Genomic DNA, 72,089 nt, shown 5'->3' with positions numbered 1-72,089 from the left:
CTACTCCCAAAATGCAATGCAGGGTATTTTTAATACCTTTGTTAGACATAACAGTTACAAGGAAGGTTTTGGTCCATTTTAAAGAGAGGAGAGGTTTCAATTTCAGTTTCGGTATTTATAAGAAGTGCACCTCCACTTTATTCATTTATTTATTTTTCATCTCAACGTCTCATGGCTTACAAAAATCTGAAACAAAAATATTTGGCATATAATTTCATGTGGTGTTGGCTTGGCTGCATGTTTCCATGGCAACAGTACCAACAAACCTTAAGAGAAAACATAAGCCACCCAACTTATAATAATTTCTGAACGGTCTACAAAGAAAATGATTTCAATGAGTGACGGACGATACAGGTGAGATAAATTTGGGTAATGCAAGTGAAGATTCAATCTGCCTGGTCAGATGGATATGTATACATGTATGCTTGTAGGAATTGTTGGATATGTATCTACGATTTTATTTTTCTTCTTTTCTCCACGACCACAACCACTGTCTTTCACTCCTGTTACAACAACAAAGCAAATCCCCAGGAAATGAAGAATACCAACCAGCTCACCAAATTCTTGACACTGTATTGATCAGAATTCAGAACAATTATCTGCATAAGCAAATGAAGCATAAATGGTAAACATGACCCTAGGTTGGAGATGGAACGATGAGCAATACAAGTAAAACAAAGCAACAGTTCGCTTATGAACATCAAGATTTGGGAAACAGACAGTTTGTGTTAAGATAGAAGGATTTATATAGGATAAATGCCGTAACAAATTAAGCAAAACCTCTGGTCCAATTCCCCTGGACCTACCCCAAACTGCCTATGTGCGGCACAAAGTAATCAATCCAATCCAGTTGCGGGCAATGAGAGAGTGAATAATCCTAAATATTGCCCGCTTTGGAGTGGTCGATTAAAAGTGGTTTTTTTTTGGGGGGGGGGGGGGGGTTCTTTTCAGTAAAAGGGGAATTTTTAGTGATAGAAGTGTCTTGTCATTATAGCTTCTGAGCTATGCCTCACCCAATTAGCCGCCACTTGAAAGAGGCAATCAGAATTAGAATTATTTTGCAGTTTTCTCTCAACCCTTTTTAAGGAAACAACTGACAAGGTTGGTTTCATGTAGCAAGAAATCAGGTTGTAGTTTGGGTCTTTTTAACTTTTGAATATTAACTAATGGATACGGTTTCACAAAAAATGAGAGAGGAAGCATTGAGTGATGCAAATTGCCAAACAACCTCCTAATCTGTGAATACTTTGAGATTAGTAATAAGACTGTCACAGGAGAGAGATCATCACATAAGTCATAAGTAATCTCTTCATTTCTTCACATCATCAGGGTCTTACATCCGACGACATATATGTTGAATGGATATATCTTCAATAATACCATATAAGTGAGCAAAGCATTCTCATGTTTTACCATGGTTTGTATTTCATACCTTACGAGCAATGACAGTTAAATGTACAACCAAAAAAAGTTATCCATATCCATGTGCGACTTAATAATCTTGTCAGTCCAGATATGACCATTACACCCCATACTTTCTGCCATATTAGCAAAAATAAATTCCAATAAGGCATTCCCTATTTCTGTTGCCTAATAATTTTGACAACCCAAAGGTGAACCTTACACCAATCAATAACAAAAACAGATTTACTTAATCTACAATATCATCATACAATTTGGTTGGGATACATATATTTTAATGGGCATCTAGATCTAGGATGATAACAGGATAAATGCAAAAATGACCAATGTACTAGTAAGATCATTGAAGAAACAAGACATTACTGTGATAGTGAAAAGAATAAGAACAAGGAAGCAAAATACCAGCAACTTGGATAAAACATTAATTGATGCATACCTCTTCATGGTACAGATTTGGGATCAATTAATTTGATGCCTTAGCAGCTTGAAGCATCTCCACAATAAGAGTCTTCACATCCCTACAGGGAAAAATTTTCATTAGACAGGAAAACTATCCCAAATCAAATACTGCATAGAAGCATGATGCTACAATTGGATTAGTTTGATCAATAAAAAAGCATTTTTCAACAGGTGAGTATCATAATACATATGAAAGAGTGTTAGCCAGTTTAATCAATCTGAGATCCCAGGATTAGAGCAAGCCAAGAGGTTGCCCTTTCTGGTCCATGATTTCATGTAAGAAGCATACTCAAGTCGCACCAACTCCACCTTTTATGTTGACATGAATCATGACACATGGGGAAGATGTTGGCACCATTTGATACCACTTAAATTAAAATTGGAATTGGTGCCATCATCATGAACACAACTATACCACTAGATTCACAAGTATGTCCAATATGCAAGGTGCCTCTCTGAAGTTTATGATTAGCATTGTTTTTTCCTTCCTGGAAACATGTTTATGTATAAAAACACATAATATATTTTATTGCATGAGTTAGTTTTCACTTCACTGAAGCATTAAGGATGAGTTAATAGAAGAGAATCAAATATCATTTGAACTTTTGTATGAAATTAAGAATCTTTCCATAGCTAAGAAAAAAATTACTTTCTATCCTCTGCACGTCTTGGGAAAGGAATCCGAAGCTTGAAGGTACTTCCTTGATAACCAGCCTAAGAAAAATGGAGTGTCATAGTGGCAGAACAGTTATGAATCAGTATATAAGGGAAACTGCAAGAAACTAGAGAGAGCAAATAATGGAGATTAAGTACAGAGAAACCCACTATAATAATTGATCCTATTGACATCAAAATCACCACAAACTGTGCAATTTAAGAATTAGCATGGACAACAGAATTTGGAATGATATAACCATTGGAACAATCCAGTCAATCCCACAAAATGGTAAATGCAGCAAATAGAGTGAGAACACCAAAGGTTATCCACACTGGACAACAAAATCTATGGTTTATCATGATTATACTTATCCAGAATCTAAGAATAAATGCTTTCCACTCACTAGCCAAAACAAGACAGTAAAAAGAGAACAAGTAATAAATGGAAATTATTTAATTATTTGATTAGGTCCAAACCTCCACAGTTGGGATTTGCAACTTAGCGCTTTGATCAAACTTCCAATGAATGATCTTCAAGGTTCAAACTTTTACCAGAAACCAATTCTCATTACCACAAAGCAACAGAACAATTATCCAGAGATAAGAGTCAGAATTACCTTAACATTGAAACCAAGACTGTCCACATCCAACATGTAAGCAAAGTCCACCTGAAGGGGAAGAACAGGCAAATAATTTTCATACTTTCATTTACATTTCCTTTAAGAACAAACTTCTTCGGTCCAGTTAATAAATATGACAGTTTGTATATCATCCTTGTAAAAAGAAAGGAGATGGAAAGTATGTATAGTATCTACGATATCCCCTCATTTTCGTGAAACTTAGTTACTGCAATGATTTCTTTTTTTTTTAATCAATAATAGAGATTTCATTATATGATTAAAGAAGATAATACATAGAAGGGGAGCTAAAATATCTTAACTCCCCACAACTGTCACTAAACACCCAAAATACAAGAGCAATTACAACTGAGCCCAAAAAACAGAACTCCTATTCACCCCTTGCCTAGCTAAGCCATCTTCAAAAGAATTTGCACTTCTCTTTACCCATGTGCATCAAACTTCCATATCCTTGGTCAGCCAGTTAAATTTCCTCTTTTCATTTCTGTAGCTCCAAAGTCTTGAGTTGTCTTCTTTTAACCAGCTCACAACAGTCTCAAAATCTCCTTCTATGATCAGCTTGTTTAAGTGCAGATCTTTAGCCCCTTGAACCCCTTCCAGAGCTGCTAAAATCTCAGCCCTCAAAGAGTCTCCCACTCCAATTGGGTCAGAAAACATGGCTATCACATTCCCTTTTCCATCCCTCATGACTCCCCCTATTCCAGAAGGCCCTGGATTACCAGCGCTGCTGCCATCAAAATTCAGTTTGGTAAAGCCAAGAGGTGGGGGGGTTCCAGTAGGAGCTTGAGACCTTCCTGACTGAGGCTGAATTTGCAATTTCCTTCCAATTTCTAATCAGATCATCTACTGAAAATTCTGCAAACAAACCCAAGGTTTTCAGCCAATGAATAAACCTTGTATGAAGTTACTGCAAAGATTTCTCTTGCACTGCTTGTTCATAGCCCAAATAGACGAGGATCATCTAGGTAACAACATGCATAAAATTTAGTCAAGCCCATTTAGACAGAAGTCCTTGTTTCAACTTATTAAGGGATACGACTGACAACTTGAATGGTGGAAGAGGACTCCCCAACCAAAATAGTTAGGATAAGGCATCAATAAATTGACCTATGTATATCTGCAATTTATGGCCAAACCACCTGTCAAAAATTGATAAACATGGCCAGAATATTTAAAGAGAAACCGACTAATGGAATTACGTACTTAGAGGCCAAGTGTCAACTGAAGGTGAAAACATAACGTTTAGAGAGATGATCCAAATACCTGAATTGAAGTAGAGTGTTGCACAATTGCCTTTGTATCTTCTGCATGATCTCTATTCATGTGAGACTGATAAAATCATAAAATAATAGAATAACATCAGCCATCGTTGATATAATTTGACAAAATATAGAGGAAAATCACTAAATCAGTGAATACCGTGACAGGATTGGAGAACTGAGATATGAAATCAACTTTTGCAGTTTTATATTCCTCCTTGTCAAATTCTGGAAGAGGAAAAAAGATAGTTATAAAGAAATAACAACAGGGAAATACTCTTATAAGACGGGGAAATAAAAACATAGATATATTCTCCTGCAAAAGCACACAAAATGAGAAATAACAGCTGCAGTAGCACATTAACAGGTAGTTACTTCCTTCTGAATGCAGGGAAGAGAGAGTTTCAGAGGTTTTCCTAGGAAGGAGCTCATAAATTTGGCATAGACTTGGACAAGAGAGGGGCACAATTGCATGATATTAACTCAATAGGGCATCATACCTCCTGATCCCAATATAGCAGTCGCAACTCCAGATACATACCGCACAACTTTTGGTTCAATACGCACAAATTGGAAATCACCAAAGTCAACCTTCAGGTAGGAAAGTCATACTACAGTAAGTGTGCCAAGAGCACCAAATTAGAGCATATAATGCTAGAAATGTGTTACAAAGAGGAAAACATTACCCAGAATGCATTTGGATGTCTTTTCAGGTATGCTGCATGCACAGCAACCCTATCTTCTTCAGAAACCTAAACAAAAACCATTATTGAAAAAAATAATTAATCCAAACTTTGAGGGCCAAAGTTTCAAAGTAATTGAAGGAAGAAAGTTACAGCTTGATGGATACGGAAATGATCCTACCAGATACAAGGAAAATAGAAAAGGTGTGATTAACAGAGCTAACAGCATAATATCAAACCACAGAGAGAAGAACATACAGAAACTGCATCACCATGTAAGGTGACTACTAAATCAGTCCTATCCTCAGGATCTCTTGATACAAGAAGAGAGCACTTGGGATTAGCCGACAAGTCCTGCATATACCAATAAGCCATAAAAAACTCCAGGCTTTTTTATGGCACAATGACAATATAAACCAAATAAACAATTATATACACCACTAGTTCGCAACTCCTCATTAAAGTAAATAAAAAAGATACGTCCAAAAGAAAATTCGGACAAGAACTTCTGCACATGCTACTTGCTTCTCAGCCTACCTACAACACAAGGGGAAAGAAATGCAGGGGACACTGAAAACAAAGGACGGGGCTGCAAAGAATTGGATCCAGCATTCAACAGGTCCAACCTAAATTATTTCCTAGGCCAAGAATAACTAGAGTATAATCCTAGTCACCTTAAATTGCATTAATTTATTTTTGTTCGACCAACCAATGATGGGGCTATTTTGCAGTTGAAGATATCCAAAGCAATAACAGAGTAACCAGGAATATCAGTATTGAGAACCTAGTTGCTAAATAGGACCCATGCCATGTGATCCATAAAAAGCATTTCATGCATGTAGCTTGGATGTTCTGATCAAAGTATTTCTCCGTCAAAGTGCAAACCTTTGTATGAATTGCAAGGCTGCTGACTGCTAATATTGGAGATCCATTGTGGTCACATGCAAAGTCAACCATTGAACCTGATGGGTAGCCATCATACTTCTGCAGAAGAAAAGGTAGGTTACTACAAGTCAAGACTAAACTGAATTAGCCATCTCAATCATTATAATTTATCAGATGGTGAAAAAACAGACACAAGTTCATGCAACACCCAAACCATACCCGAAGGTTTTGGTAATATGATATCATATACTTACCCAAAAAATATCCATCATTCCTCTCCATGCCTAAATATCTGTTTTCTATCAACCAAAAGAATTTTCAATGGATTTAGCATTTGTACTTGTATAATGACATGTACATAACACTTAGAAAATCATCATGATAAGTGGGTCCACTGGATGGCTGCTTGCCTGAGATAAAACAAAAGCATTTGCAAAGCCTCATAAACTGGGAATAAAACCCAATATCAAGTTGGGATCTTCACTAACAACATAACCAAGATTGATACTCATCAGATGGACGAAATCCACTTCATAGTTCACATCCCCTTGGGTCCAGCCATTTATTTACTGAGGTTTTCTACAATCTATTCAGTTCTGGCACACTTATAATTAATTATAAATAAGTACTGCATTTTTTGATAAGCTAACACAAATGCAGCATAGAAGGGGAAATTGTAAAATCATACATGGAACAAGTAGTACACATAAGGGCATTGTGATCTGTCAATGGGGATATCTTAACAGTGCATCCTTTTGATCAACCTATGTAGCCAAGATTATATTCACCCTAAAAGGGAGGTAGCACCTCGTGCCTCCTCCAAGACTGATTGTACTGTCTTTTGTTCTCTTTAATAAAACTACTTACTCATTCAGCAAAAAACCTATGTAGCCAAGATCCACATACCCTTATACCCAGAAAGATCTTTTCTTTCCCTATTCACCTCTTCCCTAGTGTAAGAATAAGTCATTCACAGACATCCTGATCTACCTGAAGAAAAGATTTGTTAATATTCCTACAAACCCGTTACAAGTTAATTGCACTGAGCATCTTAGAAAACCATCTTCTGTTGGATGAAGTAGCCTGTTATGAATACACCTACCATCTCCTTGTTTCATTCTTCATCAGGTAAGATCATTCTCATAGCAGGATTCTCAGAGTCTAGAAGGATTTCTGGAGAGGAGAAATCCATGATACCCATCTTTATGATTAGCTTCTCCATACTCTATATACCCCTTTTTCAAAAACAAACCCATTTGCCCATTTTGTCAACTGGGTATTTCTTAAAAGCTGAAACCTTGGCTTCCATAGAGGACATTATGACCAGGAAACAAATGATATCATCTCCTTTAATAGCTGATGCCTGTATTTGGTAAATTGATCCTTAAGGATGTTAGTCTTGATCTTCTTTCCTTAAAGCTATCATTTCAAGTCCAGCTTGCATGGTCGGATTTCTGGCCAAAGTAGTATGTCTGGTCCTATACCTCATAAATTAAGGGCATGAGGCTATCTACCACCTCCTTATGTCTATTACATGTTACACAGATTTGTTTTTCCTTTCGTTTGGCATCAGCCAGGTACCACCTGATTAAATTCCCAGCATCTTTGGACCAACTCTTCTATCACCTTCAATAAGAGTGCAAAGGTTTTGCACTTGGATAGCTAATCTTTGGATCATATGGGAAGAGAAGAATGCTATAATCTTCTCTAACCACATTCTATCAAAGAAGGTCTTCATTGACATTATCACCATCTAAGTGGTACACTGGGCATGCATGAAATTGAATTTCAGGGACAATCAATTTGATGCTATTATTTGCAATGGTGTGTAATGCACAGTCCACCACCAGACATAGCAATACAGGATTGGATCCGTCCTTCCTCAGCAGTCAGTAGTCAAGCTTGATTGTGATAGCTTCTCTTTAAGGAACCCAGAGACCACCAGAACGAAGGGATCATTCAAAAATACCAAAGAAGAAACATTACTGGTGTACTCAGGTCCAGTTTCCAGTTGGATCATGTAACAAAGAGCATAGACAATGTCCTTACTCTCAATTAAAGATGTAAAGTCCTTATTCAGGGCCTTAGATTGATACAACTTATTAAAAAGGAGCAGGTTGAGGAGGAAGGAAATCCACAATGGTCATCAACTGGTTTAAAGGTGGTACTTAGGGCCATTTGGCACTCTATCATCATATCAGAGAGGCCATACATCTACTATACAGTGAACATCTCATTCAAATGGATACAGAGATTGGTAATCTAGCCAGAAAGGGTGTTGAGAGAACAGAGTTGCCCCCAGGATAGCCTTTCATCTAAGGAGGGTTGCATCATATCTCCTTTTCTGTGGGGTAGCTGGATGATAGTACGTTTCAGCACATATTTAGTAAATGCACTTGATATGGTTACCGATCAGAAAATTTTTAGTTACTTCACCAATAATAATCTGTGCTATAGAGGTGAACTTAAAAGACCATAATCTCTGCATTTTTTAAACCAATTCCTTGATTTTGAAATGAACAGGAGGCTATGAAGCATTCATTTTTATAAATGGTCATATCAACAAATTCCTAAGTGATCAATTGGTTACCTTCCAACTCTGGTGCCTCCTTAAGAAAGAGAAAATAAATAAATAAAACTTCATATTATAATGAAGCAAAAATGGCAATTTCATATTAGATAAACTACTCGAGAATCCAGGTATAAATTAGGATAGGAAAAGCACAACCAAACTCTGATAACTTCCGAATCTAAATTTAAAGGGCCCGAAATAAAACCATCAGACGAATGAAAACACAATCATTTCTTCTAAATATAATAGGGCCTAAGTTAAGTGCATGAACCAATACCTGTGAGAAAGTAGACAACATACCCCTGACACAGCGATCCAGAAGAGTTTTTACTTCTTCAACAGGGGGAAGCCGAGCAGCCTTTTCCTGCGACAGATAAACCAAATTCCGATTCCCAACAACACAACTCTCTAAACAGATAAGTACATCGATTCCATCTTCCGATAAATTTAAAGATAAAAGCTTAAAAAAACCACCTGATGAGCTTGGATCAGTTGGAAAACGCTGGCTTCGCTGTCAACGTCACCAGAAGAAACTCCCTAAACAAGAAAAACAACAAGAAAGACCAAACAAAGTTATTCAAAAATAAGAAGCAGAAAACAAAAACAATCAACTTCCTACTTAAATTGCTCCTACCTATCAAAATTTTCAATAATCAGCAGCAACGTAATAATAACCGTTCGATCAATTATCTCATTCGAAACCGATTTTCGAGATGATTGCATACGTTCATGAAGACGAAAATAGGTAAACCCTAGTTTTCAAATGCTGATATATGAAGAAAAAGAGAAAAGGTCTCACCTGAGTGGAAGGTGTTGCAGAGGCCATTGCGAGAGGACGACGGCGAGAGGAAAGCGAGAAGAGTCTTGAGTGTCGAAAGCAAAGGAAAGGAGGTAACATTTGGAAGCCATTATTAATATGAGAAGGAGGAGAAAACGAGCAGTAGCGTAGGGAGGAAGGTGCCACCAACACCAAAGTCTTCATCGTCAAATAAGAGTCTTCTGTTTTTCAATTTCCCTGTTTTTTTAATTATATTATTATTTTTAATCTATGGAGTAGATTTTTCTCTGCTCCGCTCACTTCCCACTTCCCACTTTCCAGAGTTTTTAACCTCTCCCTTCTCCTCCCACTGAAAATGGAAGTAATGGATGGATGGTAGGAGACTAGACTAGGCTCTAGAAGACTGGACTATTCTTATTCCTTGGAGGCTTGGTCTCGGACTCGGAGGAGTGCAAACTGCACAAGGGATTACAAATTTGTGAGGGCTGAAGCGCAGCGGCTTCGGCTTTCCGACTTGGACCTCATACGCACAGCCACAGCCGATAAGCTATCTTCAGTGCCAGTGGGAAAGCCAAAAATATACATTTATGAGCCAATAAATTGACTTTACCATGGACCTATTTTAGGTAGAAGTCTCAATTACACTGACGAGTTCAAATCAGCCCCCCACAACATCTCACATCACATCCCCGGCGTGTATCAGAAATGATGATGATATCATTAGGAGATGTTCTCAATACACGCGAGGATATGCAGACATTGTGGGGGGCTGATTTGAACTCGTCCAAAATATCATTCTCCTTGTTAATGTGCTATCATACATAACATAAAGTTTCAACTTCCTCCACTAATTTATTTTGCTAGGCAACCTTCAATAAATAATTCTTGTTACTCTTCTTAGCCAAATGTAAAGAGGTTGAAGTGAGGTAAAATTAATGCACTACATTAACATTCTTTTATTTGGAATGCTGACTAAAGGAAGGTATTTGCACCTTTTTTTCAAAACAATAGGGGAAGTTTTTGTTAGATTCAAAACACTAGGAGTTTGATAGGATTGTTAGAAAACCTAAGGAGTTTTTCATAATTCTCCTTATTTTTTAAATGGAATTTCAATTGGTTTTAAAATAATTAAACTATGTTTAAAACTAATATTTTTTTTATTAATTTTTAAAATTAGTAAAAATTGAATTTATTTAAGTATATTAAGCTTTTATTAAATTTAAATTCCAAATGAAATTTAATTAACTATATAAATTTTTATTTTTTAGTGAAACTTAAGTTGGTTTTAAATTAATAAAATTTAATTACAAAACTAATAATCGTTAGATTGATAACTCATTTTTATTTATCTTATTCCTTTTATTAATTAAATTATTCTTATTATGTTAATAAAAAATATTTTCATCAATAATAATAATTAATAATTACTTCATTTTATTTAACTTACTAAATTATTTTTATTATTTTCAAATGGAATATAAAAGGATTATAATTTTAAATGGAAGTAGATTATTTAGCACAATAATGTATCATTGAATATCTCTATTTCAATATAATAAACCTTTTATTGATAATTACAGTTTAATGCAAATATATTATAGTTAATTGAAATGGAAATATGCAGGTATAGTTAATGAATTTTATACAATTTAAAGGAGTAATGGAGATGAGAGAGAATTAGTGGCATGAGTTATTGAAGGAGAGAGTTAATGGCATAATTAATGAGGAGAGATTATTAAAAGAGTTAATGGGGGGGGGGGGGGAGAGAGAGAGAGAGTTAATAGGGTTTTAATGATGAGTGCTAAAAGTCCTATAATTAGTGTTATTTTGTTCGATTTTAAAATTAGAAAAAAAAAACAGAAATAAAAAAGATGAGTAGCTTTGAGAACAAACCATAGAGCAGGAAAGTGCCAACTTGGCACATTGCATTTTAATATATAGATATAGATTCACATAAGTTGTACAAGAATAGTTACTTCAACACTGGGCTATGCATTCTTCAGGACTCATGCTTTCATCTACAAATGCCCTACTATCAAGCAGCTTCACCCCCTTCAATGTTAAGAACCCATCATTCTTCTAACTTACTAATGTATCCGTTAGACCTGTTTCTTAGATTCCAAGTCTTCCGGTTTTTGGCAATTTTCTATTGGTGGGGATAAAAAATTTTCTACCCCTAGGCGACATACGATGCAAGCTCGATAACGAGGCAAGCTTGGGGGTGGGGATTATATTCTCTGTCCCAACCCCGATTATGAAATAAATCCCCAATCCCCGATGGAATCAGGTTCCCGTGGGGACCAAAATCCCTAAAATATTTTAGTTAACAATATTCTTTGACAAATAAATATACTTAAACTAAAAGAAAATATAAAAATACAAATAATGTTTTAAATATATTTAATTTATATGTGTGTGTATGCGCACACCTATTTGAAAAATATATGCTGAAAAATGTGTTTATTCTAATAAGTGCTTATGAGCATTTGGTGAAAAGGCACTTATTTTAAACAGAGATAGTACAGGTATTTTTAAAATGACAAGGCAGGCCAAGATAGACAAAAAAAAAATGAGTATTTAAAAATAGGCCCAAAATTTGAGCTTCTCAAATAAGTGCTTATTAGCACTTAATTCGGGCTTATTTCTCAAACACAAATAAAGTGCTTATTGGAATAAGCAATTATTTTAAGCACTCCCAAACTAAACCTTACATTTCAAGTGGGCGACGCTTCGAATTGCTCAATACAGCTGGACCCACATTACTCCATATGTGTTCTTCATGATGAACTTGTTCCTCCAAACCCAATCTAAGAATTCCACAGATGGGCCCACACTATTACATCCTTCCATGGACAGAGAGAGTAAGAGGTTGAAGTTGTAAAAGAAAACGGAAAATTTGATCTTCCATGCCATCATTTTGTCATAATATAAAATAGGGAGAGTTTTGATATCTCTTATTGCTTGTATTGGCATTTTTCATTGCTGAATTTAAGCATTATCAGAACTACAAAGCTCCAACTGTGAAACATTTATCATGACAGGTGTTTGGCAATTAGAATATGATGATTGATGTAGCAAGCAAATCATTTTACTAAACTTGATGTATCATACGGAATGCATTTTTACACTGTTAATAACGAGTAAATAAAAGGTAGAATAACTAGGCATGTATCGCATTGCTGATTATGTTTGAATGCAACGGCAGATTAACGCGATCAAAAGGAAATGTAGAAAGAAATAATCGTTTTTACATACACTTTTTTAAGCTCAAGGAAATTTAGAGGAAGGAGAGAAGATCACTTCAACTTCCAGAGGGTTGGTAGTTGGACCACCTCAGAAACCTTGACAATGTTTTTATGGAATACCCTCAATTGACTAAAATGTTGCCATCCTACCAATCCACCATACTCGAGTAAAACCTTAATAAAAGAGTAAACCCAAATTTGCACTCCCATACTGATAGTCCCAGTACAAATCAAAGTCCACACCGAGAGAGAGAGAGAGAGGGAGAGAGGCGAGTCTGTTAAATGAAGCATTAAAAATTGGGGGCATTATATTGCAAGAAAAAGAACGATATACATACAATACAAGAAGCATTCTCTACAGTGGCCAACTGAGAAAAACTGCAGCTGAAACTCAAAGCAAACCCCTTCCCAGCTGCCATGGCCCATCTTATTCCCTCCCCCCAATGAAAAACACAATAATTTATTTTTCTATTCTTTTTCTTTTCATTTCCTCATTTTTTTAACTTTACAATACTTTGACATACCATTCCAGCCCCGTTACACCACTATTTACAGATTGAACCACCAACCCTCCTCTGACACCGGCACACAAGGAATGATAGAAGTGCCTATTCATTCCGTCCCCATACACACCATTTGCCCTTTTAAGGCTTTAACCCAAAAGTTGGATCTTCCATATGTCCATTTCATCCAAGAATAATGGATCCCGTGTAGCCCTGAGGTCACAAAAGAGCACAACTGAAGAATCCCATCAAATTGCTGCCAAATGCTGCCCTTGTTGCCAAGATTCAGCCACAGCCCTTGGATCTGTCAAAATATATCAAGTCGGCTTTAGAGGGGGGAAAATGACAATGCAATAACCATGTCATAAAATTAAGAAGAGCACTTTAAAGCAATCAGCATTCAGCAAGCATGTTTTGGACATCCCAACAAAAACATAACACACTACGGCCAATTGCTACCTACCAAATTATTGTGCAAAACAGCCCAGCAGGAGTTTATTAATTTGCTTAATTACAATTTCTTTTACCGTTTATAATAATTTTTATAGGACTTAACATTTCTAGTAGTTCTGAACTTGAACAATGGTTTTTAGAATTTCAGAACCAAGGCTTCTCCTACATAAAACAGGAGTGACATTTAGCAAACAAAATAGCAATACATTGTCACTAAGACAAGGTCTAAAATAGAACTACCATTCTTTATCACTAAAAGATCAGAAAAGATTCTATAAATAGTTTATAGAGAAGGTACAGAAACAGACAAGGATAGAGCCTCTAGTCTCTATCATAGCTACAGACAATAGCTAAACTGCCTACCCATGTTTGGCCAGTCCCTTAAAAGAGCTCAGCCCTATTTACCCCTTCCATAGAAAAAGCATTGGCCAAGGCATTTGCCAACCTTCTAACCAACCTGAATGAATAAAACATCCAGCTTGCTCGCCAGAAAACCAGCATCCCTTAAAGATATGCCCGAAAGGTAACCTCTACCTTGTGATCTCTGATGATTCCACTACTCCATTCAACTACTCATGCCCCATCTTATATTCACTCCAATGGGGCAATTATACAGAAAGGTAACCTCTACCTTGTGATCTCTGATGATTCCACCTATTCCTGAATTCAGGACCACCTTTTCTCTTTCAAATTGAATCAGATATAGATAGATCCATATTTGATTTGTTCATATTTGAATTCAAATTCAATCATATCCATTGGATGTCTAGCAGATCCGAATCAAATTTGGATTGTAATCAGATATTAAGTTATATAAATAAATTAGATGAAATATAATCAAAGTGGTAATATTATATTAACAAAATGAACTAAAAATGACTTTAATATTATATTTATGACCAAAATAAATTAAAAATCACTTATATGAAACTCGGACCCTATGACAATTTAGTGAAAATACAACATTCAAACCAAATTTACTGACAGTTAAATATAAATTTTAAGTATTTACAAGTATATGTATTTTAATCGAATCCAATTGGATTATTTCGGATTGGATGGGGGTGGATCCATATTTGATCCAATTATAAATGGATCCAATTCTAATTAGAATTCTGACAATTGGATACCGTTTGGAGCTCCCTAGTCTTTTGGCATGATAAGAAGTGTCTAGTAGGACTGGAGTCTGGACCATCTCTAGCCTACATTTAACTCTTCATAATACTGCAGTAACAGCAGTGTGGGTTGTAATACCACCAGTTAGTAATTTAACTTAACCTTAAAGTCCTTGCAATACTGCAGCAACAGCAGTGTGGGTTGTAATACCACCAGTTAGTGATCAGCTTACCTTAAAGTCCTCATAATACTGCAGTTGCAACAAACCAGGTCTCTGATTATCAGTTCATCACTTTCATCATTGTATCAGCTTTAAATACACCATCATAAAGCCTAGCCTACCTAGTAAGCCTAGATTTGTCCCTATTGCAAGACTAACTTGTGATCTGCAGCCTTCTCCAGTTTCAACTCCTTCAACCCCATTCATTGAAGTTTCTATTTGGAACCTATCTACCCTATTCTCACCAAAGTTTTTGAACTTTTCTCCACCTACTCAGATCATATATTCCCCTATAGTATTAATTAATCCCCCCACAAAAAAAAAAAAAGAATATAAAACTGTCAAATTTCACCTGAATAATTCCACAACAGGCATCAAAACATACACAAGTCACAAACGCATCATACAAAGGAAAAAAGTCATCTATGAAAGACTTACATGACTTGGGAATGTATGAGATGACAACTTAGAAGGCAGCTGAGTATGTCAAATTACAATGGATAGTTATAACTCTCAACAGAATTGATTGTTCAGTAAAATTAGAAGGTTCATGATGGAAAAAACCTCCAGCAAGGCTGTTGAACCAAGACTTCAACGAAACAAATGTTTGTAATGGAAAAGACCACAAAGATCACAAGCTAAGACCATCAAGCATATGCAAAAACCACGATTTATGAAATTCTTCTCAAGAACCAATTTTCTAAACATAACTAAGATGCTAAATTTTAACATAATCAATTATGCTTGTTAAATTTTAACCATTTTCATTTACACAAACATCACAACCAAAATGTTACTCTCCCTATAAAATAATATCCTTTACAGGAACAGCCAATGAAAGAGCTTTTCAGGCCAATCTATGTGAAGATCATTTTGGTGAACACTCTTCAATTTTATAATATCCTTTTAATTGTAATACAATTTTGTTTTTAACCATAAAAAAATACACATGAATATGAAACCAGCTTCTTGGGATTGCTAGAATGGGCTTAATAATGTTGACACACTTAGCTAAGCATCTTATTGGGATTGAGCTTGCTATTCAATATTTGTAGGGTGCATGGAAGCGGGTCCGGTTCACATGGATTTGTGGTAATCTGATTGTTGGCCCATCATAGGAGCCATTGGAAGACCAAATAGAGAATTAGGGATCTAAAAGAATGAATTTGTCTTCCCTTTCCTCGGCCTCTTGCTCGATCAACCTATTCATCCCTTTAATCTATTTCAACAGTGAGAATACTATTTTTTTCATATTTTACTTTTTCCAATTTGTCTAGTCTCTACATAATGATGCACTTTCTAAAAATTAATAGATTCAAGTAGAACTTTTTCCAAGAACAAGATAAGTAAAGAACATAATTACATCTCATACATCTAAGTATCATTCACAAATAAAAAGTATCACATGCAAGGCAATCTTTCACTCATTTAAAATCAGAGCCTTAAGTGATGATAAACATACCAACTAGTGAGAAAAGATCTGAGATGATAAACATACCGACTCACCCTGTTGAAAACAACTATGAACCAATTGAAATCTGCCTGCTGGCATGCACAATCCAAGGACATGGCGAGCAATCCAAAACCATGCAGAAGCACCCCAACTGTAGTACAGTATGATTCACCAACAGAAGGCCACCATATTGTATCATATAGCATCCAGTGTTATTGCTGCCTTGGTGAAAACAGAGAGAACAAATGGTGCTTCCTCCCCTGGATGGATAGTTGTGGGAACAATAGTGTATCCCTTGGGATCGGGTTCCAGGACCATTTCACATGATATTTCCCGAGAGTTGACATAATCTGTTCCACCAACTGATTCATGCAAGTAAATGTTGTAAGCAGCACGACGGCCACGTGTCTTGAGAATCCGCATCCCGATGTAGAACATCATTGAATCATGACTAGATTGGTAATTCCTGAAACCAGCTGCCTTCTTTGAGAAACTCACCCCCTAGCAAAAAAGTCCACAAGAAGTTAAAAGAAAAAACAGTAAACAAGAACCTAGTAAAAGTTCAACAATGCAAAAAAATAGCTAAATCTACCTGAGTCAAGGTAATGAACACATGAATTGGAAATGAAGCCTCTGGCCCAGAAGCCCTCAACCGAAACTGTGGATTTTGATGCCATGTTTCATAATCTTGACAACCGCCAGCACTATAACCACGCCACTGCCCATGCACAGAATAACGCATCTCCGGAGGATAGATACGGCAAACATATATTGAACGAAAGTGAATCTGGAAGTCTTGCCAAGACATCCAGAAAATGCCATCTTTTGACTGTTCAGCAAAGAAATGCTTAGTCATAATGGAATAGAAGTTTGGAAATTTATCAGGCTAAAGCCTAAAACTAAACACACTGTTTGGAACTATGTTTTTGTTTTCATATTATTCTCCATCTCTTTTTTTTCATGTGCAGGAGTTTAAAGTGGTGGGTTGGGGAGCTAACAATAAAATCACCATAGGACAATTTATACAACACAAACCAAGACCACACACTGCTTCCAAGATGGAAGATCTGATAAAAAAGTTGAATAATTTCATAGTTTACATGGTAAAACTCAACTAGATTAAGTACCTGAGGAACATGCTTCAGCTTGTGTTTCATCCTATCAGTCCATTCAGGTGAGGAGTCAGACCATGGTCCATTCCACTCAACTTCATTGGCCCAGGGATTTCGGATCTGAACCAGCTTGTGGCCATCTACCTCTCTTACCTTCAGTCACAATACAGACAGCGAAAGGGGAAAAGTTCAAACCAAGATACCCAATATGTATAACACTATAACTCCGATGAGAGGCACCAATTTAGCAAACCTGCAATACTGAGTAAGCATGCCCTTGAACAATTCCACTGGAAGAGATGTGCACATCTGAACCTGATGGACTTCCAGCACCAAGTAGAAACCCTTCCTGCTTGAAGCGCAGAAGTTGAGACCAAAGTCTTCCACTCGCAAGATCAATCTGGGCTTGAGCACTCCTCATATCAATCTCCTCACCAGCTCCTCCAGTAAGGTCCACAAGGGCATCTTGGACAAGCCCACCTTCCAGTGCTTCATAAGAGCCATGAAGCTTGGCATATGCCTTCTCCAATATTGAAACCCAGAGTTCATTTCCCTTCCTACTTGTAGCAAATGCTGGCTTTCCCGGCGATTCACAAGGAATCCAATCATCAACAACAACAGGGACCCATTCACCCTACAGAAATGCAAATAGCAATCATTAACAATGCTAATAATTAGCTGACGAATAGGGAGCAACATGGGCAGGCAAGGGTTGAGTAATTGTTAAAATTAGAAGGGGCCACACCCAGGGCCCTGATCCCAAATGCAATTTAAATTCTTCAAGTCAGCTGCATGTTTATGGATGAAGATTCCCTAAATGATAAAGTAGTGAAGTATAACACATGCTGGGAACAACGCATGCAGACTATATATCACAGGAACACAAATCAAACCAAAGATTTAAGAGCACAGATAAAACAAACAAATTGAGCTCTCATGGTTAAGGTGCAGGACTTGATTACCTGAATACAGAAGCGAACTGTATAAACTCCTTCCTCATTAAACTCTGGAGTAATTATTACTTGTGATATTCGAGAAACCTCAGTCAAAACAGCAACAGCACTCAAGAACCAGCAGTCGCCTAACCGACCCTGTACAAAACAACTGCAGTAATTAAAAGAACCAAAACGGGATTCCTTGCAGTATGCCACAAGAAGCATGTTCAAAGAAACAGAATATCAAGATCATACTGAAACAAAGCAATGATACCTGACAAACATCAGATGGGTTTGCAGCCCCAGAAAACAAACATGGATGAGAATCCATACGGTTTTCCTTCACAATGTCTGCTGGTCTCATCCATGCAGAAACGACCTAGGATAGAACACCAAGCCAAGCATAAGGACAATCCGAATAGCACACATGCCAAATAGGACTATGCTAATCAAGAAACTAACCTGCAACTTTGAAGGGGGATTTTCTGGGTCCACAAACAAAGACTGATCACTAGGAGGGAACTCTTGGTCTGTAAAATGGGCTTCCCCTCTTGCAGACAGAGCTTCCTTAACAGCCATCTCAACTGATCGCATCCGTTGATTAATTTCTTCTTGGGTTTCCATCCTAGGTTTTCTCAACTTTCTCGCTAAAGAATCCATATCTATTGCCACACCGTCACGGTCTGGCCTTCTTTTCCTTCCACTTGAATACTGACCATCCCAATCTACATCATCCCGATCATATATATCAACATCCGCAGGGTCACTTTCCCACTCATCTACCTAAACATAGAAAATACCAGTCAATAAATAACACAAGAACAAAATAGTTAAATATTGTCGATGTAAAATGAGCATTCATGTTCCTCACAAGCTGAACATTTAATAAATCAAAACCTTCAAAAAACCAGCATAAGAACCAAATCAATAATACAATATGCAAAGTTGTAAATGCATACTCTTGAAGGTGAATCTGCCCACTGCCAGCCATCATCTGGTAGATCTATCATGCCATACTCAGTTGAACTCGTAGCAGCATGCACAGCCCCAATCTCATCTTCAGTCAAACACCTTCCCCATAGGAAAGCATCCATGATATGCATTTTGGAATCAGCTCCTTCACTATCTGACCTCCCAAATGCATCCAAATCAGTTGGTGGCCTAATGCCAACCCAGACCTCAGTTCCCTGATCCCAAATTCCATTGCCTGTGTGCAAAGGCAACCCACTCTGGTATGCATCAAAGGCACCATCTAAATAGCAAGTTGCCTCACCTAGGTCAGCATCAATAGTCACTGTCACAATATGCCACCTGCAAAAATCAATAATAACGGAATGGTTGAATATTTCACATTAGCAGCAACAAAAATATGGTGATGATGATGATGATAACAACCATAATAATAATAATAACCATAATAATAACAACAACAACAATAATAATATAACCAAAAGCTTTACAGAATCAAACCAATTCAAAATAAGACTCGTAATCAGATAAAGCAAAGGAGGAAGAACTTATAAACACAAAATAAGAACAGAATACATAAATACACACATATATGTGTGTGTAGATGTTGATATGTAGACAAGGAAACACAAACCTTCCATCAGCAATACATGTTGCACCAACACTCCATTCCTTTGCAACAGTAGTTTGCCTGTCACCTTTAGTAACTAATCTCAGTCCAACCTGTCCAGCCTCAATGCCTTGTTCTGAACCAGCAACCAAGATTTCCCAGCAAACTTTCTTCTGGTACTCAGTACCTAAAAGACAAACCGGCCCAGACTCGGGCTGGATCATGACTGCAATAGAAAAGCTTACTTTTTTACTTAGACAAATGCTGGAATCAATCTTGCCACAATGCCTTCCACCAGCTAGAGGTTCATCATCAAGAATACATATAGCACCAGGAACTCCCGTCTGCCAACCAAGTTAGCAACACATTTCAAACAGCAATCAACATAAGTCAAGTTAAACAATTAAAAGTCTCAAACAGCAATCAACAAAAGCTTCAATAACAGCGGCTTATAAAAACAGACAAATTAACACAACAAAATTAAACCATGATATGTTTTGGATGACAATTTCTATGGTAACAAAAAGGTACAGTGCCCAAAAGGCTTTAACCAATCAAAATTCCCCACATGAATAAGTGAATACGAGTTGACTGGTTATGTATTTATTATGACTTAAACATTTATGTCTACCAAGCAAAGAATATAAACAGGATTAGGAATAGCTGTAAACCCTGGCTTTGCCATTCAATGCCCATTTACAACAAGACGTTATACAATTGACCCTAAAGCAATATGTGCCCACTGGTTCCTGTCTATCGGTAATCTTTTTTTTATCTTTTTTTTTATGAACAAAAGTCTATTGGTAACCTCTTAAACATCACCATATACAAGTGTAGTTGCAGAGAGATATAGGAAGGTATCTGTCCTAATCTCCCTACTTTTTTTTCAAGGAAGTTAACATATTTCATTAAAAGAAATGGGGGTGCACAAGGCGTATGAGTACAAAACAGGAGTCAGGCCCCTAAAAATTACACAGGAGGGAATTTGTCACAATACAATGTCTCCAGAATGGCACCTAATTTTGCTAATCCATCAGCAATGGCATTTAAATCCCTTGGAATCCAGTACAGAGATGCGTTCTTAGAAGCCAATAGGTCCCTTGCCTCTGCTAGGAAGTGACTAAGTCTCCACGGTCCAGCCTCCTGTTTTCCTAACCATTTCATGGTGTTTGCTGAGTCACCTTCAATGGAGAAGTTCTGAATGCCCAGTCTGTTGCCTAGGCAAATCCCTGTGAAAGCTGCTAACACTTCTGCCTTTGTAGAGTCAGCTATACCAATCGGTCCACTGTACACCCAGCAGATGAACCCATTTTCGTCTCTTAAAGTTCCTCCTATGCCAGCAACTCCAGGGCTACCCAATGCACTATCATCAAAGCTTAGAGTCCAAGCTCCTTCCCTTCTTATTGATGGAACCTTGGGGGTATGTGGGATAGAAGGGGAGGAGAACAGAAAGTTGACAACATTCCTGTTAAGGTCACTAACATTGATTCCTATGAACACTTCTGAGCTAGAAGCCCACAAATTGCAGTGATAATTGATATGATGGATCAGCTCACTCATGGATTTTGCCTTGTTTTCAAACAACCTATTGTTCCTTTCTTCCCAAATTCCCCATAACACAGCATGTAACACCATTTGCCAGTATACCTTACCTCTCTTGCTCAGACCTTTACCTTGCCACTGGGAAATCAGGTCTTGAAGATGGTTAGGAGCCACCCAGCTGTACCCAACTAGCTGTAAGAAGTAGTTCCAGATGTTGCTGGTTACATGGCAGTGTATGAAAAGGTGATCAGCTGTCTCCCCCTCAGGAAAACAGAGGATGCAGATGTGAGGAGAGAGAATAAAGCCTTCCAAGATTTTTCTTCTGCAGTAATTCACAGGTGTTTACTCGATTCAGACAGGCCTCCCGCCTCCCAAACGAAAAAACACACTCTTGAGGGAACAAGCTTACAACAGATCTTCTTGAAAGGAAAGACAGTCCCAGTCTCCTGCAACCAGAGCCTCGAGGAAAGACTTTCTTTTTTTATCAATAACCACAGAATTCATTAATAAAGGAAAAAAATTACAGGGAAGGGGAGCTAAAGATACTCCACTCCCCACAAAAGAAGTACAACTGATTTAAACACTCAGACCCTTAAAATTGAGTCCAAAACCCAGAATTTCTAAAAACTCCTTGCCTAGCCAAATTTGTTTCAATGGGGAATCTCCACAACCATTTCCCGAGTAGAGCATTGCTCTTCGCCTTTAGGTGCCCAATTCCCAACCCACCAGCCTCTTTAGGCTTGCAGATTTGACTCCACTTTACTAGATGTCTTTTTTTTTCACCTCCACCTTCCCAAAGAAAATCTCTTTGTAGTTTCTCAATCTGTGACCTAACCTTGGCAGGGATCTGAAACACCGTGAGGAAGTAAACAGACAGATTTGCAAGGGAAACCTTGACGAGGGTAAGCCTGCCTCCTTTTGATAGGTAACAACGTTTCCAAGTGGCTAACTTCATTTCACATGTTTCCACCACTGGCTCCTAGAAGCTTGGACTTTTTTTATTCCCACCAAGAGGCAGGCCCAAATAAGACGGGGAAGTTTTCCACTCGGCAATTCAGAGTTTCCTTGAAGCTATCCAAGATAGTTTCTTCAATTTGGTTTATGGTCGCTAGGCTACTTTTTGAGCAATTTACCCTCAAGCCAGTGACTAATTCAAAACAATGCAGCACTGTTTTCACATTATTAATATTCTCCAAGTCAGAGGATGCAGATGTGAGGAGAGATAATAAAGCCTTCCAAGATTTTTCTTCTGCAGTAATTCACAGGTGTTTACTCGATTCAGACAGGCCTCCCGCCTCCCAAACGAAAAAACACACTCTTGAGGGAACAAGCTTACAACAGATCTTCTTGAAAGGAAAGACAGTCCCAGTCTCCTGCAACCAGAGCCTCGAGGAAAGACTTTCTTTTTTTATCAATAACCACAGAATTCATTAATAAAGGAAAAAAATTACAGGGAAGGGGAGCTAAAGATACTCCACTCCCCACAAAAGAAGTACAACTGATTTAAACACTCAGACCCTTAAAATTGAGTCCAAAACCCAGAATTTCTAAAAACTCCTTGCCTAGCCAAATTTGTTTCAATGGGGAATCTCCACAACCATTTCCCGAGTAGAGCATTGCTCTTCGCCTTTAGGTGCCCAATTCCCAACCCACCAGCCTCTTTAGGCTTGCAGATTTGACTCCACTTTACTAGATGTCTTTTTTTTTTCACCTCCACCTTCCCAAAGAAAATCTCTTTGTAGTTTCTCAATCTGTGACCTAACCTTGGCAGGGATCTGAAACACCGTGAGGAAGTAAACAGACAGATTTGCAAGGGAAACCTTGACGAGGGTAAGCCTGCCTCCTTTTGATAGGTAACAACGTTTCCAAGTGGCTAACTTCATTTCACATGTTTCCACCACTGGCTCCTAGAAGCTTGGACTTTTTTTATTCCCACCAAGAGGCAGGCCCAAATAAGACGGGGAAGTTTTCCACTCGGCAATTCAGAGTTTCCTTGAAGCTATCCAAGATAGTTTCTTCAATTTGGTTTATGGTCGCAAGGCTACTTTTTGAGCAATTTACCCTCAAGCCAGTGACTAATTCAAAACAATGCAGCACTGTTTTCACATTATTAATATTCTCCAAGTCAGAGGATGCAGATGTGAGGAGAGATAATAAAGCCTTCCAAGATTTTTCTTCTGCAGTAATTCACAGGTGTTTACTCGATTCAGACAGGCCTCCCGCCTCCCAAACGAAAAAACACACTCTTGAGGGAACAAGCTTACAACAGATCTTCTTGAAAGGAAAGACAGTCCCAGTCTCCTGCAACCAGAGCCTCGAGGAAAGACTTTCTTTTTTTATCAATAACCACAGAATTCATTAATAAAGGAAAAAAATTACAGGGAAGGGGAGCTAAAGATACTCCACTCCCCACAAAAGAAGTACAACTGATTTAAACACTCAGACCCTTAAAATTGAGTCCAAAACCCAGAATTTCTAAAAACTCCTTGCCTAGCCAAATTTGTTTCAATGGGGAATCTCCACAACCATTTCCCGAGTAGAGCATTGCTCTTCGCCTTTAGGTGCCCAATTCCCAACCCACCAGCCTCTTTAGGCTTGCAGATTTGACTCCACTTTACTAGATGTCTTTTTTTTTTTCACCTCCACCTTCCCAAAGAAAATCTCTTTGTAGTTTCTCAATCTGTGACCTAACCTTGGCAGGGATCTGAAACACCGTGAGGAAGTAAACAGACAGATTTGCAAGGGAAACCTTGACGAGGGTAAGCCTGCCTCCTTTTGATAGGTAACAACGTTTCCAAGTGGCTAACTTCATTTCACATGTTTCCACCACTGGCTCCTAGAAGCTTGGACTTTTTTTATTCCCACCAAGAGGCAGGCCCAAATAAGACGGGGAAGTTTTCCACTCGGCAATTCAGAGTTTCCTTGAAGCTATCCAAGATAGTTTCTTCAATTTGGTTTATGGTCGCTAGGCTACTTTTTGAGCAATTTACCCTCAAGCCAGTGACTAGTTCAAAACAATGCAGCACTGTTTTCACATTATTAATATTCTCCAAGTCAGAGGATGCAGATATGAGGAGAGATAATAAAGCCTTCCAAGATTTTTCTTCTGCAGTAATTCACAGGTGTTTACTCGATTCAGACAGGCCTCCCGCCTCCCAAACGAAAAAACACACTCTTGAGGGAACAAGCTTACAACAGATCTTCTTGAAAGGAAAGACAGTCCCAGTCTCCTGCAACCAGAGCCTCGAGGAAAGACTTTCTTTTTTTATCAATAACCACAGAATTCATTAATAAAGGAAAAAAATTACAGGGAAGGGGAGCTAAAGATACCCCACTCCCCACAAAAGAAGTACAACTGATTTAAACACTCAGACCCTTAAAATTGAGTCCAAAACCCAGAATTTCTAAAAACTCCTTGCCTAGCCAAATTTGTTTCAATGGGGAATCTCCACAACCATTTCCCGAGTAGAGCATTGCTCTTCGCCTTTAGGTGCCCAATTCCCAACCCACCAGCCTCTTTAGGCTTGCAGATTTGACTCCACTTTACTAGATGTCTTTTTTTTTCACCTCCACCTTCCCAAAGAAAATCTCTTTGTAGTTTCTCAATCTGTGACCTAACCTTGGCAGGGATCTGAAACACCGTGAGGAAGTAAACAGACAGATTTGCAAGGGAAACCTTGACGAGGGTAAGCCTGCCTCCTTTTGATAGGTAACAACGTTTCCAAGTGGCTAACTTCATTTCACATGTTTCCACCACTGGCTCCTAGAAGCTTGGACTTTTTTTATTCCCACCAAGAGGCAGGCCCAAATAAGACGGGGTAGTTTTCCACTCGGCAATTCAGAGTTTCCTTGAAGCTATCCAAGATAGTTTCTTCAATTTGGTTTATGGTCGCTAGGCTACTTTTTGAGCAATTTACCCTCAAGCCAGTGACTAATTCAAAACAATGCAGCACTGTTTTCACATTATTAATATTCTCCAAGTTAGCTTCCAGAAAAAGGATGACATCATCTGCGAATTAGAGATGGGAGACACTAAGAGTATCTCTTCCTACCTAAAAACCTTTTAACTAAATTTAGGCTTTTGACATTTTCCACTAGCTGGCTAAAAACATCCATTACCAGAGTGAAAAGGAAAGGGGATAGAGGACAGCCCTGTTAAAGACCTCTACTTGCTTTGACGTAACCTTTGGCCTCTCCATTTACCATGACTGAGAACCATGTTGAACTTATACAGCCCTTCATCCACTGCAGCCATTTCATGCCAAAGCCCCTCAATTTCAGAACTTGGAGAAGGCAGTCCCAGTCTACTTTGTCATAAGCTTTCTCAAGATCTAGTTTCACAAGGAGACCCAACCTTCCACTCTTCCTTCTATCTTCTACGATTTCATTTGCTATTAAGATACTATCACGATTTGTCTTCCTTTCACGCAAGCAAACTGATTTGGAGAAACAAACTCTCTTAGGATAAGACTTCTCTAAGTCTTTTTACTAAAACTTTTGCCAGAATTTTGTACACACTTCCTACTAAACTTGTTGGTCTGAAGTCTTTCACTTCCAAGATGCCATCTTTCTTTTGGATGAGGCAGATAAAGGTAGAGTTGTTTCCTTTGTTTACAACAGCCGAGGAGTGGAAATCATTGAAAACCTCCAGAAGATCATCTCTTACAACATCCCTACAAATCTGAAAGAAGAAAATGGAGAAACCGTCGGGCCCAGGGGCTCTATCTCCATCCATATCAAAGACTGCTTCCCTTATTTATTGCTCCTCAAAATCCCTTTCAAAGCCAAGACCTCTTATCTTCTGCTAGAGTTGGCCCATTCCAACTTCTTAAAGTAAACTTTCTGACGCTCTCCTTGAGTACAACTTTTTAAAGTGGTTAAGGAAGGCCTATGTGATTTCATTTGCATCTTCCACCTCCCTTTGATCCACCTTGATTTTTGAGATGAAGTTTTTCCTATGCCTTCGCGACGCGTAACTATGGAAACATTTTGAGTTATTGTCTCCTTCCTTTAACCATCTGACCCTTGACCTTTGCCTCCAATAGATTTCTTCTTTTCTAATCACCTTTTCCCAAGAACTCCTTAGACCTTCTCTCCTACTTCTTCCTACTCTTTCCAGAGTTCCTAATTGCTCCTTTTTGTCTAGTTCTTCCAACTCCACAAGGATAGCACTTTTTTCCTCTGAAAAAGATTTGAATTCTTCTCTCCCCAAGGATTTCAGTTTTCCTTTTAGGAATTTCAATTTTTTGCATTGATCTATAACCACCCCAGCCTTCAACTCTACATTCCTCCCACCAAAAAGCCACATTTTTGTGAAAATCCTTATGCAAAGTCCACACTTATTCCAGTCTGAATAGTGATTTACCTTTCAGAACCAGGTCTGTTCTCAGGACTAATGGCCAGTGATCTGAGGTGCAGTGAGGTCTGATTTCTTGGAGAAGATTAGGAAAGTGCTCTGCCCAATCTGAAGTTACTAGAAACCTATCTAGTCTGCAGCTTATTAAGTTCTCTTGTAGATTTGACCAAGTGAATTGGCCACTGTGGAGAGGGAGGTCGCAAAGGTTATGCCTCAAGATAAAACTAGAGAAATCCCTCATGCTTCTAGTTACTGATCTTCTGTTTGAATTTTCTTGGGAGAACCTTGTGACATTAAAGTCACCTCCTAGGACCCAAGGGAGCTCAAAACTCGTGCAGAGAGTCCAACTCTTCCCAAAGTTTTTTGTCTATCTGCAGGAGCATTTGGTCCATATGCTCCAGTCAGAATCCAGTTGAAACCATCATTTTTATTAGTATAGAGTATGGAGATTGAGATCTCTCTTTTATCTATCTCAATGCCCGACACCTCCTCTTCGTTCCAAGCTAGGATGATTCCCCCTGAGGTGCCTAGAGTAGGAAGAACAGTCTATTTCTTTCCACGAATTCCCCAAATTGCTCTCAGAAGTTATCTGCCCACTTCTTTTTCTGTATCTTGTAGGATGACTATATCTGGTCTTTCTCTTCTCAGGGTGTCTTTTACCAAACTTCTTTTTAGATGGCCTCCCAACCCTCTGACGTTCCAACTTGACAACTTCATTGAACCCCGATCGATGATTTTCCCTTATCTGCCCTAGGTCTTGTTACCTTTTGATCTGCCAGTCCCCATTGAAGTCTCTTTAATTCCCTTTTACAGTTCCTCTTTCCGTTGTTCACAAACTTAACCTGATTTCCACGGTTCCCATATGGGTTATGCCTTCTTCCAAGATAACATTCCTTACATGTCTGTCCAAACTGTGATGCCCATTTTCCAACTTTTCTTGGAAGTTTGGGTTAATGCTCGGTTGGGAAAGCTCTTTGTTCGAATCTAGAGTACAAGAAGGGGGAAAAAAGTGAGATCCATGGTTAGAAGAAGAAACATGAATACTTAAAGGCAACGAAGAGGAAGGAGAAGAGGAAACTCTAGAAAAGGAATGTGAGTCTCGTCCTCGATCTCTCTCTCTCTCTCTCTCTCTCTCTCTCTCTAGGCTTGTTCGCTCACAATCAATCATGTACTCAGGGTTTAACCAAATGAATCTGTTCGAACAATTCTACACTTCCCTAAACTTCCTTACCAGTGAAAAAGGTCGTTGGCCCTTGAGAACTCCACCTCCCTAGGATCTGGTTCGACCTTTGTCACAAAAGAGCTCAAATCCTCAACTCCATCGGTGCCCTCTGATTCAAAGATTGAGAAGCTTGTACTATTTGGTGATGAAGGAGGTATGTAAATCTTTCTGTTGTGTCTTCCCGAGCTAGGAGTTTTAGGGAAAGGCTCAGTTAAGAAAGTTGGGGTCTCAGGTGGACTAGAGCTGCGTAGGCCTTCTCTCATTCCTGGCAAATGGGTTCTAGAAAGATTTTGGCCCAAAACTTGAAGCAGGTTTAGAGCCCTAATTGGTGGATCTTGTTAGAACAACCCACTTTCTAGAGACGATTTGAATTTTGAACGAGGTTGTAGAGAGAGGCTTGGACCGCCTTGCTTTTTCGACTTCTCATTTTAAGAGGCCTAGAAAGAACATAGGCTTCTCAAAATGGTTGCCCTTTGGCAGTCTGCTTCCTTTTGTTTTACGTAAGTTTCCAGAAAGGGATTTTGAACATGCAGGAGCTTCAGGCCCTTGGGGGGGGGGGGGGGGGGGGGTGAGGGAGTTGAGTTGACTCGGCAGGTTGTGAAGGTGACTCAGTCATCTTCTCCACTTCTACAAAGAGGTAAAACCAGACATTCCTCTCTAATAGAGGTATCGAGCGGGGGATTGCGTGAACTCCGCGACTAACCTTTATGCGTGCGAAGCTGAAGGTTGAAAGGTTCCTTGTGTTACTATCAATTTTCTCAAGGCCACCGCACAAGCTTTCAATCAGGGTAAATACATCCTCAATCCAGAGGTGAAAGGGTAGGCCATGAATTTTTAACCATCCGTTAAAGTCTAGCTGGTCCGGAACGGCATTAACCATAGGAACCCACCGATCTAAGAGGGCCAGTTTTCCACACAACAGTATTTCCTTTAGGCTGACCCATCTTAGGACTAAACCCTTAGATGGAGCAAACTCCACTGCCCTAATGGAGTCAATCGGGTAAGACCAAATCAGCCCCCCACAACGTCCCACAGCACATCCCCATCGTGTATTGGGAACATCTCCCGATGACAATCCCAAAAATGATGATATCATCATCGGGAGATGTTCTCAATACATGGTGGGGATGTGTTGTGGGACATTGTGGGGGACAATCTTCTAGGGGGCTGATTTGAACTCCAACTGGGTGGAGGCTTACAAGCTCATGGGTACGGAGGTTAGCTAAGAGTCCTGGTTCCACTTCTCTCCACGAAAGTGTTCCCGGTTTGGTACAAACGAACGCTTGCTTCCACTTGCCAAATGGTTTATCTTGGTGGACCACTGAAATGAACGAAGACCCTCTTGCCTTTACAACTTTACTTATTTTCTCAAGCTGAGGGAAGAGCTCAAGGAGAGGTCGGGTGGTCAAGGTTTTCTTTTGAGGGAGGGAACTAGAGTGTTTAGCAAGCTTTCGAACCGCTTCTAGCCTCCACTGGATGGCTCTTTAGGTAAGCATATGTTTCTCAACTTATAATTTTTTCCCAACTACTCAAGCGGATGAATTTACCTACCCCACTTGTTCTCTTTCAGTTGAAGGATGAGAACTCTACCCTTTTCATTTCGGTTTTTATCCTCCAGTGAACAATTCGGGTTCCTGAGCACCTTCTGAATGAAGTTTCTCCACCACTTCACTTCCTCAAAAGTTAGAGTCAGTCTCGTCCAGGCTCCTCCACTCCTTCCTGTCACCTCAATCGCTTCTCGTTCATCTGCTTGTATTTCCAAATTGAACGTCTTCGCACCGATCACCGCTGTTCTTCTCCATGAAGCCATATTGTTTCTCTTGTGAATCTTCTCAATCTCATCGGTTGCTAATCTACCTACTTCATTGTGGCTTGCAGATTTTGCTTCATTTATTAGGTGTTGGGAACCAGATTTGTTTTTGCAAAGATAAATGGTGTGGCAACAAAATACTTCATGAAGCATTTCAGAACCTTTATCAACTTCCCAATCAGGCATAGCCCAAGAAAACTTTGGTCCATGAGTGTAATGAGATAATAGTCATTATGCTGCCAGGTTAGGAAAGAAAAAACAAAGTAAAGAAAACAACATGACACATAACTATACAGCATGTATATAAGCTTGTCTGCTCTTGTCCTCTTCACCCAATTCTAGAAGCACATTCTAATTCTTGATAAAAGAAAACCAACCTGTTGTGCCCTACGAGCTAGCTGAGCTGTGCGAATACGGTGAGCAATGCTGGCAACCCGCTCTCGAGCAAAAGAGTCATCCAAAACAGAGTCACCACCCACAGCACGAACAGCAGCAGCCATTGCAGCAGCCTCCCTACTACCAACATTTGGAATAGAGGATATTAGAGAAGCTTCTATCTCTTTCCATTTTCGTTCTTCCTTCTCCAAAAGTGCCTTCCTTCTCTCTTTTCCCTTGCCTTCCTCTTCACGCCTCTGCATTAAGATTTCCTCTTCCATCTCCTTTTCTTTTATGTAGCTACAACAATTATAATATAAAATTAGAAAAAAAAAATAACGGCCAACAATAAGATAAGCTTGGATGAAAAAATGCACAAGCATGTAATTCAAGAATATATATGCACCTCTCCTGAATAAGTTCAAACTGCCTGCGGTCTTCAGGCAACCATTTCTTAATCTTCTTAGCACTTAGGTCCGAAAAACCAATGCTATCAAGAAACAGTCTCAAACGGACCTCATCCTGCCATAGCAAAAGGATAACCCATAATACAACTACAACTAAAATATAAACAACTTATATAGAAAATCATTAGCATTCTTGTTCACCTGCACCCGCTCTGCTTTAGCTGTTAGACCAAGCAAAAGAAGCAAATAACCACCAAACTTGTCCCACATGTACACCCATTCTGTATCAATTGCCTCTTCTAATGCCAGAATGCGTGCATGAGCACACATTTCCCTCCTGTGTCCCACATCACTGGATGATTCATGCCGGAATGTCCTACCAACTCTCATTCTGGCAAAGAATAACCCTGCAGCTAATTCTTCATTTCTCAAGCGATCTCTCAATTTCATAACATCTGCTCTTGGAAGAACAAAATTCCCTGCCCTGTCCCGCATAACAGTAGGATCACCAACTAGAAGAGCAGCCGAACTAGCTGACCTCTGTGGTGCAGAATAAGTTCCAGAAATAGCATTTCTAGTCTGCAAGGTTAAACAGATTAACAAAATTAATCACAAGAGTAAATATAACAGCTAGATGCAGCTGCAATAAATTACAAGAGCTTCAGAGGCACTGGAGTAATTCTCTGGAATTAGTTGTGATAATAGCAAGTGAAACATCTACTTTTTGAGTATGTCAGGAATGTCGGGATCATCATAAGCAGTGCCAAAAAACCACTGCTAATCAAAAACCATTTGCACCTAATATGAATGAGATTCAGTTTTATCATCATCATCATCTAAGACGTATCCCAACTATATAGGGTCAGCTACATGAATCCTGTCTTGCCATTCCAAGCCGTTTAGTGCTATATCCATTGTTAAATTAATGAATCTAAAACTATCGTGTATGCTCCAAAGGTTCTCGAAAACCTTGGATCTAATGATCAGTATGTTCAAATATATGCATACGCACATGTATATTAGTTCCACAAAAACAATAAATCCAAGAGATTCTATACAAGTTTAAACACATTTGAAATTCAAATAAGAATAAAATTTTAGACATAAACAGAAGAAATAAAAATCAAGTTTCAACCATAGACAGTAAAGGCATAAAACAGATCGGGCCAGCCATGGGCCAGCACGGCCTACGGTGCTACAATGCCTTGCAGTGCCATGCCATGCATAGTCCATAACCCAGGACCAGGCTGGACCAAGGGTTCAATGCCCACAGGCTGTCACGGCCCACATGCCTGGCTCAGCACGGCCTGGCACAACCCACATTAATATATATAAATATATATTATGTATATATTATTAATAAATATTATGTGCATTTACACATATTATTCATATATGTATTTGTCTAAATTTTGGCACGGCCCACGTTACACCTATAAACAGAAAACATTCCAAATCCAATCCTAGAAAAGAGGCTAGGCAACCTTGAAACACCATTGTTTAAATTTGAAGCCCTACAATTGAAAGGAATTTGTTGAAGCTGATGGTTGATCAGTTTATGAATCATCAACCCAAGCAGACAATTACGTTCTTAAAGACCTTGCACTAGTCAGGATTTCAATCTTAAAACATTCTCCTTCAAACCCATTCAACAAGACATTAACCAGGCCTAGCTTTGTGACTTTCCAACTGTTTTCACACTTGACAATCTTGTTTTCAGTCCCGAACGCACTCTGATCGAAAACCCAGTACTTCAGTTGTACTTGGATTGCTTCAAGATTCAAATAACAAACTAATAGTATAGTGGTATGTTTGCAAAAATATATATATATATATATAATATATATATATATATATACTCTGTAAATTCAAGCCATCTCAGAGTATAAGCAAGCATACTTTAGTTGCTGATCGAGCAATTGCTTGAACAACAGTTTCTTTACTGAGAAAATGCACAGCATCCTCCATCATCTGGTGATAAGAAATGAGTGGAATGCTATCAGATAGAAATAGATGAGTTTACATAAGACAAACATTAAAAAAATGCATCACAGAACATTCACCCTAAAGCCATACAGTTGAAGGGACCAACCTTCAGTGTCAAGCAAGGACGAGATACAGCAAACCCAAAAGCCACAACAAGTGTAATTGCTGATACAGCTGCCCCAGCAAATGGTGGATAAATTATCAAACTAGCAACAACACCCCAGCCCTCAGTGGCCAATGCAATCCCATATAGAACAAGAAATGCAGCACTGCCCAACAATTGACGGAGGTCCAATAAGATAAAAGAAATAAATTAATACTGGATGCCAAATAAACCAAACAAAGAAATTGACTGCAAATGATAGAACACAGGATAACCAACAATAAGATCACTAACATTCAAGTAAACAGAAAATGCTTTACAACAAACCTGACATTTTTTGCAGAATCAGCATGTGCATCATAAACATACACAGGCAACACTCTTGGAGAATAAACTACAACTGGAGGTGAAAGCAGCACCTGAAAAAAAAAAATACTTGTCAGAGAGAAGATGACCATTAAGACCAACAACTAAGATAAAAAGTCAAAGATACAATAACCCAATGCCAAATTATACAGATTCAATAATTGTTTCAACAGAGTGCAATGATACTCACAGTCAATGCTCTCCCAGCAAGAAGAAACAGAAATGAGAAGTAACCAACACTTGCCCCAACAAAGGGTTTATCTGCAAATAAATAATTTTGTCAACAATGTTAACAAAGAAACCAACAGAATAGTGATTTCATCTGATAAGCAACATTTAGGGGGTAGGAAAAATATGAAATAGAAAAAGCTGACATTCTCACCATCTAATAATCCAACAACAAATGCAGCTAAAGCCAAAAGAAATGCAAGGAAGCAAACTAGGAACATCTGTGCCCTCGTCAAATAGAAATTATTTGAAGCCCAGTAGTGGACAACACCAATAGCCAGGACAACGAGAAGGAGAACTAAAAGGAATGCAACTCCTATCTGTCAATACAGAAAGAAAATAACCAAGGACAAATCAATCCAAGCAGTTAAATCTGAAAACTAGGATTATTCAAAAAACAACACAAGTTTCACCAACCATCCAAGGTTTAACTATAGCTATAACAGCTGAGATTGCCCCAAGCGAAAGCAAAAGACCAATACCAACAAATACATAAACACCTCTAGAAAGTCTCCAGTCATCGTCCTTCCTGTAAACATTTTTCATACCCAATTTAAGAAACAGCATTATCCCTATTGCAATGACAACATACTGTTTTTATATTAAAACGTGCCATTACTAACCATTTATGCAGACCACAAAAAAGTGATAGCACTGCTGGGATGCACACCAATGGGAGTAAAGAAGCAAGGAAATCACCATTTGTAGGTACTCGGTCAACCCGGGAATTCACCACCTCCAAATAAGATGCACCACAAAATGCCACAAGAACAACTGCCAGATAAGGTGAGTAGATATATATATTACTACCAGGGTTATATTCCACTTTCCACAAACTCATCAGTCAAATAGTTGAATAAACTCCAGAGAAACACCACTAGAAATGACATGATATTTGCATCAGATAGCTTACCAGCAAATATTCCAGCACATATAGCAGAAGACATAGAAAAACGATATGTTGCAAACCAGGAGACAATAGGCAGTACACCAGTAACAATCAAAGCAATTGTTGAAGCCATAGCCCACCCAAGATAAACTGGTGATGCATAAGGAGAAGTGAAACCTTTCTCGTCCCCAGTCCACCCCTTGTATCCTAAATCATCCAAAGGCTTTGCAGATACTATTCCACCAAGAGCTAAGAGAGATCCAGTAAAAACCAATATGCAAACAGCAAGAATAATACCCTGGGAAGGTACCAAGAAAGGGATGTGAAGACAAAAATAAAGGTTTCTTTTCAAATTCAAAACACAATAAAAACTTTTAATATCAAAGATATTCCTTAACAAATATTGGCAGGAGAACGAAAGAGAGAACTTTGAAGGTATAACTATAACCAAATAAATAAAGTATCAACTGCTTTTTATCAACAAGCAGTGAGGCTATCAATGGAATGGTCATCAAGTTGGATTTCTTCCAGACCTAACCTGATTAAGCAAGATAAGGATCTTAAATATCAACCCTTTTAATCAGGATGAATCTGTCCACCCTGATTTAATCCAGTTAAGATCCAGTTCATAAGATGTTCACATAATTTAATCAGATGTCAATTTTCCGCAATATAACTTTTAACTTCATGTAAATAGTGCATAATACAACAAATTCGTTTTGGTATTACACTGTAAAACCAGCGCTGTTGAAGTCCATATACCAGACCTTTCTAAAGAATCACTAACACCCAACCAGGAAAAATATCATAATAGTTGTTGAATGGTACAACTATACACATTATGAAATACTAGTTCAAAACAAGATGCTAAGTGGCAATTCAGCAGTATGTGCATCATGGTGATTGAGCCTTCCAACTTTCTAAAATTATTCCTTGCAAGCAGGCAGGACCAAGAAAAAACTACATGTCAACTATAGCTTTTCACCTATTTATTATCTGATAAAGAAACAAAATTGACAGATCTTGGCTATCAAATTACCAGCAGAAACTGTAGATAATATAATATAAAATATTACCCTTGATTAGTTATGAGGACACCCACCATGATATCCACTACCCAAGTCCAGTCCAAAACTACTTCCATCAAAACATGAGGGGCAAAGATTGCAAATCATATATATTGTTAACTTATAGTGAACAAATACAGGGCAGCAGAGATTTGTGTGCCTCCTCATTAAAAAGTGGCAGAAATTAGCCCACAGCAAACGCAGCCAATTAAGAACCAAGTTAAGAAAATCAAAATAAGGGCACAATGGAATTAAATGTCTTTAAATGAACGTATAATATATATCAGTGGCATATGCACGTCAACAAGTACTGAACATGTTTTTTAACATTTTATGCCTGTTTTGCTTTCTTTCAGTGTGCTGTATGCACTTTTTTCTCTAGGGTCTTCAACATTATCACAGAAGGGCCACAATAGAACAACCTAACTATTTTAGAATATCATCATCATTATTTAACCTTGTCCCAACCATATCAGGTCAGCAACATGAATCTAGTTTTACCATTCTGTCCTGTTCTGTGCCATATCCATTGTTATATTATGGACCCTAAAATCATCTCACCATTTCAGCCCATGTCCTTTTTGGTCTTCCCCTAGCTCTTTTAGCCCCTTCAGTGTCTAATAGATCACTTCTTAATGGTGATGTAAATGTTATTCTCTGCATCCAACCAAACCACCCTAGTCTACTTTCCCTCATTTTATCACTTACTGAAACTACTGCTACATCCTTTCCATAAGTTCATTTCTGATCCAATACTTTCTAGTTTTCCCACTCATCCATCAAAATTCACAACATTAAAGCATTTCTGCCACTTAAATTCTTCAACATTCTAACATATAATATTATATAAAACAACATAACACATTATATTACATTGCATCAAATTATATTATATGTCCATTACAAATATCAAAATTGGAAGCATACTAGATGTCGTTATGCAGCACCCAGCACTCACAAATGGGTCTTGGGGCCCCATAATATTTCAAATACATCCACATTATCAGGCCCTAGCATCAAATGATTACAACAATGTACCATGAAATCAGCTTGATCACATCACAACAATTACCTAGTTCCACTTTACGATTCATGGTGGGAGAAGTTATATTTTAAAGCTCAAGGAATAGGGAAGTGGGGAGTCTGGGGACAAGTATTAAATGTAATTATTCATGATTATATTTGCCTAAGGTAATCTCTTAGGTTGCACCACCTAAGCAGTGGCATCCAGTAATCGAAACTGCACCATGTGGTGAGACATGGGGCAAAGAGCCACTCAAAATGCAATTATGCACCTTATACAATAAAGTATAGAAGCACTATGTAGTGACATATAGGGGAGGCAGACCCATCAAAAAGTCCTTAGTTCTATAACCATAACACAACCTATAAGGTAAAATCCAAAAGGCAGTCAAGTGGCTTGGTTCTTGCCTAACCAGCCAGCACCAAGTACTCCATTAATCAGGAGCCCATGTCACATAACCGGTACAACATTAAGAGATGTATTACATTCTATCCACCAAATAAACAACCGGTGAAGGTTAAAAAGTCAGTAAATGTTTTTTTTTATGAATAAAAAAAAAGTCGGTAAATGTTGCCAATCCAACTTGCAACATTATTCACAAAATAAAAGTTTCATATTGTGGGCTGAAATAATGGACTAGTTCCCAAATACCAGCATAATTGTGAGAGTTTTCAGTGGGCATACATACATATATACATACATACATACAAGAGTTCTGGTATAAGCACAAATAAGATGCATGATGTAGGTAAAAATGTTTTATTGGTCATGTAAAGGAGACAGAAAGTTGCTGCAAAGACCTCCTTTGTCCCAGAATTTTGATGATTTCCCCCATGACTTGCACAATCAACACGTCGAACCCAAAACTCGTAGCCATTACGGATCCATATAGGAAGGGCAATAGATAGGCAGGCCACCATGAGGGGAACAGTCAAAGCCAAGCCAAGTAGAACTGATGATTTGCTACAGAAGAGAACACAAAAACATAAACACAGAAGGCATAAAAGCAACATACTAGAATAGGAAGAAGTAACACAAACTCTACAAAAAAAAAAAGTGATTGCTTAAAAGCCAGACAGAAATGACAAGAATTTCCTGTTTATTTAATTAGATAATACAAGTGCCATTGAGGGATCATGGTTAATAGTTGTCAAATGTCAATGTTGTTCATATACAATGTAACTAAATTCTTGTTCATTAGGAAAAAGAACAGAAAAGAAAAGGGTAAAAAAACTGCACATCTAGGTAAGAGAATCCTTCACCACCACACACACACCCCACACAATAGCCACCACAATCATGCAGAAGATGGTTATCATGTGACATGTCAATGTTTTAAGTTAAGCAAGGAGTAAAACCGACTGTATGCAATGTAAATTTGCCAATAACTCAACGGATGTGATATAGGCTGGTCGGCATTGTCGAATGAATTTTTAAGTGATATTTTCATGCTGTTAAAGGTTTGCAATTTGATGTGTTCATAACGGTATACTACTGTGGAGGTTGAAGGAGGCTCAGAGATTATGGTAAGTATCTTGATGGATGGAAGGGAAGAGACTTGGTGTTACCGGTACTGAATGTGAGAGAACAGATCATTAAAAGCATAGGGAATATATGGTTCCCATGGGTTAGCCAGTCAGCTATTGAACAAGCTAACCTCTTGGCCGGTGGTACCATAGGCAGGAATATTACATGGAAACTATCTTTCTTTTGAGACGGTTGATTGAAAAGTTAAGAGAGATCTTCATAAAGTGTTTCTAAGAGAAAGCATATGATTGTAGAATCCCTTCAGAGTGCCTCTTAGATTGGGAGTATCACAGGGCCACGCCATGGGCAACCCAAGAGCTTGAATCTTTTATCCATTTACTTGCCTGTATTTTGGCTTCATTATTTCTTAGTCATAAATTTCCTCTTGAGTAAAGATAGACAACTAACAGATCTAAACAGACCGCTTTTCACTAATATGTTAAATGGACTTTTCTTGATCCCATTTTTACTGATACCAGAAATTCACCTATCTAAATTACTTGACAATTTTCTTGCTTCTTTATGTGAGAGTTCCATCCACAATATCATGGAACCTTCTTGCTTATATCTTTTGCTTCAAAAGGTGCATTATTTCTTCCTCTCTATTCTCTTTTCAGATATGAATTTCTTTCTTATAATTAAGGTCCTTATCCCCCCCTCTTATGAATAACTGCAACATTTTTATTAAAAATTAAAGCAAAGTACAAGTAAAGCAGAGGAAGATAAACTCCTACACACAAAAATTTACTATAGAACCCAGAACATTTGATCTCTTCCCACCACCTATTTTGCTAGTACACCAGCAAACGAATTAGCACTCCCTTTAACCCATTCCGGTTATATTTCCATATTTTGTTTCAGCCATTTAATCTCTTCCTTTCATTAAGATAGCAACCAAAATCCAGCTTGCTCCCTTATCAACCAACCTACTACCAACTTTGAGTCACCTTAAACAATCAACTCTCTAATGTTCAACTACTTTGCCCCTTTGCACTCATTCCAAAACCTCAGCTCTTAACAAATCACCTATACCAATTGGACCTGAATAGAAGGTTAGTATTTTACATTCTTCATTCCTGATACTCCTCCAATAACCAACGGACCAGGATTCCCTTCACTACTACAATCAAAGTTCAACTTTATTGGATCACCAATGGATGGAGATCAAATAGGAACTGTAACAGCCTTAACCGGACCCGAAGGAGCCACCACCATGCAATTTCTATGCAAATCAACCAATGGAACATCATCAAACAGTTGACGCAACTATACCAGTGAACTACTCTTATTATGCTTACTTAAATTAATTCAGCACAACTTCTTTCCTCATCTTCAAAAATTCTCGAGTTCCTGTCTTCCCAAACTGTCCAATAAACAACTGCTCTTGTGCACCTCCATAGAATTCTCCTCCTCTTCTTAGGCCAAGTAGCAAAGTAGAGGCAAACAAGCTTTGTACATTTGGTGGGGGAGTCCACCTACACCCAAACAAAGAAGAAACCAATCCCAAATAGAACTTTCAAAGGGGCAGGAGATTAATAAACGATAACAAGTCTCACCGTTATAACTTTTATCCACCACAATCATTCTATTAGGACTACCTTTCCATCCTACACCATCCAAACAAGGGGCAAAATCTTCTTTACATTTGTATATAATTTTTAGGAGCATTTCTTTTCTTTGTTTGGAGCCAGATGGATACCATCAATAAGACCTGAAGACAAGTTTACCCCCTTTCTTCTGCCCTTGGATGGAACAAAAAAGTAAAAATTATGTAAAGGTGTCAAAGAGAAGGTGGTGTGGTCAATTTGGTTGGGGGGAAAAAGCCACAATCATTTTGTAAAAAAAGAACAATGAAGAAACATTTGAGGACTTGATAACCCTCAGGTTAGTTTATTGGCTTCACACAAGACAAGAGTTCAGAGGTCCCGGCACCAACAAGGCAATGACACCATGAGAGTGTAGATTAATAGCCTCTTCATTGACTAGAAGAAGCATACCCTTCAGCAGCAATCACCTCTTGCCGAATTATCCATCATAATAGATATTCAAATGTTAAAAGTAAAATATGAGGTCTTTTGGAGGACTTTATTCATATTCAGATTGTGTTGCTTCTTCAGTCCTATGGCTGATGGCTACTCAAGCTGTACCAATGCATTAGCAGAAGAGGTCTCCCAAGTGATGGTTGAATGCTAGGTAGGAAAAATAAGGGCCCATGGCCCTTCACAATGTCATTAGGCAGCTGGAACACTTCCTCAAATGTGAACATCTCTTCAAGCGAGTCCAAATATTAGCTAGTAATGCAGCACATTCATCATTTAGAGGACCTGTTGGGCATAGAGACCGGTACTACGGGTCTCTCCCTAAGGGTAAATCCTGATTTTGTCATATGGGGTTAAGGTAATGTTAGGTATCTTGGTTCTCATAGTATGGGACTCTGCACTCTTTTTTTATTGGTAGTGTGGGAGAACTTTGAAGAGTTTTGAGCTTATAATAAAACTCCTGATATGTTATTGGTAAATATAAGAGTGGCCATTTCACTACATTGTTTACTAATCCACTGTAAGGGAGATCTCAAAGGGTATGTTGCCCATGGAATTAAGCCAGGGGGAAAAAATGGAGATGCTCATGGGATATTTTGCACAGATAAGGAAAATGAGACATAAGTGGCAGAGCCACATTGGAAAAATTAGAAATGAGTGCATTAATAAGAGGCAGCATTCACTGATTATAGAAAACAGATCAGTCTAGGACACTCCAATACTTTACAAAGAAAAATTGCAGTTGCAGCCCAAAAGAAGAAAAGCATGCACTTCCAGATCACCCACTTTCCATGTGGAAAATATCAGCAGAGAAGTCCATTCCACATGCCAAAAAGAGGCAACTATTTACTAGAAAAAGATCAAGAATTAGAAATATATCCTGGGGTAACCATTTATATATAAGCAGGAAAAAAGTGAAATATATCCTGGGGTGTAAGTCCAAAACAGTGGCTTCCAGTGGGTCTCTTAACAGATGAATACTCCAAATCCTCTATACATACTCCACAAAAAGACCGAGAAGAACTTGCGAGTTCAGATAGAATAAAACCACATAGATAACCACCCAATTCAGAGATAATAGTTGTAGCACAAAGCAAAAACCTCACCCTATTTAGAACATATAGTAGAGCTAGATGAAATAATGCCATCACAACATAGAAAAATTTAGAGAAATGACAACTGATCATTGAATTGAAGAAAGGGTGTATCATACCTCAAAAAGGAAAGCAGCAAGCCTACACAGGTGCTCAACAGCCAGGCAATGAAACCATACTGAAATTTTGGTAACAAGTTAGGGACCATAAAATGGGAAATAATGTCAGAACAAGTATTTAAATATATGACCCAAAAAGAAAAAGGAAACATAAAATGTCAAGGCAAAATATAAGTCCCACTCCATCGAAAAAAAATTAAATGCATACAATGCAAGTGACAAAGAGTTACTCATATGCAAATATTAACCCTTCCATACAGACAACATATCAAGCAGATATAAGATGAGGATCATAACCAATATTACATGAACCAATTCCTCAAGTGCCTCTTTTACACCTTCACAACCAGTTCCCCAAGAATGACGTACCATTAATGTCAGGTTTCAGAAAGTTAAACTACAACTTTCAGCTTACTAAACCCATTGCCACTTTTTCTAGTCTAAATTTGTAAGGACAAAGAGTTTTCTTCTTATTTTTGAGCAGCAACGGCAATCAAATAACATTATTGAGAAACTGAGAAAGGAAGTCTTTCATTCTAAAAGGTACAAAAGGGACCAGCACAACAGCATCAAGGTTGAAACCACCCAATAATAGATATCACCTCTTCTACCTTGCTATTTCCATGCATTTTTCCAACAAGTCACATATGCCCAATATCATGGACTTTGACCAATCAAAAGAATTAGCCATGAAACATGAACACAGTCCTGTGAATACTCCACCCCAACCCACATTACTAAATAAGGCGTTTATCAAATGTCTACACTCCAATAGCCCCAACTCCCAGTGCCCATTAGGAGGCTTTCACACAGCAACTTCTGGCATTGCAAGGTACGCCCCACACAGAAGCCAAGTCATGTTTGTGAAAAAGCACAGAAGCCAAAAATAGGGTTACATGAACTGAGAAATCAACTTTCCAATGAAGCTATTTTGGTAGTCTCTCACAAGCGGCTTGGCTATCGCGGCTCAATAAATACTGAAGCCCTCCCAAAGGGGCCCCCATATTACTGCAAAGCTTTGACACCCCCTCTAAGCATCTAGTCAAGGCTTCCACCACCTAACCCTGAGCAACAGAATTAAGAAAATCTAATCAAAATATGCATGCCTTTTAAGGTCCAAGTTCTATTAAACACCATTCAATAATTTTTTGGTTCTATCTTCCATGCTTTGCTGGCTATGGGAATGCTAGTACTTGCTAAAATGAAAGAAACCTATGCAATATGATATCTCCAAGAACACATCCAATCCAAGATAACACATTCACCATAAACTTTTTAATGCTTCCAACAAGGCTGATCAGTTTATCTCCATTTTTCCCTCTGTCAGAGTATGGGCATATGAACCACCGTAGACCGGGTTTAGTAGATCTTGAATCAAAACCAAGTCAGCCTGGTCCAATGACCAATCTAGGTCACCAAGCAGTAATTCAGAACAAATTAAATGAAGTTGTATAAGAATGAACTAGTGGCTGACAGCTGGCCACCCATGATGCATTGACAAAACTATTAGAAGATTCTGGAAATACTCTTAAAAGAAAGAAAAATATAAATAGGAGGGGGACCCAAATTCTCTCTTCCTTCTCCCTCTCTTCTCTCTCAGGCTTTCTCTTTGTTCACCCATCACCGAGTCACCGACCTTCAGCAGGAACTGCAGCAGCCTGATCCCTCTCCGGATGGGTACATAGCACAGCCCTTCCAGGGGGCGGCAACTAACTTCCATTCCCATTCAGATCCGGCCATCTCTTTCTCAGATTCTTGGATCACCCAAACTGTTTCTGGTCCATGCCCTTACAACCACCTTAGGGAGCAACATCAAATGATAACAACAACAACAAATAATATTATTTGTGTTGTTCACGATACCTAACATGGAGGACAAAACACTAGCAGCAGTTCCACTTCACCACATCCCAATCACTACTAATAGAATGGCATGGGAAAACTATTGGATCGAAGAGCTTTACCTTTGACCATGAAAACAATTTCCCTGACTTTGTTGCATGAACACCCTTCTCAAGTTTTGATTCATATAATGCCTTCAACCTCAACCACCTACAAAGAGTACAAGGCAGAAGATATCCTCATCTGTGGCACACTTAGCAATGCTTTTTTTTAAAACAACTAGAATACCAACAAAACGTCAGCAGTGTTTCCATCACATTCTTAATCCATTCACCCAAAATTTTTTGCAACCAACTCACCTTCGATCTTCAAATAGTTCCCTCCAGATCCCCCCCCCCCCTTTTCGCTCTTTCTCACTATGGGGGCTCTCTCCTCCCACCAAAGTCACTAAACCTTGACAATATTATCCACTTAAGTTCACCAGTCTACCAAAAAATGTGTTCCTCTCATGAGCTTAACTTCCTCACCCAAAACAATTGAATATTCAGAAATATGTGTTCTACTTAAACCCTCTAACCACCATTTCTCAGCCTCTTCCTATAAAAAGTGCAGAATCCTAATCAGCTTGGAAAAAAGGGCACTTAAACACCATTTTTCCATCTCTCTTCCAAGAATCAATCAAATCTACAACACATTACAGTGTACTGTCACAGGAATCTAGCTTCTCTTTAATCAAAACTCCAAATCCGGGAACCCCATCCTAACATGAAAACAAAGTGATTATGCACAAAAAGAATTGGTACTTTCAAACTCATTACACAGGCTTTTTCCCTTCGATCAAGATTATTAGAATCATAAACCTGATGACAAGGCATAACAAAACCACCCTCTCAAGTACAAAAATAAACAAACAAATGAAAAAACAGCTATAAGTAAAGAAAACCAGACCCCAGCAGCAATACTACTACAAGGTCTAGAGCACAAAACTCAACGAAAGACAAATATGTGAAAAAACAAGGCAGATTGTAGGATTCCTAAAAAGGATATGCCACGTGAACTCTTATAAGGCCCAGGGCATATGATTGTTCACAGGAAGACACCAGTAAATTTATTTCTAGGGATATACCTGGACAACTATACAAGGAGGCCCTATCAAGCATCAATTTTCAGGGTCATCTGGTCATCAATAGATGAAATACTAAGACTTAGGGCCTTTTAATGGCTTTCAACATTAATATCCATCCCATATTAGATCCATTTGTGAATTGTCAAACTTTGAACCATGGTAAATTCCATAACAAGCATCTTATCCAGCGAAGGCCTTGCAGTATCTGGGCAACATACTTGTTAGGTCTGGTCTTAAGGGAGAGCCCCTGAAAGGTTCTGCTTTTTGTATTTATAAGCCCAACGCTAAGCATATACTTTGATGAAATGTTAATAAAATTACTAATACAGTTATTGAGCAAAAATAAAATAAAATAAAAGTGGTTTCCAAAATAAATTCCCAATCACAAAAATTTTAAAATAATGCTTTGAGCCAGGTATTTATTTATTTTTTTGTAAACAAAGAAAAATTTTATTACTACATAATGTAATAGAAAACTTTAATCTCATACAATAGCCCTTGGTGAGGCATGAGCTGCAGCCTCTCCCAACTAATTACAAGGAAATTAGAAAGAAGAAAGAACAAGAATTACAGCTGAGCCCAAAACAAGACTTCCCTAATTGCCCCTTGCTTAGCTAAACCATCAGCCAAAGCATTTGCTGATCTCCCCAGTCCCCACCCATTGTATAAGAACAGACATATTCCTTGTCAGCCACTGAAACTTTTTTATTTAATTCTTGTAGCACCATATAATATCCCTGGGATTCTTCAACCACCCCACCACCACCTTGGAGTCCCCTTCAATCAGTAGCTGCCCTACAACCAGTTGATTTGCAAATTGCACTCCTTCTAGGGCTGCTAGTAATTCTGCCCTCACTGAATCCCCAAATCCCAGAGGACCTGAGTGGAGTACAAACTCTTCAAGCTCGTTTCTCAGCACACTCCCCATTCCAGAGTGTCTTGGATTACCATGACTTCTCCCATCAAAATGCATCTTCATAATCCTTCATGCGGTGGGATCCATCTTGTAACTGCCCTAGCCTTACTGGATGAACACCTTGCTACTGCTAACCAATTTCTCAATTAGTCTGTAAAGGAGAATTGATGGAACAGTTCCATGGCCTTTAACCAATGTATTGGAATATTCTAGCATTCCTTTAAAACCTGACCATTCCTTCTCTTGGAATATTCTAGCATTCCTTTCTTCCCAAATTGTCCAGATCGAGGCTGCTCCAGCGCATCTCCACATAATTTTACCTCTTTTTTAAGGTCAAATGAATGTAGAGGGTTTAAAAATCATGCTTATTCCTGCTGGCAAGTTCCACCTGCACCCGAACAACAAAAAAAGCCAAAACCATTATTCTGCAGAAACAGGACAGGACATTAGTAGATGGTAACAATCCTCCCCATGAGCTTTACAAAGAGAAGTGTACACCAGTTGGGTGAGATACAAAGGAAAGGTCTTCTCTTTTGAAAGTTATCTAAGGTGTTCACTTTCCCATGATACACTTCCCAACAAAATGCCATTATCTTAGGAGGAACTGGCCAGAACCAAATTTCTTTCGAAGGGAAAACCTGTTGAGAGGGACACTGACTGAGGGTTAAAGAAAGAAGCGCAAGAAAAAAAAAGGAAAAAAAAACCCTTTAGACTTGGGAACCGAAATCCTTTTGCCTGGCTTACATGGATCCAAACAAAACTGATTACAAAGACAAAGCAAATTAGAGAGGGAATCAACCTCATCATCCATTAACCTCCTACGAAAGACAAAATCCCAATTCGTATCAAAGGGGCTTCCCACAGGTGGGATAAAGTTTGAGACAACATCTTCCTTATACAAGGAGACAGAGAATAGTGAGAGGAAAAGGTTATTCAAAGGGGTATCTCCAACCCAAATATCCTCCCAAAAATGAACTGAGTTTCTAGAACTAAGGAACTGGGAAGAACACTATAGATGGCTTTCCAAGGAGTTGCCAGAGTAGCCTGCCTTGATACACCAGCATCCCACCCATTCCCTGAACTTCCATTAATACTTCCCCCCACTTTGTGCCATAGCCTCCCTCTCTCCAAATGCCAACGCCATAACCACTTCCCCAATAGAGCTATTTTTTTCTGACTCATCTTTCCTAATCCTAAACCACCCTCCTCTTTGTTTCTACACACGACTTCCCACTTCACTAAACGACCCGATCCTTTTTTTCTTTGTCCTAGTTCCCAAAGGTGGTCTCTCATTAACCTCTCCAACTTTTTTGCTTCCCTAGGTGGTATCCTAAAGACAGATAAAAAATAAGTAGGCAGGTTCTTAGCTCTTATCAAGATGATCCTACTCTCCCTAGGGTTTGCTCCTAACGGAAGCCCTAAGTAGGACATAGGCCAATAGGAGATAGAACATTCAAGGCACTTTGCAATAGCCTCAACTTCCCTACCTTCCAAATTGATGCCCGCTATACAACTATTTTCTAGATTTATTCCCAGATTGGAAATTCTTTTAAATCCTTTAATCAACTCTTTCAAATTTGTTACCTTCTCACCATCACCCCCATCACACAAAATCATCAAATCATCTGTAAACTGAAGATGGGTGACTAGGGTCCAACTTCTACCTATCCTCCAACCCCTTAGTATCTTCCCTATCGACCTTAGTGATGAATCTACTGAGAACATCAGCTACTAGGTGAAAGTGGGTCTCCTTGCCTAACACCTCTACAAGCTGGAAAGAAATCCTTCACCACTCCATTAACCAAGATTGAGCAATCGCAGGTACTAACACACCCAAACATCCATCTACACCATCTCTCTCCAAACATACAAATCCTCAACACTTCTAAAAAGACTGCCAATCCACCAAGTCATAAACCTTTTCGAGATCCAACTTACAAATAAAACCTCTTTTCCCTAACCTTTTCATCTCCTCCACACTTTCATTAGCAATCAAGACTTGGTTGGTTATTGATCACCCTTGAATGAAAGCCCCTTGAGCTTGGTTGGTTATAGATGGGAGAACTTGTTTAATCGTCAACGAGAGCATTTTAGTCTCAAATCCCATGGTATGTTATTCTCTTCTCTTATTTCACTGGTTCATACTCTTTGCCCACATTTCAATTCTTAACTAGTTTGCTCTTTTAATCAACAATAAGCTTTATTTTTGTAATCAACCAGAATAAATTAATATAGAAAAAGAACAAGCAAACAGAATTAAGATAACAAGACTTTTGTGGGGCCAAATTTACTCTTAGGTGGCTACGCAGAAATGTTTTAAAGATGTTTCTATAGTAATTTTTAATAATACACATTTTGTATCTAATGTAAAACGGTCAATTGTATAGGGAGGCACACTACAGTTGCAAGTATAGTATTGTGCAGCTCTAATACTGTACATATTTTGCATACTAATGAAATATTACACTTTTCTTCAAAAAAAGGACACCAATGTCAAAAGACACTGGAAAAAGCAAGTGCAAATAATGCTCCTAAAATCCAAATAAATTCTCCAAATTCCAAAGGTGAACATTGAAAATCAGTGAAGCATACCTTGCGAGGTTTTGAAGTCATAGCCATTTCTTCTGATTTTAGTGAGCGAAGGAATGCCATTATCGAACAAACAACAGGGGATAAAAGCAGAACAGAAAAGCCAAATTCGAACTGCAAAGACAATAATTTCCATGAATAGTAGCAATAACACATCAAACCCAATAATTTAAAAACTGACCCAGATATTGAACCATTCTGCCCTCTCGATATGGATCAGCTGTTCAACCACCCAGGCCAACTGGTGAATGGGTCAGGAGGATACCATAAAAAATCAAAAGAAATAATAATACAAGATCCCAATAACCAATTGAATGGGTCAGGTGGTCAACGGTTCAACCATCTAGGTAAAGAAGTCATTGACCAAGTAAATGTGTTTTTGTAAAATAGCTGCTTGGAGGTTAACCCAATGCAGTATTGAGACCAGGTCACCATGTACTGGTCCAACCAGCCAAGTCAACAATGGATTGAAAACACAAGCCAAGCCACCATAAACATTTAAATCGATTGTCATATTAGACCTTAATGACTTTAAAATATCCTAAACTGGAAAGTCATTCTCACCTGTTGATGCGTGGCATTTATCACTTTAATTGTCTTTGGACGAAAAATGGCCACAACAACTGTTTCAAGGATGAATATAAAACTAAACAAAACCCATGCTCGCTCTGGGGTACCTGCTATTTGATGCAAAATAAATCTAGAGAAATCTAGCCATTTTTCCAATCCATGGCGCCTCAGTTCTTCTGACAATGAAATCTGGTTGGGGATGGTATTGTCTAGGCTGTTTGAGTCAATGACAGTGATATCTGTATTGTCTCTATGATCTCTATCTGCATCTAAGCTACTTCTCTGTAGTAATGCCAGAATAGTGGGATCCAATCCCTTCTCTTTCAACATAACAGCAAAATTTGGATCCAGTCCTTTATCTTGCAATAGGCTAGCCAATTCATGATCACCTTGCCTTGCCCTTCTTTTCAACATAGAAGTAACCCTGGGATCATTCAGACTCTCTTGGAAGGCAAAAGATAAATTTAACTCCAATGCCTGTTGATTGGCTAAAGTTGAAGTGCTTGACTCACACCCCTGGCTTTCCAGGCCACCACTAGAACAGACCACAAAAGAGTTGGTATGATCAAATTGTTTATCAACAGATGTAATTGCAACCTCAGATTCTTGAACAACAGAACGACAGGAACTACTACGCAATGCTAAACTTGGCCTTCCACTATCCATGCTCTTATCACTATTAATACCTTCATGAGAACTAGCAGTTCTACCTAGAATAGCATTATTCCAACTACTAGCATCACCTGCGCAAAGTGTTGTACTTCTAGAGATGGTTTCAATACCATTAACAAGTGGACCTGCTTCAACACTACTGCTACGCTTCACGCTAGACCCACAACCTTCAGAAGAGCTCGATGAACTATTCTGTCCTTTACGTCTGAACCCCTCCCTAAGGCGAATTACTGTACTCTGTAGTGCATCTCTCCTTGCAGCTAATGGATTTGTAACTGATAGATGGCGAGAAACAGCAGCCCCTAACAGCACAGATGCAACAACAGCATAACTAATACAATGTCCCAGATACCTGAAGAAAACAGAAAAAGTTAATGGAACCATAAGTATAGAAACAATAACATAAACCAATAAATTCCAATCACGTGCAATAAAATAAAAAATAAAATAAAATCGAATCCAGAACAAACCAATAATGCACTCCAAAGCAGATGAGGAAAACACGTGAAGTTCCAGCAACAAATAGCGCTGCAACTCGGCTCTTGAGAAGTTCAAACCCAAACAAGCAAGCACCCATGTTCCAATCTATCAAAGGATCAATTGAACCAATTTAAATATTAAACAATACCAAAAATATCAAAGCAAGAACATATACAAAGAAAATTGCACAAATGTATGACAAATATTCACATATACAAATAATGCATTGTATGCCATTATCCATGTGTCCATCTTATGTACAAATACATGCATTCCTTGGGTATATGCATGTTTGGGTGCATATTATAATAAAAAGATGGTGTGCATACCTAGAATAACAACAGCAGCTGAAGTAATGGCCCCCAACCAATGGGCCTCCTTTGCGGTCAAACCATATAATATGGAGTATACAACAAGTACAAACAAAGACCCAAGATAAAGAAGTCCAAGATGTGAAGCCCTGTAAAAGAGTTAGATCAGAAGAGATTGAAAGAAATGAAATTTTGTTTTGGGAGAACCGTGGCCCTATACACTGAAAGCATATCAATGCTTCTGATATGTAAAATACTACTGAAAATGTTCTATACCCATCTTAGCCAAAAAACTAGTCACTGCAAGAAATAACAAGTTACTAGAACAATTACAATTCCAACCACCTCTGAAACACTTGTAATGGAAATAATAATGTTGGTTGATCAATATATATAAAAAATGAGACAGTCTATAAGAAAGGAATATCAAGGACTTGCCTACTAGATTTTCGAGTATATAATTCATTCGGATCTGGTGGTTCGGGTAAGCAAGCCACTGGTCCCACTTCAATACAATCAGAATAAGCAAATTTGTATGACTTCCTAACATACTCATCCACATCTAAGCCAGTACCTGAGGAATGCATACATTAAGGAGATTAGGAGATTAGGAGATTATCTGGAACCATTTTGAGAAAAAGATTGCCAAAGGTTAGGTCCGTATCCAGTCCACCACTCCCAAGACCCCAGATAGCTACAACCAACATTGGGTTATTGCTTCATTTTAACCAGTACCATTTTGACCACCACTTAGTGTAAGTATCGTCATGCCATGTAATAAATGATGCATGTCCTTTAATTTGGTAAACATTTAAATTAAAATCAGCATGAGCAAATGATTACCATTGAAGACCATTCTGCAAATAAAGAGCATGTTGATTGCCAAAGCAATTGCTGATACACCAAAGAAAAAGCCTGAGGGTGAATAGCGCTTGGATGCATTTGAACCTGCTGTGACATATACAGCACAGAGTTCGTATGCGCAGAGAATTGCAACAGCCAGAAGAAGAAGAATAGCAACAGCCCCTTTTGAAGAAAAGAAAAGGCAAATTAGATTCAATACAAAGAAAATTATCAGTACAAGATTGAAAGTACAAAATTTTGAACATAGATACACAGAGGCTTCAACTTGAGTTGCAAGACAGCAGAGTAATGTCAGCAACCCAATAAATGGCCTTCAACAAGAAGGCTTGTCAACCAATAGAAAATTTAAGATTTAATCACTTGTCCCCTACAAACCAAATTTTCTATCCAATGAATGTCATATTCCATCAAAGGATCAAAAAGGGTATAGTGAGGGCAGTGTTTTAAAAGCGCAAGACGCAAAAAAGTGCAGGGGCCAATTTGCGCCTGAGGCACAAGGCGCAAGGTGAGGCGCGCACCTTTTTGAAGCAAGGTGCAAAAATACAGGAAAAGCTAAAAAATCAAAAAAAAAAAAAAAAAGCCTCAAGGGGCGCAGTCGGGGGTCCAGGAGCGGACCCCCGGCCCAGCCGTTAAGCTCAAAAAAAGCATAAAGTGCAGAATTTTAGAAAGCCGTGCGCCTAGGACCTGGGCGAGGCGCACCCTAAAATGTGGCTTCCCTGTGTGCCTAGGCACACCTTTTAAATCACTGAGTGAGGGTGATGACTGGCTAAGGAACTAATGAAGAAACTAAACAGGAATAGAGCAGATCCTAGCTGGGTAAGGACTAGGATGTTGCAACATAGGTAAGAAATAAACTAACTCCTAATTATCATCATTTAGGTCTTATCCTACCATGACCACAAGAGTTGGGCAAATGTTTCGATACTGGCTGCCAACCAGACACACCTACTAACCAATTCCTAATGAAACTAGGCAAACTACTAACAACTCAAAAAAAAAAAATCATAAAATAAGTACAGAAAAGCTATGACAGATTGGCAGTACCTCTATTACCTAAAAATACAAAAACAATTAAAAAAGTAAACTCCAAGGACCCTTCAAAACATTGGCTCTTGACGCCCACCCCCCCACTTTTGAAAATCCCCCTCCCCAAAACTTTCATCCAATAATCAGATAACCCACTCAGTTACCATTCTGTCGAGGAAATTTACAGAATATGCCCATATGCATGCCAGGTGCATTGTTAGACATTTCAAAAACCCTAAAATGCATTTTTCTTGATTTATAGTATTTAGTCATTTTATTATATTGTCAAGAAAAATAACTCTAGTCATAATCTTCCAACAAAAGATCTAGACCAATGTTTTGAAAGCAACAGGCACAAGAAAAGTGTGGGGCTTTCTAACACCTAAGGCACAAGGTGAAGCACATGGATGATGAAGCAAGAAAACATCATACCAAAACAGATCCAGCAAAGAGTTCAGCATGACCCATGCTAACCCCAAGGTTGATAAAAAGTGCCCCCAAATAGCAGAGGAGACAGGGCAATGGAGGGACAAGTGGTTGTTATCTTCCCCTGCTTGGCCACAAAGCACACAAAGCAGATCCTGGAATCTGCACCCCTCTTTTTGCCAAGTTCACTTTTGTTAAGCAGCCGTCCAACACTACAGCCCATACCAGAGCATTGTCTTTGGATGGGGGTAATGGGTTCCAAATTTTAGAGGCAGGAGCATCAGCTCAGTTTCCTTCTGAGAGCTTCCAGGCAAAAGATTTGACTGAAAATATCCCATCTGCACTCCAACTCTAGCTCCAACTATCTAAAGAGTTCAGGTCCAGTGTCTGACTACAGAGCAGCTCTGCCACCTTTTCATTTTCCCAGTCTTGGAAGTGTCTTCGGAAGGAAGGCCACCAGGAGATAGTGCTGTCACTTACTTCACAACACTCGGCCAGTACCACATTCTGATTCTCTGCAATTTGGTATAGTTGAGGGAATAATTCTGCTAAGGAACTGCTGTTGCACCAATTATCTTTCCAAAAACTCAGCCTTTGACCATTACCTAATTTAGGAATTGAACCTCTACTAAGATGCAGAATGATTTCCCTGATTTTCTTCCAGATTGAACCTCTACTAATGCTGTGCTTGGTTTGAAGGAAAAAGTAGGGAAAGGAAAGGAAAGGTAAGGCAGGGAAACCCATACAAGGTTTGTAAAGGTTTCCCTTCCTTTCCCTACTTTTTCCTTTAAACCAAACATAGCCTAAGGTTCAGCAATCAAGTTTCTCCACCAACGTTCTCTTTCCTTCTCAAATCTTCAGATCCACTTACACAGAAGGGCATTATTAAAGATTTTCATTTTCCTCATTACCAGGCCACCTTTCATGGATCTTTTTTTCCTCCTCCTATCCTTTCCAAAGGAAGTCCCTCTGCAGTTTTTCTTTTCTCTGGCCACTTTCACCAGAATTGGAAATAGTGAAAGGTAATAAGGAGGCAAATTAGAGAGGGATCTTTTTAGAAGGGTGACTCTACCTCCCAAGGAAAGATATTTAGCTTTCCAAGAGGCCAGCTTCTTTTCCATATTTTCCACAACTGGGTCCCAAACCAAAGAAGTGCATTTGGCTCCCAGGGGTAGACCCAAATAAATAAATGGAAAAAAAAAAACAAATCTGGCATGTCAGCATTTCAGCCAACTCATCTAAATTATCTACCCTACCCACTGGAATTAGTCTCCTCTTTGACCACTTGGCTTTCAGCCCTGCCACTACTTCAAACCAGGTTAGGACCCCTAACAACACTCCCAGTTGATCCACATCTGCATCGATGAAACAAAGTGTGTCATCAGCAAACTGCAAGAGTTGCACCCTCTCCCCTCCAGGAGCCACTTCAAACCCTTTCCACACTCCCATTTCCCTCACTTGGTCAACAAAGATTGTTAGGATTTCCATCACAAAAATGAAGAGGAGAGGGGAAAGGAGATCCCCTTGTCTTAATCCTCTGGTGCTTTTAAAAAATCCCACCGACTGCCCATTCACTAAAACTGAAAAAAAAAATGATCAATAACAGAAATTGTATTCATTGAAAACATTAAGAAAGATGGAATGGATCAAATGGAAAATAGCAGAGAAGGGAGAGATAAACTCTTGTATCTCTCCCAAAAGATGAACAAGTTACAAACAGCCTAAAACTGAAAATTTTGGGGAAGTAATACAAGCTTTAAAATAGTCCCTCCATTTTTGGCCAAAATTCATTCTTTCCAAGACAAAATCCAAGCATCACAAGTTGACATGGTCGTAAGCCTTTTCCAAGTCCAATTTACATAACAGCCCTGGCCTGCCCTCCCTTTTCCTTGAGTCTATTAGCTCATTTGCCACCAAAACACTGTCCAAAATTTGTCTGCCTGGCACAAATGCAAACTGATATTTTTCTATCACAGTATTTAGGATCTTTTTGAGCCTCTCCATTAAACCCTTAGCCAGGATTTTATAGAAGCTATTCAGAAGACTAATTGGTCTGAAGTCCTTAATGTTTGATGCACCCTCTACCTTCAGAATTAGACAAATGAAAGTATCATTCACGCTCCTTTCCAGAGAAGTACTTTGAACAGATCAGCTCTCACCACCTCCCAGCACCACTTGTAAAAGAGATTGGTGAGGCCATCCGGCCCTGGAGACTTATCTATTTCCAGATTTTCCACCACCTGCCAAATTTCATCTTCCAAGAAGAATTTTGTAGTAATACTTTTCATTTCCGACTGGTCCTCACCCACCAGACCTTCATGTTCAAGCCTCTCTAAGAGGTTTAGCCTTTTCCTTGCATTGGCCATCTTGTGAAAGAAGCTAGATTTTCTATCCCCAGCTTTTAGCCATTTCACCTTAGCCCTTTGCCTCCATTTCAACTCATCCTTATAAGCTAGCATGTCCAAAATCAATTTAGCCAACAATCCTTTATCCTCTCTTCTTCTGTAATGGGACCTCTTTCTTCAGCCAAATCCACTTCTTTAATTGTCCCTAAACAATTTCTTAGTTCTGTCTCTAACTTTCCCTGATTGCCTCCAGGATTTCAAAGTATCTTTGATAGCACTGATCTTCTTTGCAAGGATAAAGGAGTTTGTTCCTTCCACTTGGGTTTCTGATCCATTTTGAGAATAGCGAAGGGACCAGGTCCTCCTCTTCAAACCAGGCATTTTCCATTTGGAAAGGGGTTTTCCTAACCTCCTGATTACCACAAACTAATTAGATGGCGTGGTCAGAGACAGGCTGCGGGAGGGCCACCTGTTTAAGGTTCTAAAATAAACCTTCCCATCCAGGAGAAACCAGGAATCTATCTAATTTCACCAACACTTGGTATCCTGATTATTTGTCCAGGTAAATCGTGCCCCTATTAAAGGAAGGTCTATAAGATCAAAGTAGCTTACAAACACTGCAAATCTTCCCTTGTCTCTAGTTCTCCAACTTTCTCCATTTATTTCTTCCAAAAATCTGACCACGTTAAAATCCCCCCTAAAACCCATGGCAAAGAAGAAGAACCCCTGGCTTCAGTCAGATCCTCCCAGAGCCTTTCTCTTTTTGAACTCTCAGTCAGACCATACACCTCTTTAAATTGACCTTGAATGCCTCCCACCAGTTCCAATAGCAGTGACACCGAGAAATCCCCAACATGTGAAGAGATAAGTTTGCATTTCAATCAATACCAAAGAATTAATAAGCCTTCTGTACTTCCTCTGGCCGACTTGCTCGCCCATCTAACTTGGCCTTGACCCCATATACTCCTTATCATTTCAGCCTCCGCTACTTCCAATATGGATTCTTGAAGAAAAACCATGACTGACTTCCATCTGTTCAGCAAGTTGCACACCACCATACTCCTCCCCAAACCCAACCCCCTCACGTTCCACAATAGCAGCTTTAATTCAATAATTAAACCTAATAAGAGAACCCCCCCCATCTCCCACTAAAACGCCTCCCCTCCCCCAACAGACCATCCCCTTTCCCAGCTTTTTTCATTCAAACCCCAAGATAGCCTATCATCTCCCTACTCTTTTTAGCAGAATTTCCCCCTTTTTTTAATTCAACTTTCCTTTTTCTTCTAACCACATCTTTTCACTGCTCTCCAAGTATTTTATCATTTCCTCTTCCAGTCCTGCTATACATACCCCTAGAAATTTTCCAAGCCCAGCAATTTCAACGTGACCCAGGCCAAAGCAGAGTCAACACCCTTCCCTTTCTCTCCCCCCTTCCCTCTATCTTTCAACCCCTCCACATTCACCTCATAAAGCTCTAACCCTACACTGCACCCATCCTCTCTACCCAATGGCAACGTATGCACCTAGCTCATATTGTCCTTGTCTGAGTTTTGAGATGTTGGAACTAGAATTCCCAAATCTTTCACCACTACCAGGGTTGTAACTTCCACAGGCTCCAAATCTGATTAAATAATTCAAAAAGCGGCAAATCAATCACACTTTCTCTACACACAACTTTTGTGGTGCCTTCTTCGACTGAGAAATGTTTTGTTGCCCTAAAGCTCTTGCCTAGCTCCCCTGCTCTTTCTGCCTTCCACTCTCAAAACCTCGATTGGATTCCCTCCTCTCTTTGATAGGAAGTTGGGACAGGGCAACTAACCAATTTGGACCTTCTAATACTAAAGGTCCACCCCCACCAAGGTCAATTGGTTTGAGTCTAGACCCAAGTGAACACGAACTTCTTTCAAATTACCCAGCCCAACTGAATACTTTCCCTTCCTATTATCCCCACTTGCCACCTTATGTCCTCTAGGTGTTGTGTCACTTCCCAAATCTCCTACCCTCTCCTAGCCCCCCGCTTTTTGGCCCCCTTTCCAACTGGTAGCAAGTCCAGTTCTTTTAGACGTTCCAAAAGGTCCTCTTTTAGCCAAACTTTTGAAAAGCCCACCCAACCTTGTTTGGTAATTAAAATTTGAATCTCACTCTCCATTCGGTCATCCCCTTTCTCCATTGACCTCCTCAAACTATTGTTTTCCTCCTCGACCAAAACCAGGGTTCCACTTACTTTAGATTCATCCTCCTCTACTTCTTTCCCAGGCCCATATCCTTTTGCCCCTTCCCACTCCTCTCTCTCAACTCCACCAATGGCCACTTTTCCTGCCAAATCCAAACCCCAGAACGAGCAACCCCCTAACACAATCTCCACTTTCTTTGGGATCTCTTCCCCCACTTTCTCTTTAATACTCACCCATTTGCAGGTCCTCAGCTTTTCAACTGAGTCATCTGTCCCTAGGAAGCCCCTGTAGTGGTTTCTGATCTCCTCATCACACTTGGGCACCAAAGTAGCAATGGTAAACTGAACACTTTAATCCAAACTTCCTTATACTTGTTGGATATCCCCTTTCTTTCCGGCGAAAAACTATCGATTGTTTTCGCTCACCAGTCTAGTGCCAGTCCAATTTGTCCAACACTCCACAAACTGTTGAGAACCCAATCTACCTCTTCCTTCAACAGAAAGATGAAGAGAAACAAATCTTTGATTAATTTTTTTACCTTCACCCCTCCCACTTCTCCCCAGCTCCTTGCTGCCCAATACTTCACTTCTTCCACTAGAAGCTTCCTGTCAAAACAGTCCACTAAGTAACCCTTTAGGAATTCCTTCTAGCAAAAAACCCATCTTTCGATGTTTCTATAAATTGCCTTTCCCATATCCTTCTTAGAAATGCTGCTTCAAAGCTTGGCCAAACCCCCATCACTATTGTCTTCCTAAAGGAGAAGTTACTTCTAAGTCTGGGGTCCAGCCAACCTAGGTTGTACAATGCCTCCACTCCCCATCTTCTTCCCCCTCCCTTCAAAAAACTGGTTTTCTTCATCACCATCTTCCTCCAAACCTCTCACCTTTGAGTGAAAAATATTGGATACTGTCATCACTCAACGACGTTTTTCACCGTCTCTGTTCATCACCATCGACATATTGACTTGTTTCTTTAAAATCAAAATCTTCTCTTTATAACAATGAATTGTTCTTCATCATCCAAGTGATGTACAAAGATTTCAACTAATATTGGTATAGGTGTAAAACAGGTCATGCTGGGCCAGATATAGGTGTAAAACAGGTCATGCTGGGCCAGCACGGCACAGCTAGTGCAAAGTGCAGGCCGAGTCGGGACGGCCTATGCCTCCATCCCTTGGGATATTTTGGGATTCTTCATCATCCAAGTGATGTACAAAGATTTCAACTAATATTGGTATAGGTGTAAAACAGGTCATGCTGGGCCAGATATAGGTGTAAAACAGGTCATGCTGGGCCAGATATAGGTGTAAAACAGGTCATGCTGGGCCAGCACGGCGCAGCCAGTGCAAAGTGCAGGCCGAGTCGGGACGGCCTATGCCTCCATCCCTTGGGATATTTTGGGGGTCAGCACAACACGGCCCATGGCCCGAGCACGCACAGGCCCAATATTTTGGGGGGTCAGCCCAACACTAGTGCCAGGCTAGGTCATGCACAAGGCCAAAGTTATTTATTTTAAAAAATTGAAAAAAAAACTTAAAATTTTAATTTTATATGAACTTTGATGTATACAATTGCTTATATATATTTATTTATTTTAATTTTATATAGAATAACAAAATTGAAAAAAAAAATGATTATTTGATTAATATATTATATATAAATATATAAATATTATATATATTTATATATGTAAATATATATACAATATATATATGGGTTGGGTTGGGCTATGCCAGCCTGTGGGCCACGAGAAGAACAGCACAACAGTGCGAGCCGTGCCAGCTTGGCCCGCTAACCTAAAACCCTAAGCCCAACATGGCCCATACAATCGTGTTGGACCGCGACACGACCCATGGACCATCGAGTCAGGCTGGCTCAAAATCGTGTCGAACCGCGGGCGGTACGGCCCGATTTACACTTCTAAATATTGGTCATCAAAATAATAAACCAAACAAACAAAGAATCTATGCTATCTAAATGATCTCCTAAGAGAACTAAATTAATCGCAACCATGGCCCATGTACAATGTATATAAAACATAAGATTAGAATCATCAAATTGCTTCCTAAGATTAGTGAATTAATCCTAGTCACCCAAATTATGTACCAAGATGGATTTAGAACACGCCAGATTGTAGCTAAAATCTTCATGCAACAATCTGGGGGATGAATTAACCCGCTGCTATATGAGACCACTTTAAGGGTTTAGATTTTGAAGTTCATTTGATAAGTAATTTGAATGGCACTGAACCTCTTATATTAAAGAAAGAAAATTTTATTTAAAGAACAAGGATAATAACAAAGTCGGTGAAGAGTTTTCACCAAAATAGATTTGCATAAACTGGCCAAATATCAAAAACCAAGAGGAAAATCACGAAATAAATTATTGATTTCCCATTTCAGATTCCAATAACCATGACTCTGACCGGAGATCCCTTCAATTAACATCTTTAAAGTATTTATACCCTGCCATTATTGAGCAAATATCTGCCGGCATTTTGTCCTTGTATGCATTTGTCTTCAAAATTTTACCTATCCTTCTCTTTCTGAACTCCCCTACACACTGCAAATGGAATTACACTCCATAATATATTCAGCTTCTTGCCATCACTGGTCATAGACCAAAGTGCAAATACTTCAGTCAGCTCCATTTTCTGATTCTTGAACATTTGGAAGTAGAACCCACAAATGAAATCCACAAAACTGCATTTGCAAAGCAAACATAAAATGTTTTCCTCCTCTTCACATATGACAAAGCTATTTGGAAAATTAAAGCCCCTACTTTTCAAGTAATCAAGAGTCCAAATACCATCAAATGCAATCAGCCATGCCAATGCTTTCCACTCTCAGCTATGATATAAATCCATAGCCCAGAAATACTATTTCCTTCCCCCAAACTTCTCATAAGTCTCCCATAAAATGATTAACAATGAACTTTCCATCAGCACTCTCTTTCCACCATCTCTCATCTGGCTCATTACTCCCCCCCCCCCAACCCCCCTAATAGCCTCTAGTCTATAACAAACAGCACTGTACACTCCTTCCCAGTCCAACAATGGTCACATTGTTTTGAATGTGTTGTTAACTATAGAAAACAGCACTGTACACTCCTTCCCAGTCCAGAACTCTCTTTCCACCATTCTTCAAATTGATTTGATGCATCATTTGGATGAGCTAGATTGGATGAAATCTTGGTACATCATCCGGAGGGCTGACAATAATTGATTGATTTTAGGAGATCATTTTGATGGTCCAGATCTTATCTTCATTTCATATGTCACATAACATTGTCAGGATTTTTTTCAGAGATATTCATGCATCAGTACAATACTTTGAGGCTTAGATCCTTGGGTTATAATTGGGCAAATCAATTGGATGAGCTAGATTAGATGAAATCTTGGCACATCATTTAGATGGTTATTAGCTGATTAATCTTAGGACAGCATTTTGATGACCCAGATTTTTTGTGTTATTTGGTACATCACTTTCTGTGGCTTTCTAGAATTTTTCAAAGATTACTTGAATGATTGGGATTAGTTCAAATCTTGGTCATTCACGCATACAAACAATGTGTAGGCAAATTTGTGATTGCGCAGTGCAAAGCTTGGGGGAATCTACAAAAGAATAGAACACCCAAACTATTGGTAGGGAGGACACTGAAGTTAACCCCAAAAGAGAGGATGTGATTTTCTAAAAGACGGTCAAAAATCATTTGTTTTCTTAGATAAGCTAAGCACTTTCCTGTAGGGTGGAGATAATTGCTTCCTTACAAGGTCTCAAATGATTCCACCCTGGGCTACGGAAAAAGAGATCTAAAATTGTCAATGGGTGAACCTACTTTTGTAAGTTTCTATACAACATAACAGCTTTCCATATCTGATCACCATCAAAGCAACAAGTCTTCTCTGACATTTATTCCATTCTCAATATATTCTATGAGCTCTTTGAAGCTATACTTCTGAAAATCAGATTCAACAAAGGATAGAGAAAAAAAAAAAAAAAAAACCCATACTTCAGTGTGCAGTTGGCTGGACATTTGGTATGAGGATGAAAAGGAGGTCAAAGGAAACAATGACAGAAACATGCAAGAAAATAAAGAAATAGAGAACAGACGGTCATCTATAAATACTAAATAGTCTTTGAAAACCGGGTTTATTCTTGAACTTAAGCACTGAATACAAAAGCAAAAGAACAAATAAACCAAGTGCTCAATTTATAGCTTATAACTGTATTATAAATCAACAACAACCCAGGCATTCTTTCTTTGTAAAGACATCTTACATGGTACATCAAAGAAATAGCATTTTTATTGGGAATAAGAGAAGCTCAAAACAATCACTAATATGATGATCATCACCACCTATAATTCAAATGAATTAAAGAGTGAGTTTTTTTATTTTATTTTTGGTGAGGGAGGGGATGCAATAAACTTTGATCCTTAAGGCAGAAGAGTTCAAGAGCAGTACATACTTGAGCTTTGCCATTGTGTTCTCCACCAAAGCATGATAGCATAAAATGCCAACAGAAGAGCAGTGCCAGCCATTATCACAGCCAATCCAATAATATCTCGACCCAAAATTGCAATTAACCAGCTCCCCCAAATGATAAGTACCACAACTGGAGAAAGAACAATTATCCATGCAAACAACGATAGGAAACCACAAATTATACCTAATTGAGGTCCTTGCAAAATGTCTGGCCATTTTCTAGCAAAGATCCAACTGGCAATGCACAAAGAAGGCAAAATAACAAATAAATAAGCAATACTGGCACTAAACAGCAGGTAAGACACAGATGAAAGAAACGTTATATAAAAATTCAAGGAGATACAAGACTGGTAGAGATTTATGAAATGTCCAGGTGTGAAGCAAAGAATAACAATTAAAAATACTTATAGCAATAATAAGAAATGGAAGATCACTAATCAAAGAAGTCAAAGATGCACATCAAATGTGGTACAATAACCTTCAAAATCCACACCATGTTTCAATTTCAATAATATGATGCACAAATGAAAATTATAATGCATCATTTAAATTACCTGTAAAATAATGGTATAACCAAAAAGATCAACCACAAATAAAAATGAATCATGGCCCAACAACAAATTACACTCAAAGCATAAAAAGAAACTAAGCAACAAATGACAGTAGTTTAGTCTGTAAGTAGAAACCTATCTCACTGTCTTTCCTTCTTTAAAAAAGGGCTTTCTTGGGATTTAGAGTTAAGAAGAGCCATTAAGGATCTAGAAGTATATCAGGTCATTAGCTCTGTTAGTTTCTAGAAAGGGGTTACATTGATAATCCTAAACTTGATTGCAGAATTTGGTCCCAAATTGCTCCTGGCTCTTTCACTTGTGCTTCTTTTTTCAAAACATTATCAGAACCTTAGTCCCCCCCCCCCCTTTTGGCCTTTCCCAAGAAATCAATGTGGAGTGGACCAAATAAGGTGGGAGGCTATACGTCTGGAAATCAATATCTATGAGACCTACAGGAAAAAGATCTTCCCGTTGCTTGTCCCCTCTGGGTTCTGTAGCCACCCCATCACCACCTAGGAGTCTTCCTCTATTAGTAGCTGTTGCACTCCTAGCTATACTGCAAACTGTACCCCTTAGAGGGCAGCTAGTAATTCTGCCCCCGAGTCCCCCACACCTACAGGGCAGGAGTACAAGAGAGCCACATTACCACTTTCATTCCTTATAACCCCTCCCTCCCATCCCAGAGGGACCTGGGTTACCTTGACTGCTGACATCGAAATCTAATTTCATAAATACTTCGGGAGGGGGTGCCCAGCTCATATACACCTTATTCTTCCTAGAGAAGCTACTTGCCACTGCTGCCCAATGCCTCCAAAGATCATTAAAAGAGAACTGATGAAATAAGTCCAAAGATTTCGGCCATAAGATAGCTCTATGCAAGATACAGTCCTTTTAATTTGTGTTTGCTTCTCTTCTTCTCTTGGAATATCCTGGCATTCCTTTCTTCCCACGCTGTCCAGAGCAAACCCAATCTTGCACACCTTCACATTATTCTTCCTCTTCATTGGTGCCAAGCAAAGGTCGACGGATCAAATAGCATGCTTAACAAGGATAAGGTCATCTCTTTTGTAGATTATCCAGGATGCTTACCTACCCATAGAACACTTCCCAACAGAAATGCCAAGACCTTGGGGGGAATAGGCCTGCACCAAACCTCCTTAAAAGGGAAAACCTGTTGAGACTCAGAACAACAAAGGGCCTTGAAGAAGGAAGCACAAGAGAACTGACTCAAGGGCAAAGATTTCCAAATTCTTTTGTCAGAAGGATCCAAACAAACTTTTTCAAGAAGACTCAAAAGGCCGGTTAGACTCTCAATCTCTTCATCCCTTAAACCTCTACAAAACCCAAAGCCCCAACTTGGTGCCAAAGGAAATTCCAGGGGGGAAGAATTTTGGCACAGGCTCTTTTTTATATTGAGATAAAGTGAATAATGACCGAAAGAGGTCCTTCAAAGGAGCCTTTCCAACCCATGTATCTTCCCAAAAATGAACTGAATTACCATTACACACATTATACCCGATAAAATTGTGAAGTTGGGGGAGAATACTATGAATTGCCTTCCAAAGTGTTGCCAAAGTGCCCTCCAAGATAACCCCAGCATACCACCCGTTCTCTGAGTGACCATGCCTACCACCTCATGCAACAATCTCTCTCTTTTTCTAGGGGCCACCTTTGCAACCACTTCCCCAAAAGTGTCGCATTCTTTTGCCTAATATTCCTTATTCCCAAGCCTCCCTCTTCTTTGCTTTTAAACACCACCTCCCACTTTAAAAGATGATCCTTCTACCTTTCCCCGGTTCCCAAAGGAAATTCCTCATCAATTTCTCTAGTTTATTAGCTTTCCTAGAAGGAACCCTAAAGACAGACAGAAAATAGGTTGGTTGGTTAGCAAGGGTGGCTCTAATGAATGTGATTCTACCTCCCAAGGAAATATAATTCTTCTTCCACAAAGCCAATCTCTTTTCAAACTTCTCCACAACCAAGCACCAAAAGCTACTCTCCCTAGATTTTGCTCCTAATGGAAGTCCCAAGTAGATCAAAGGCCAAGTAGAGATAGAGCACTCTAGACATCAAGCAATAGCTTCTACCACAATATTTTCCAAATTCACCCCTGCTTCACTACTCTTTTCAAGGTTGACTCTCATATTGGACCTTGGTTGGGCTACTAAGGAGGTGAAGTCTTCTTATGGAGTATGTGTTTGGAAAGGAATAATGAGTTTTCAGTCAGCCTTTCTTGATTTTGTTTCCTTCAAGATCGGGAATGGTTTGAGAATAAAATTTTTCGAAGATGATTGGGTGGGGTTTGGAAAATTTTGTGATTTGTGCCCAACTGCTCGCATCTATATAGATTAAGTACGTATGGCAATTTCCTCGTGCCCACCAGGTACCTGGCATCTCCAACCCAATCAGGTTGGGTATGGAGGTTGCTTAGGTAGGCATGGGGAAAAATTTAAGCTACCCGATCAAGGTCGGTATATATATATTAAATTTTAAATATATTTATACTTTCTATAAAATTACAAAAACAATTGCAAAAATGCATTTGTTATTTATTAATTATTATTTAATGATCTAATAACTAAAGGGAAGCCCAGTGCACAAGGCTCCTGCCAATGCAAGCTTTGGGGAGGGATAGATGTACGCAACCTTACCCTTGCACATACAAAGAGGCTATCTTCAAGATTTGAACCTTACTCACCCAAGTCGCAATGTAGCAACACAACAATTGTGCCAATGCCCACCGTCATTTAATGATCTAATAATTCATTAACTCTCATTTATTATTTTTTAATGAATATTTCAAAAGTCTTAAACTTAAAATCAATGTTCCAAATGACAAAACATCAAAACCCATAAACCGAATAAGATTATAGTGGTATTGTTATCATTAGATGACATTTTTGAAAAAAAAAGAGTATAAAACTTAAAAATTAAAACCCTTTACCCTAACTTATCACAGTCGTAAGTCGTAACCACTAATCCACTTCCCTCAAATTTAGAAAAAACCTCAACCTTGAAACATCAAAGTGGAAAGGAAACCTAGCCTCTACCTTTCAGCCCTCCGCCTCCAACTCACCTCACTTGTTGTGATGTTGGCGTGCCACCTCCAACCTCTCCTAAATTGAAAACCACAGTGGAACTCAAAAACTGGCATGACTGCATGAGACAATCTAATCCAATCCCCACTCTCTTCCCTAAGTCCCCCATTCACTAGCATTGCAGTGGCATCTTCCACCGACAACCACCAACTAGCACAACAACCAAATGGTTCCTGTTGTCCTCCCCTTCTAGTTAGGTTGTTCAGCAGCAATGCGACTGGCATCCAATAGGCTTATAACTGGGAAAAAAAATCAGGAATCAAGTCCCCGTTAGAGATAGGACCCCCATCGAGGTTGGAGTGGGGGATAATTTTTCTCCCCATCGAGGGTCAGGGTTGGGGGTGGAGGGTTATTCAACAACGGCGGACGGGAACAAGGAGTATAGTTTCCACCCCAAACCCACCCCGTTCCTGAGGTTAAGCAAGAGTATCACCTCTATTGTAGAGAATTTTGAATTGATTCAAGGAAGGGTGGTGTGGTGTCCAAAGTTCAGAATACCCTTTTTGGATTGGGAGCTTGGGGAGTGTGTGGATTTGCTCTCAAATTTACTATCAATCGAGATGCAAGTGGATGGGGGGAATTAAGGTGATGGAAGGAATTGCTAAATCTTCCCACAAGGTTTTATTAAGGAATCAAGCAGAGAGATCGGAGGTGAAAGGAGTTAAGGGAAATCCTATTCCACCTAGGGTGGAAGCTTTTGCTTGGCTTGCAGCTTTGGCAATATTCTGACACTGGATTGTATTCAAAGTAGGGGTATACAGTTTGCTGCAAGATGTTAATTATGTGAAGCTTCTGAAGAGAATGTATTACACCTACATTTTGGTTGTCCCTTTTCGAAATTCATATGGTGATTCTTCTTTGGACTCTTCAAAACTAAGATGGTGGAATCAAGGACTCCAACAGACATTTTTGCTCATTGGCATACAATTAGAGGTAATATCAAGGCAAAGATAGTGTGGAGCTGCACACCTTTTGTCATTTATTTAAGTGTAGAAAGAAAGAAACAGAAGGATCTTTGAAGACAAGGCTCAAGGAAGAGATCAAATTGCTCTCTTATGTGGGAAAAGAATAATTGGTTGGATGCTTATCCTCCCAGAATTTGAAGGAGACACAAAGGAAGATCTTGGTGCTAGTTTTTGGTCTATTCTTGAATTGGAGTCAAGAAGCTAGTTTTTCTATGTTGGTTATCGCTAGTTTTGCTATGTTGGTTATCCATTTGGTTGTATTTTCTTTTGTGGCTTGTATGTAAGAAGATTATGGCAGTTCTTCATCACCCTTGCCAATGCATTTTCCTTTTATATTAATAAAGTTTTCTTTTTTATTTATTACCAAAAAAATTATCAAGGGTTGACAGTTTGTGGCACTTTCTTCTTCCTTAACTCTTCATCCAAGAGACCTAGAAAGAGAAGGAAATGGATCAAAAATAAAGAATTCTCTCTGGCCTTAGAAGATATTTGTGCTCTTTACTTTCCAAAAGAGTGGAAATTATTACAAGATGGCAAAGAAACTAACATTTAACTTTTACTAGGAAGTTACATATTTTTTAATCACCAAGAAACATGTATATTTTACCTTTCTCTTATCATAGATAAAGCAGAGAGGGGATGGGTTATCCATCAAAGGCAATAGTAATCAAAGTTCCGGCGATGAAGGAAATAATTGTAAGACCAACCGTTTTGGAGCATTTGAGTTCAATCCAGCAAGGCAACTATGTTAAAAAAGGTCATTGTCTTGTCTGGCTATCATCTAAGAATGAAGATCAGGTGCTTATTCAACATTTTCTGTCTATATCCGTAATAATTAAACAGAACTGAAATAAAAAATCAACATAAGCCTGGACATAACGCAGGACAGCTACAAAAAGAATCCATCAATATAAATCAACCCAGAAAGGGGCACCTGAAATTATTTCCAGCCTAACACTCCACGATCAGAATACTGATAAATGCAGCACATCCTCATAAGAAAAACTTACCCCAAAAATAAAAAATAAAAAAAAAATCCCCATAAGCAAGTAAATATTTATAAAAATGGTTTGCATGTACAGTTGTAAATAAGAACAGGAAAAGCAGGCGGCGTTTCACCAAAGAACGCATTAAATAACAAAGTTCATCACAACTGTGAGACCAACCGAATATGGTGATATCGCATTTTATTAGTAATAAATGAAGCCATGAAATTGATCTGAACGAAACTGAATCAAACTCATATGCAACTAAAACAATGGCATCTCGAATGTGTACGATTGTTGACTAGAACAGGGTGTCAAGCATGAAAATTTGCACGATCATGAGCTCAATTATTTACTAAGCCTCCCACATGAAAGAAAGTACATCATACCTATAAAGTCGCCATGGCCGCCAATTCACAGACCAAAGTACAGAAAATGAAAGTGAACTCAAGATGGAGAATAGCGTCCCGCAAACAACGCATGCCATCAGAACAAGGCGCCGCTCGTCTCCTTCCATGGCTCTCCTCTTCTCTTCCAACTCACAACATTGAGAGATAAACAGAAAAAACCTCAGAGAAGCTCAAAAAAGCAATCTTCAATCCCTAACCAAACAGAGTAAAGAAGGAAAAAAATTAAAGAAGAAATCCTGAGAAAGATGGAGAAAGGTAGACCACATTTGACTCCCCTACTCTACTTCAAAAATTCCACAATCGGACCACAAAATATCCAAACAAAGGAATAGGAACAACTGATGATCGATTTTACCTTCTCGTCACAGCCGCTCTAATCGCAGAGAAGAGCATTGACGATATCCTGCGTAAACGGGCGATTTCTCCATATATTGCCAATTTATCGACAATATCTCGTGAAACGAACTTTCTTGCCAGCATGGTGATAGTGGAGACTACTGACTACTGTTGATTTGGATCGGCCCTCCATGGAATTCGGTGATTAGATACCACCCTAGCCATTTGACCGGACGCGCTCAGTATAATACAGTGGGATCGCCAGTATGGTGCTTAACTTCGAATATTTAGGCATTTAGCCTTCGGACACAATCAATCAGGTATTTTCTATGGAACCGTATCAGAAATATTTTCTTACCAGATAAGAAAATTAAAAATATTTTCTTACCGGAAAAAAATCAGAAATATTTTTATCACAAAATAATAAAAAAAATACTTAAATTTAGTCGCCGTTTGAATGCGCTTATTTTTAAGCATTTATTGAAAAAAAATATTATTTTAGACTGGAACACACCAATAAGCACTCATGTCATTATATGCATTTGAGAAATAAACCTCAATTAGCGATTTCTCAACTCAAGATCTAACCCATCTAGGATAAGCTCAAAATTTTGGGTTTTTTCAAGCACTTCTTGAATTTCTGACCCATCTTAACCGGCCACATAATTTTGAAAAACACCTATACTACCCCCAGTTTAAAGAGCACTTTTTCACCAAACATTATTAAGATAATCACTTATTGATCCAATAAGTACTCCCAAACAGGGTTTATACCTTATATTTTCTTTTTATTTTTAATTTTTGCATCCCCACGTGGACTGGTTCGACCATGGAGTCAATTATTGGACTTACATAAAAGTAGAAAACAAAAAAAAAGTAGATTGTCAATTAAAGTATTTCACATCAAAATGAACTTATAATATAACAATAAATATTAAGATATTGTAAAAGTGGTGATTTTAACTTTGGAAGCAAGTCAACATAGTCAAGAAGGGACAAACAAAAGGCCATTCTGATTGTTGGTTCCCGGTTTTGGTGGTCCTATTGTCCAGTCTGTTTTAGGTCTGACGAAATTTCAGTGATCAACATCTCCTTCGGTGAGCTGGTTATAATGTAGTAGAGTGTACTAATATTTGATACATGAGGTTGATTTTAGAATTTCAGTTGTAAATTATAAATATCAATAAGGTTTACTGATACTTGATAATATGAACTGGTCACTATGTCTCGTAAATATTTCCTTACCACCAAAAAAAACGAATATTTTTTTATGAATATATTTCCTTTGTTTTCTTAATTGGTCTGAAGGTTCTCTCTCTTTTTTTTTTTTGTATTTCTTTGATATAAAGATAGAAAATGAAAATCCAAATTTCGTTTTCTTGAATTTGATCACGTTGATGAATACCGTATCACAAGACTATGGCAGAATAAGGAACCATTTTGGTGATTGGGCCATAAGTCGAATGTTTCATCATTGAAGCTGATGTAGGGATATCTAGCTAAGCTGCCGATCTCGATACGTGGCATTGGTTGGATGCATCCTAGCCATCTATCATCAACCACCGCCAATTGTCATTACCTATTCCCAACTATCCCTTTTTCTAAGGCAACTTCATCAATAAAAGGGTTCTCACATTGAAATAAAGATTAAAGGCACACAAATTCAAATTTTCAGTTTCCTCTCTTGCTTGGTCCGACCCCTCAAAGCTCTTAGCTAATTTGACCGTTGAAGTCTTTGCCCCGAGGCCTCTGATGTCTTGTTTTTCTCAACATGTTGGATCCATCGGCCTCGGACACTAGAAATTACTTTGTTGCCATCGGCTCCGTATTTGGCAACAACAAGAGTCAATTATTTGATCTATTTACATAAAAACTAAACAAAAACAAATTAAATTATCTTTTAAAGATGGTTTACATCAAAATACTTACAACAATAAATATCGACAAATATATAAAACGAGTTAAGTCGAAGCAAGTCAACAATTTTAAGAACTTGACAAACAAAAAGCTATTTTGTTTGTTGGCTCCAAGGTTTTTTTTTTTTTTTTCCATACAGATTATAAAAGTTAACTCCAAATACTATATATCATATATTGTTAATACTTATTCGCACACATGCACAAAACAGGCTATTACACTAATATTATTAGATATATAATATATATGTTATAATTTGTGTAAATATAAAATATTATACATAATAGATATCACCTATAAAAGAGTGAATGTCCCTTTTTTATGAAATTTTCATTGGACAATTTCTATCCCTTATCTAAGCAGCATACAACGGATATAAAGATGGCATATATGTCATTTACTCTCACTCAAAAAACTGTCCACTTATAACTATTCAAAAACTACCCATGAATTGTAAATAATTTTGTCTTGGAGATACTGTCACGTGCAAATGCGCGTACATGTTTACTAGTATATTATATGTGCCATTATATATGTGTGTGTAGTCCAAGTGGAGCTAAAAATGATTACCCTAATCTCAATCCCAACGGCAAAGACTCTTCAACCTCTAACCTCTTGGCACCAAAATTGCTAGTCATGATTATTTGGATACAATACATCTTATATTGTGTCAATTGGATTGGAATTGGCCCAATTCCATGCAGTCTGATATCAGTCCATTACAAATGGACCAGGTCCACTACAATCTGATGAATACTTTGAACCAATCCAATTCAATGTCTAGATTGTTCAATTTGTTCAGAATGGTTCTAACTTAAATTGGTTCCTCCCCAAACCCAGTCAGTTGACATCTATATTTTTCTCTTCCATTAATGGACCAGATATTGGTTCAATGAATCCAATATAAATCCATTATGGATTGACTAGTTCCAATTCAATCCAATAAATTTGGACCATTAAGTTTGGACTGGTCCAATTCAATATGCCTTATTGGTTCATCCAAGTTGATTTTGATTTGGATGGGCTTCAACAACCCAAAACTGGTCCATTGACACCCATTTTAAAGGGATTTTGATAAATATCTTTTAATAAATAAAGTATATAAAAATAGCCCATCCCATGAAACACCGTATCGAGGTGTATCAATATTTTGAACCTTGGTTCTTAGAGAAACATCAAACACCCAAGGATTTGTCCTCTTTTATCGTTACTGAAGGGATATTTTGTATTCTATTGTTCAATAACCTAGTGGTACTTTTAATTTGTGATTGCGCAAGATTTCATATTCTATTGTTGAGTAACCCAGTAGTACTTTTGTAATTGCGTATGTAATATTTGTAGTTGTGATGATTTGGGAGTTATATCCTTTCTTTCATATTGGAACGTTCCTTTAAATCTTATATCGCACACTAAAAGTCTCTATTGGAAGATTTATTCACTTTATTTTGTTTGTTTATGGTGAACCAAAATTTGTACTATTATGCTTTTTTACTAGTGCAAATGAATTGCATGCATTGCAAACAAACATAAGACTTACGTGATGTTTAGCATCGATGATGATTTCTCATTGCCAATTATCAAAAAACCAGTGATTTATGGATCGGTGATTTTTGAAAAATCATCAAAATTTGTTGTTTGATATCATTTAGGCCAATATAAGCTGCTTTTTGAGAAACTGACTTTGAGTCTGTTTGGTACTGATTTTTCAAGGGCAGCTTATTTTTGTATTGGAGTTATTATTCAATGCAGTGTCATCCTCAAAAAATCAGCATCAGTTAAAAATTCAGGAAGGGCTGATTTCAATGGTTGATTTTTGGCTGATTTCCCATAAACCAACACAATCAGCAAATCACAAAAAAAAAAAAAAAAAAAAAAAATTGTTTCTTCATATTCTGGTATAGACCCTATGTGGCATCGATTTATGGGAAATCATCATCGTTGCCAAACATCACCTAAATAGTTCACTTGTAAATTAGCATGTTTGTTAGAAAATTGAAAATGGAATCTAAGACTATTTTGATTATTGAAAATTGAATATAAATATGAAATCTAAAATTTAAAAAGTTAATAAGGTATTAAAAGTGTTTAAAATATGAAAAGAGATATATTTGTTTTTTGACTTTTTAAAGGTTCTAAATAAAGAAGGTTGTTTGCATTGGGTCAAACATTTAACATCTGAAATTCACTAATTTTACTAATTTACCCTAAATTAGACTATTCGGTAATTATGGGTTTAACTTGTACTATTTCATTAAAATAATTTATTAAATTCAAAACAATATTGAAAAAATGAATAATTTATAAAAATTAAAAAAATATATTAGAATAAGAAAAAACAGTGGACGGCGAGAGTTGTAGTGGCGTCTTGGACGGTGGAGGAGTCACTTGCCACTGTTGGTTCGCTGAAATCACTTGTAGTGAAGGAGTCACTGCCGTTGGTTTGTTGAATGAGTCATTTGCCACCACTATCGAGAGTTGCAGCGGCGATCGAAAATGAAAAAAATAGTGGATGGAAGCCGCGTGACCATAGAAGAAGAAGAAGAAGAAGGAAGAAGAGAGAGAGAGAGAGAGAGAGAGAGAGAGAGAGAGAGAGAGAGAGAAGGCCGTCGCTGCTAGTTTGTCGGAGGAGTCACTTACTGCCATTGGTTCGCATTGTGTCAAGTGGAGAAGATGAACGGTGAGAAGGAGAAACATAAGCATGTTTTTAATGGTATTTTGGACTTTTGGCCAGGTTTGAAACGCATCTTAACACATTCAACGCTTGGTCTAAGGTGGCGTTTGATAACACTTTTCAGACATCTGAAGTCTGAAATATCTACTTTTCAGATGCAATGCTTATTTGGTGTTGCATCTGAAATATGGTCTGAAAAGTTTATT

The 72,089-nt window shown here is 38.5% G+C and overlaps 2 protein-coding genes across 9 annotated transcripts; both read right to left on the bottom strand.

Moving 5' to 3' along the window:
* Window positions 1-114: 114 nt before the first annotated feature.
* On the bottom strand, window positions 115-10,044 carry LOC148844528 (FMN binding protein). 4 transcript variants are annotated; one of them, XM_088953527.1, is made up of 13 exons: window positions 9,375-10,044; window positions 9,050-9,112; window positions 8,853-8,939; window positions 6,004-6,102; window positions 5,377-5,472; window positions 5,122-5,187; window positions 4,936-5,026; window positions 4,596-4,663; window positions 4,440-4,505; window positions 3,156-3,206; window positions 2,531-2,595; window positions 1,859-1,940; window positions 115-599 (listed from the first exon to the last, which is right to left on the bottom strand). In XM_088953527.1, the coding sequence occupies exons 1-12, from the start codon at window positions 9,555-9,557 to the stop codon at window positions 1,886-1,888; spliced, it is 990 nt and encodes a 329-aa protein (XP_088809653.1). In that variant the 5' UTR covers window positions 9,558-10,044; the 3' UTR covers window positions 115-599; window positions 1,859-1,885. The 4 variants fall into 4 exon arrangements, with proteins under 4 accessions (XP_088809653.1, XP_088809652.1, XP_088809655.1 ...); XM_088953526.1 differs by having other exon boundaries at window positions 115-503; window positions 9,375-9,967; XM_088953529.1 differs by lacking the exons at window positions 115-599; window positions 1,859-1,940; window positions 2,531-2,595; window positions 3,156-3,206 and adding an exon at window positions 3,394-4,293 and having other exon boundaries at window positions 9,375-10,038.
* Window positions 10,045-12,881: 2,837 nt separating this feature from the next.
* DEK1 (calpain-type cysteine protease family) lies at window positions 12,882-67,393 on the bottom strand. Of its 5 annotated transcripts, none has more exons than XM_088953521.1 (32): window positions 67,315-67,393; window positions 66,939-67,151; window positions 60,933-61,183; window positions 50,473-50,655; window positions 50,068-50,203; window positions 49,648-49,778; window positions 49,309-49,423; window positions 48,161-49,190; window positions 47,600-47,710; window positions 41,124-41,182; window positions 37,145-37,307; window positions 34,278-34,551; window positions 33,988-34,138; window positions 33,782-33,893; window positions 33,519-33,684; window positions 33,327-33,397; window positions 33,098-33,189; window positions 32,774-32,936; window positions 32,581-32,652; window positions 30,883-31,260; window positions 30,681-30,796; window positions 30,277-30,574; window positions 19,994-20,313; window positions 19,350-19,701; window positions 18,853-19,173; window positions 18,665-18,769; window positions 18,418-18,546; window positions 17,709-18,089; window positions 17,471-17,608; window positions 16,936-17,172; window positions 16,389-16,844; window positions 12,882-13,405 (listed from the first exon to the last, which is right to left on the bottom strand). In XM_088953521.1, the coding sequence occupies exons 2-31, from the start codon at window positions 67,064-67,066 to the stop codon at window positions 16,539-16,541; spliced, it is 6,489 nt and encodes a 2,162-aa protein (XP_088809647.1). In that variant the 5' UTR covers window positions 67,067-67,151; window positions 67,315-67,393; the 3' UTR covers window positions 12,882-13,405; window positions 16,389-16,538. The 5 variants fall into 5 exon arrangements, with proteins under 5 accessions (XP_088809647.1, XP_088809651.1, XP_088809648.1 ...); XM_088953525.1 differs by having other exon boundaries at window positions 16,397-16,844; XM_088953522.1 differs by having other exon boundaries at window positions 66,939-67,142; window positions 67,315-67,392.
* Window positions 67,394-72,089: the final 4,696 nt, after the last annotated feature.

The sequence above is a fragment of the Nelumbo lutea genome, chromosome 7, assembly GCF_056320005.1.
Source record: "Nelumbo lutea isolate HS-2025 chromosome 7, American lotus-T2T, whole genome shotgun sequence".
Classification (NCBI taxonomy): domain Eukaryota; kingdom Viridiplantae; phylum Streptophyta; class Magnoliopsida; order Proteales; family Nelumbonaceae; genus Nelumbo; species Nelumbo lutea.
Note: the sequence above shows the minus strand (reverse complement) of the source record. Positions and strands in the feature narration are given on the sequence as shown.

Coding starts and splice junctions, on each gene's coding strand:
- DEK1 (XM_088953521.1), bottom strand. CDS start 67,066: ATGGAAGGAGACGAGCGGCGCCTTGTTCTGATGGCATGCGTTGTTTGC. Junction 50,656..60,932: donor AACACAATGGCAAAGCTCAA/GTATGTACTGCT, acceptor TTTCTTCAAAAG/GGGCTGTTGCTATTCTTCTT. Junction 32,653..32,773: donor GTCCTTGCTTGACACTGAAG/GTTGGTCCCTTC, acceptor TCTTATCACCAG/ATGATGGAGGATGCTGTGCA.
- LOC148844528 (XM_088953527.1), bottom strand. CDS start 9,557: ATGAAGACTTTGGTGTTGGTGGCACCTTCCTCCCTACGCTACTGCTCG. Junction 5,188..5,376: donor TACATGGTGATGCAGTTTCT/GTATGTTCTTCT, acceptor GTTTTTGTTTAG/GTTTCTGAAGAAGATAGGGT. Junction 5,027..5,121: donor GACATCCAAATGCATTCTGG/GTAATGTTTTCC, acceptor TCCTACCTGAAG/GTTGACTTTGGTGATTTCCA.